The following is a 53,837-nucleotide window of genomic DNA, read 5'->3' on the forward strand; positions in this document are numbered from 1 at the left end:
GTACAACTTCGATTTCCACTTCCATCTTCCAATCACTTCTCTGTTTGTGTCTCTCTTCTCCCTCTGTTTCTCTTTTATAAGGACACTGCTATTGGCTTTAGTGTCTACACTAAATCCAGGATGATCTCATTTTGGAAATCTTATTAATACATCTGCAACAACCCATTTTCCAAATAATGTCATTCACAGGTTCCAGGGTTCAGAGTTGGGCGTATGTTTCTGGAGATCACTAGTAACCCGCTATAGAGTGATACAAGGAAGAACTGAAGACTTTTGAGTTTCAGAGAGGCATAGTGTAAGTAAGACATCTAGCACCTTGCAGGATAGAAGTTTACAATCTGAGATTAAAGTTTACAGATTTGGGACCATTCAATAAGATGGATGATCAGATATTGAGGGTCATCAAATAGGTACAAGGCTGAAATCATTTTGAGCAACAGAGGATGGAGTCAGACACTACAAAATTTGAGATCAGGTTATTGGATGATTCAGAATAATAAATGCTGAAACTCCCTATTATGATATCAGAAAATGAGAAGACAGAAAGACTGTAAGCTGACATCCAAAGTACAGTACAAATGGGAGACAAGAAGTGGACAGTTGTAGATAAAACCATGATGGTGAATGAGGGCATGTTCTAGGGATGATCTCACAACCCCTGGACCAAACTCCATCCTAATCACAGTAGCCCACTCTCCATTCATTGATGGACTCATGGCCCAAGTACAGACAAGTAAACCATCCAGGTTTCCTGGCCATAGTAAACATTTGACTTAATCAGGCTAATCTAATGTCCCTCATTGGCAGTTTTTCTATTTAAAGTTCTTCATAATCTATCTTCAATTTCTTCCTCTCTACTGCTTTTCCCATGCATTATTAATATGGCGAAAATTTTTTCTTACATAAAAAAAAGAATTCTTCACCCTTGATACCAGTTCTTGTTACTTTCCTCTTCAATGCTCATTAATGCTAAACTCCTTCACAGTGTGATCTGAATTAAATGTTTTCTATCTTCCTACTTAATTGACAACCTTGAATTTGGCTTCCACTGACCACTACTAACACTGACACTAGTTTTACACATTTATGGACGAGAATATATCAGACATGGGAATAGATTGTCCTAGGTAAACTGGCCAAAACCATTTCTCCTCAAGACAAATCACTAAAGAACCAATTTGTATGAATGGGCATTTGCCCAAAATTTCTAGCACCAAATTTAGATTTCAGATATGAGAGGGGTGGTTCTGTCCCTCTGGGGACTTAATCAATGCTAGATGGTGTTTTTTTCTATTTTTGAGGATTTTCAGGATTTTAAAATTCTACTCCTATAATGGCACACCTCCCTTAAGCTCATGCTAATAGAAAATGGTAAGCTAAAAATCTGAAGTCAAGGATATCTACAGAACATTCTCTTGTAACTACAGAAATAAAATTTTTTTGTGCCATTGTGAAAAATGAGGGTAGAAAACAAAATGCAAAAGAAGAGTGAGTAACACATATCCTGAGGGTCTCCCACTCTAATGCATAAGCAAATAATGTGGGAACATTCTAGCCAGGCTCTTTGGGATGCAAGAGACAACCATAGCTCAAGTCCTGGGAAGTTTATCGCAGTAGTGCTGTTGAATGGAGTCCAAGGAAAGGAGTAACACCCATTCCCTGGAAGAGCAGGGGCTACTATGAAGCCAGGACACAGGCAGAACAGTATACTTTTATTTTATTTTTTTATAATTTTTTGTCTTTTTTTTTAATGTTACATTCAAAAAATATGAGGTCCCCATATAACCCCCACCCCCCTTACCCCACTCCTTCCCCCATAACAACAACCTCCTCCATCATCATGAGACATTCATTGCACTTGGTGAAAACATCTCTGAGCACCGCTGCACCTCATGGTCAATGGTCCACATCATAGCCCTCACTCTCCCACAGCCCACCCAGTGGGCCATAGGAAGACATACAATGTCTGGTAACTGTCCCTGCAGCACCACCCAGGACAACTCCAACCCACAAAAATGCCCCCACATCACATCTCTTCCTCCTACTCCCTACCCCCAGCAGCCACCATGGCCACTTTCTCTACACCAATGCCACATTTTCTTCGATTACTAAACACAATAGTTAATGAATAGAATATAAGTAAGTCCACTCTAATCCATACTGTATTCCTCCATCCTGTGGACCTTATTGCATCCAGCATCCATGTGGAATCTAAGCCCCCTCTTGATACAGAACAGTACTTTTAGTTGAACTAGACCACATCCTCTTCATTCTAAGTATTCTGTCATGACAGTGACTCACTTGTTTCCAATTAAATCATTATTTCAGGCCAGTTTATTCTACATGAAGAGACCCTAATTGGACAAGACAATAATATTTTGACAAATTTGAACCAGACTACACCACAGGCTGCTGAGTAGCCCATAATATAGGCCCTTTCTGATCATTGGCCATTGCTGTTCAAACACTTGCCTTGTGTGTTTAGAAGAACAGTGAATAATGTGTGGGAAATTTTTACCTAGAAGAAGAAGTTGACAGTGTCAGATATCTTGATTGGACATGTCCACAGACCTAAATAAATTACATATAAAGAGTTCTTTTTATAAAAAGAAAAGTGAAGAAAAAAGAAAATTGGATATTTATTAAGTTTATATATGATGAAGTGTTATGCATGAATTTGTTAAACCTCAGGTATTGACTAAATTACTCCTGTGCTTATAAATGGGAATGTGAATATATGAAGAATATTAAAGCATTGGCCCTAGTCAGCAAACCCCAGGAGCCCATGGGCAGACATTCTTCAGTTTCATAAGTATCAATGCATAACAGATTGTGACATGGACTCACAAGACATACGATAAAAATTACAGTGCAGTCTAGGGATGAATTTGGTGTATATCAGCAAATGCTTACATCAGTACCAATACCAGTAAATCAGTGCATGATATCACTCATCATTTGTAGTAATAATTTTTCCTCTATTAGCTGTTACTGTTTTGCTCAATAGATGAATTTTAATCTTAGAAATTACAACTATGGAAAAGGTTGGTTTGATAAATAAAATTTTAAGAATTAAAACAATATGCTAAGGAAAAATTAAGGCCTACTAAATTGCAGATAGAGTTTGATAAGAAGTATCTAAATTAAACTTAGATATAAAACTCAATATGTAGACAAATGATGCAAACAATTCACCAAAATGATAGCCATAATTGGTTTTTTTTCTTTTAAAGATATGTTTATTTATTTTCCCCCTTCCCCTCCTCCTGCCCTGCTGTTTTTGCTGTTTGTGTTGGTTTTCTTTTCTCATATTCTTTCCTCTAGGATTCACTGGGATTTGATCCTGGAGACCTCTGATGGGGAGAGAGGTTCCCTGTCAATGGCACCACCTCAGTTCCTGATTCCTGCTCTGCTTCACCTTGACTCTCCCCTTGTCTTTCTTTTGATGTGGCATCATCTTGCTGCACGACTCACTAGCATGGGGCACTAACTCACCATGTGGGCACTCGCGCAGGCACTGGCTTGCTGCATGGGCATGCTTTCTTCTTCTTTTTCACCAGGAGGCCCCAGGGATCAAACCCAGGTCCTCCCATATGGTAGGCAGAAGCTCTATCACTTGAGCTACATCTGCTTCCCTATAATTGTTTTTGGTTAATGGTTTGTTTCTTCTTTGTAATACTATATGCTTTCCACATAGTCTTTAAATACATTCAAGAGTATGTATTTAAAAAGTATGTATTTCAAGTATGAAAAACCTATCTCTTCTTATTTTGAAGATTGTATTTTATAAACTCAAACTTAGGTAAATGTATCAATAATGAAATTGGAATAATTCCCTTTAGGGAAATAGTTTTACATATCTAAATTGGCTGTTGGACGGGCTGGTTTTGGAAAGGATGATTTAGGGTCAGGGTGAGGCAATGTTAGGTGCCTGGGTGGAGTACAAGGTATAGGCAGGATGCTACAAAAGGGGAAAGGAGAACACTCCCCTTAGGGTTATTGACCACTCCTCCCAGGCCACTCTGCATGCCTATAGCTCTTATCCAGTTCCAGTTGACTTTACTATTTTCAAGAATCATTTTCCAAACCTTGTCCAATTTCTTCAAGCTTCCAGACTTTACTTAGTGTCTTCTTTCTAACAATAGTATGCTATGTATATACAGTGCTTTGTGGTTTTTAAAGTGACTTTTATTCCTGAATCCCCATTTATTTCTCCAGAATAAACTGCTGTTAGAAATCTTGATTTTTTTTTTTCAATTCTAAAATGCAAGAGCCTAAAATTCTCAGGCCCTAAAGCCTGAGCTCCCTGCTAATGGATATGGGAAACGTGCATGGAAGCTTGTGTTCTTATAAGGAGGAAAGGAGATAATAGTCTGGCTAGCCTGGGGGCTAGGAAGGGCTTGGGGAGGTATGTCACAGATTCCCTAGGACAGGGGTACTTAACAACCATTTTTTGTTCCACGGACCCTTTGTTAGGTGAAAACCATGGACCCCTTACTAAGTCCACACTATACTGTGTATTATTTAATAAGTATATCACATCTGTACCAACACATACCCACTACAATAATGACTTCTTTTATTTCGATTCAAGTGCAAGTTATTTCAATTCAAGGTAAGAACCCTTGCTCTAGGATCTGAGTTTTGGGGACTAGAATGGTGGAAAGATTAATAGAAGTAGACAAGTTTTGCAACTCTCAACTTGGTCTGGCTCCCAACGATATTTCTCAGAGACTGGGAGCTTCAGGAAGGCACCAATATTAGCTTGGGGCCCCACCTGCCTCCTGAATGATAGAGTAGCAGTATTCAAGTACAGTAGTCTAAGAAGATGTTTGTGGCCTCAATGTGTCCCAGCTCTGAGGGGGCATACAACTGAGAGGTCCTGAGTCCCAAAGAATTTATGGAAGAGGCTCAAAGTGAACAAACACATCTGAAAAGGCATATAGATGAGGCAAACCTTTGCACAGTTCTGAATGCTGACAAGAAGACAGGACTTGCTTGGGGTCCTGGCAATACAAATTTAGAGATGTGTGCCAGTGACCAACGAGTACAGTCATCTCTGTGAGAGCAGCAATAGTCCAATTCCAATGACCATGAGCTAGACAGGCCCTCCCTACCAATGTCTGGGTGTTCTATAGCCCTCAAGCCTCACACTTGGAATATTAATAGAGAGAAGGGAAGAGGAAGGGGAAAGGAAGAATCATGAATGAACTTAGCATTTTCCAGTGATTGAGTTTAGTCTCAGTTGGCTGAGTTTACCTTGAATTTGGCCTCATTAAAATCTTCATTACCAGAAGGATAAGAGAGACTGGAAGACTAAGTCAAATTCAGTCAAGTGTAATCTTTGTGTGCTTGAGTTTTATTCCTTGTGACGCTCATACCCACCTCACATCCTTTTGATGTAATGTAAACAAGATCACATCTGTTATACTGTACTGCAGCACTGTAAGAAGTTTATTTTCTTCTGGACTCTAAATTATGAAGTAGGGAGAATTAAGACTGGTAAGTCTGATCACAGTGAAACTTTTAATGCAATAGTTGAATACTTGAAGTGTTCCCAGTGCTTTATATTAACCCATTTAATCATCAAAAAAACCATATGATGTATTATAATACATATTTTATAAATAATAGTAATAAATAATAAATACATATCTTATAAATAATAATAATAAAAACACAAGGCATAAAGAGATAGAGTAACTTGTTCCAGGTCTCAAAGTTAGCAAGAGGCAGAGGTGGGATTTAGACCCTGCAGTCTGGCGCCAGTGTCTGAGCTCTCCACCATTGTCCTCCAGCCTGTAGTAACTGAAATAGAAACCCCCAGAGTAGGCAGTCACACTAATGAGACCTAAGACTATTTTAAATTCAATATGCTGTAATGTCCCCTTTATTATTTTTTATTGAAATTCACAGATAATATCACAAAGCCTCACATAAAATTTCACAAAAATCAATATAATATGCTAAATGTCAATGTCATACTTTGCTAAAAGCTGCTGGGAGCAATATACAAGAAATGGGTTGGCTTTTATAAAGAGAATTTGTTAGGTTAAAAGCTTACAGTTCTGAGGCTGTGAAAATGTCCAAATCAAGGCATCATCAGAGATCTCACCTCACTGAACTTCAGCTTCTGGTGATCCTGGACTCCTGCCACGTGGCAAAGTACAGTGGTGGCTCCGCTGGTCTCTGCCTTTTCCTCCAGGCTCACTTTCTCCCGAGCTCAGCTGTGGGAGATCAGGCACATGTCTGGGTCAGCTTTTCTCTCCTCTCTCCTCTGGGCCTTGTTGCTTCAGCTTCAGGTTGCTCTGTCTGTAGGATTTTTCACTCCCAGTTACATTATTGCAACTTCTAGAGGTTTCTCTCTACCTCTGAGTCCTTCTTTCTGTTTGCCTGAGGCTTTTATTACTTAATTTATAAAGGACTCCAATAAGAGGATTAAGACCACCCTGAGCTATACCCTACTGGAGCAATCTAATCAAATGACCCCCAACTGATCTAATCTAACCAAAGGTTCACAGGAGGTTCTATTTAAGAACATACTTTTCTAGGGGTTGGATGAAAGACTCAAATCAACACAGTCAACAAAAGATATATAAAAGGAAAATAACTCATTGTAACATAATTATTTTAATAGAAATGCCTGGATACACCTACACCAGAAGCCATAATAAAGGAGTCACATGCTGGACCCTAACACAAAACCAGGTTTAGCACAGCAGATGCAAACACATATGGACACAGATGTGCCCTGCTGACAGATCAGGCACCATGAGCAGCATAGCCATCAGTGGTGGAATTTTCTGAAATGTTGAAAATCATCTTAAAGACAAAAAAAAACCAAAAAAACCCTTGGTTTACACAATAGTGCATTCCTAAAAATTTCACTGTATATTACCTCCATGATAAAATTTTTGTGTTTGGTATGAAATGCAGTCAGGTTTTGGACTCATTAATTTGTAGCAATCTTTATACCTACATTAATGTCCGCCAGGTGGGCACAGGAAAGGTCTTCAGAATAGCAGGACTATCCTGCACATTGCAGGATAGCTGGACCCTATTCTCTAAGTACTAGTAACTCCCTCCAATCAGTGTGACAACCAAAACTCCTCACATTTCCAAACAGTCTCCTAGTACTGGTGCCACCACCATTGTGAACTACAGACCTAAAGCCTGTAACCTCCAGATCTCAAACAGTGACACCAGATTGGAGTGCCCCAGTGAGAAGCTGATGTTCTCCTCTGGGTAAAAAAGTGACTTAAAATCTCTGACCCCTAGTCAGGTACACAGTGAGAAGCAGCAGGTATCCAGGAGACCGAGTTTGGATGAATCTCCATTCAGAGCCACAAAGAGAAAAGGTTCAAGTATTCTTATATCTCAGGAAAGAGTACTTTTGCCAGAGGGGAGAGACACGAAAGGTGAGAGGTGTTATATAAACACCAGGGAATTAGCAGAGCATCACCTTCTGCCAAAGAACTACCCCTGGTCTGCAAAGGAGGGGGAGAGGATTTAGAGCAGAATTGGGCTTCAGCTCACTAAACCCAGAAAAGTGCAGTAAATACATGAAGCCACTGACCACAAACAGGAGATACCCCAACAATATCCACTATTCAAATCCAGTTGGTCACTCTTCTATTGGGTAAGTTTTCTATGGACAAAACTCAGGCTTGATCTAGGGAGAAGAGACCATCTTGTGGAACTTTCATTCACAGATCCTACCAACGGTCCACCAGGAGAAGACAAAGACAGGATACAAAGAACTGGGTTACTAGCCCTCTTGAATTTTGCAAAATAATTGTAAACATTTAACAAACATCTGTAACTGAAGAAAATGGATTCACATTTTTAAAAATTCATTTTATTTTTGTATTTTTTAAAAATTGATTTTATTGAAACCTAAATAAAGTTTAAATCTATTCAAAGTGTACAATCAATAAAATAAAATTCATTTTATTTTTGTATTTAAAAAATTGATTTTATTGAAACCAAAATAAAGTGTAAATCCATTCAAAGTGTACAAATTGATTTTATTGAAACCTAAATAAAGTGTAAATCAATTCAAAGTGTACAATCAATGGTAAATCCATTCAAAGTGTATAATCAATGGTGTAAACACATAGATGTACATTTATCACTTCAGTCCTTCTGAAAGCACTTCGTTTTTCTAATAATAATAATAATAAACAAACAAAACTCATCACCTTGCAATCTCTCTATGCTTATCCTGCCATTCATAGTTGCTATTCTTTTTCCTTCTCTCTAGCATATTTTGATTTATATTTTGAAAAAACAGACATATATGCATTATCACCCATACTTATATTATACATTGGTCATATAATTTTATACAGTCCCATTTTACAGGTATTAGCTTTCATTCTCAGAACATGCATAACTTGAGACTTTCCCTTTCAACCACAGTCATATCCATGTAATGTTTCTTCTAGTTACAAACACTATGATGTGCTTTCACCATTTCTATTGACTTCCAAAATTTACAAACAAACATTTTTACCAATTCTGCACAGATTAACCCTCAATTTCCACTCTCTACTCTCATTCAATTTTCGGATGACCTTTACTCTAATCATTAACTCCATGATTTGAAACCATGTATTTAGTTCATAATAGCACATTCATCCTTAATTTGTCCTTTTGTTCCTACCTTGTTTTACTCAACATAATGCCCTCCGGGTTCATCCATGTTGTCCTTTCTCTCACGACTTCATTTCTTCTTACCACAACATAATATTCCATCATGTGTATACACCACAATTTGTGTATCCATTCATCAGTTGATGAACAACTGGGTTGTTTCCAAATTTGGCAATCGTAGATAATGCCATTATGAACATTGGAATGCAGATATCTGTTCGTGTCTCTGCTCTCAGTTCTTCTGGGTATATACCTAGTAATGGTATTACTGGGTCATGTGGCAAGTCTATATCCAAATTCCTTAGGAACAGCCAAACAGTGGCTGTAACATTCCACATTCCCACCAACAGTAAATAAGCATTCCTATCTTTCCATATCCCCTCCAACTTTAGTTTTCTGACTTCTAATAGAAGCCAGTTTAAGAGGTGTGAAATGATATTTCATTGTAATTTTGATTTGTGTTTCCCTAATCTCTGGGGATGTTGCACATTTTTTTCATGGGTTTCACCTTATACAAAAATTAACTCAAAATGGATCAAGGACCTAAATATATAAACAACAACCATAAAACTCCCAGAGGAACATATAGGAAAATATATTCAAGATCTTGTGCTAGGTGATAGTTTCTTAAAACTTACACCCAAAGTACGAGCAACAAAAGAAAAAATAGATAAACGGTACCTCCTCAAAATTCAACACTTTTGCACCTCAAAGGATTTTGTAAAAAAGGTGAAGAGGCAGACAATTCAATGAGAGAATTATTTGGCAGTCACATATTTGAAAGGCTGTAATATTCATGTTATACAAAGAGATCATACAACTCAACAATAAAAAGACAAATTGATTAGAAAACATTCAAAAGACTTAAAAAGAAAATTTTGAGTGTATTTTTTAAACAAATCAATTTTATTAATACCTATTAATAAAGCATACAATTTATCCAAAGTGTACAATCAATGGTATTTGGTATAATCACAATTTTGTATTTATTACTTTAATCATTATTAGATCATTTTCAATAAACAAAAAACAGAGAAACAAGAAAATTCCTCACCTCTTAATTTCTGTATGCTTGCTCCACTGTCCATAGCTGGTACTTCTGGCTATTCATTCAAAGTGTATAATCAGTGGTTTTTAGTATAATCACAATGTAGCACTTTCATCATCTCAAATATTTTAGAACATTTTCATTCCTCCAAAAAGAAAGACTCTACACCCCTTAGCATTCCTTTCTCAGATCTGCATAACCACTAATTTCATTTCTTCTTTATAAATTGATTTATATTTACATTTCATATAAATGGGATCATACAATATTTAGTACTCTGTGTCTGGTCTCTTCACTTAGTATAATGTTTTTGGTTTTTGTCTGATATTCACATTTTGTAGTATTAACTTTCATTTGTTCAGCTGCAAAGAAAAATGGTCTTATATATGCAAAAAAGAATTACTATAAAATCACAGGAATAAAAGCAATGTGATATTGGTAAAAAGATAGACAAGTAGATCAATGGAACACAATAGAGAATCCAGAAATAAAATAAGTTTATATATATGTAAACTTACTTTAGACAGGGACACAAATGGAGTGCAGTGGAGAAAGAATAGCCTTCATTACAAATTGTGCTAAAACAATGGGATATCCACGTGCAAAAATTAATCCATAAGGAATCATTTATATAAAATTTAAAATTATAAAAGTTCTAGGAAAACTCTTTGTGACCTTGAATTAGATAAAGATTTATTAGATTGAACAATAAAATCACATTCCTCAGAAGACAAAATTGATAAATTGGACTTCATCAAAATATAAAAGATTAAGCTCTTCATAAAACATCACTGAGGGAATGAAAAGACCAACACATTTAGGGAGAAAATTTTTGCAAAGCACATATCTGATTAAGTATTTGTTTCCAGAACATATAAAGAACTCTCAACATATATCAAAACAATAACAAAACATTCATCGCAATAAAAATGAGCAAAATATTTGATCAAACACTTCACCAAATAGCATCTGCAGTGTTTATGTAAGCAGCATCTGTGCTTTATGGAATTGCCGTGGGCTTGGGAGGGGGTTGAGATTGTTTTGTTGACATAAAAATGAGACAGAGTAAATCATGACAGATGAGCCATGAAAAATGCTCAACATCATCAGTCATTAGAGAAATGCAAAATAAAACCAAAATGAGATACCACCATACAACTATTAGAATGTTTAGAATGACTGAAATTTAAAAAGACTGACTTACTAAGTACTGGAAAGAATGTGGAGGAATTAGAAATCTCATACATTCCTGATGGGAATGTAAAACGGTGAAACTGCTTTGAAAAATTATTATAAACGCCACTAGCTGCAGAAATGAAATCCATTTTGATCTTCTCCCTCCTCAACTGCTTCTTTGCAGCTCAAGAGGTCAAACTGTTCTCCACGTATGCGGTGGCCCACAACATGAAGGCCCAGAATGGCTAGCTTCTGTAGCAAAACCTGGAAAACTCTGAGTATGAACTCCTCATCCAACTTCTATGTCTCCCCAGAAAGAGGCCTCTTCCCCAATCCAGCAATCTTGCCCTTTCGCCCGAGGGTTCTATGGTAATTCAGAGTGGATCCTGTCTCCCCCCTGACTGCTCTGTTTATCACTGCCCCCTCTGCTCTGTAATTTCTGTCTGGTTCTCCCTCTCTCCACCAGGGATTATTTTATCTATAAGAAATTTTCTTCTGCTTCTCCCCAAAATAACCTTCTCACATTTAATTCCTAAATGAGTTAAATGAAAAGACTGAGATCCTCTATTTCAGGGGTCGATGATAATCCTTTGCGTAAACCCAATTCTAAGCAATATAAAGCGCTTAGTAGGTACACAACAATAACTTATTAAATAAATGCATTTGGAATGCTCAAGAACCAATCAATAAATCAATCACAGTCTGTTTCCAAATCAATTTCCCAGCTTCAACTCCTGCCAAATGTACACTCTTGCCATGTACATTCATTTTTACTCCGTATCCCTATATATATGCAAGATGAGGTACAACATATGTTCTACGCTCATTTTCTAGCTTTCCTGTCCCAGTTTTAGAAAGATCTATTCCTTCAAAGACCCTTTGTTCTTTTAAGTGAAGAATGGTACATAGAAATCAAGATCTGGGTTCTCGATGGACTCTTTGCTAACAGAGGGTCTCTTGTCTTAAGTCCTTTCAGAGGACAGAACTAGGGAATGTGTGTGTGTGCGTGTGTGTATCTGTGCATGCAAATGCACATACATGTGTAGATAGATATAAAACCATGAGTTCATACCTATTACTCAAATTCCAATCCAATACAGCAGAGGTCATTCCAGCTAGCATCTTTGTGCCACTAGCATAAATCTTTTAAATCTAAAGTTCTCCCAGGCTATTCTAAGGCCAAGGAAAACTCAGAAGGTTGCATCCTACATACTTTTATCGATTTAATCCATATTGCCATTTCTGGTGTATGATACTAGCACCATACTTTTGGGGGAATTTTAAAAAGTACTTACCATAATCTGGAGCCCCATGTTTCTTAGTCTTCAATTACTTTTGTTCAGGTATCTGCTCATCAATGTCTGAGAGACAAAGATGACACCAATTTCTACTTGGTCTTTTGTGAGTTCCTCTTTTTTTTTTTTTTTGAAGATTTATTTATTTATTTAATTTCCCCCCCTCCCCTGGTTGTCTGTTCTTGGTGTCTATTTGCTGCGTCTTGTTTCTTTGTCCGCTTCTGTTGTCGTCAGCGGCACGGGAAGTGTGGGCGGTGCCATTCCTGGGCAGGCTGCTCTTTCTTTTCACGCTGGGCGGCTCTCCTTACGGGGCGCACTCCTTGCGCTTGGGGCTCCCCCACGCGGGGGACACCCTTGCGTGGCACGGCACTCCTTGCGCGCATCAGCGCTGCACATGGGCCAGCTCCACACGGGTCAAGGAGGCCCGGGGTTTGAACCGCGGACCTCCCATATGGTAGACGGACGCCCTAACCACTGGGCCAAAGACCGTTTCCCTGTGAGTTCCTCTTGTTGGCAAAATCTAAACTGAAATGCAAGATGTTGGTGGAGGTTGATGGATGGGACCCCTGTATGATATTATGCATGTTTGCATTGTAAGTTCACAATTTTTACTCTACACTTAATTGTTTATGTATATTCATATATAAATGATATAAAGATAATAACAACCAGATCGGTTAGGAGAAAACTACTTTGTTTACTAGTAATATTTTGACAACGCTCTTTAATCATTAGTTTAAAAAGTTTAAAAACAATGCAAGTTATTGGTGGTAGGGTGAGATGTTATATATGTTTGTTTGATATTTTATATATGTTTGGTTTGTAAGTTCACAACTATTATACACTTATTGTTTATGTGTGTTTATTTATGAGTGATACACTTCAATAAATTAAAAAAAATAAACTGAAAAGAAGTAGACAAAGGAGTTTGGCAAATGTAGTCTCCAGGCACAACTGTGTTTCTTGTTCTGTCAATTTTAGACAGGGTACTTTTACTCCTTACTATGAAAGGTGAGGATATTATTTCCACTACACTATTTTTCTCCTTCTGTCTCTCTCATCTCTGAACACTTTTCTGCTTTATCATTATTTTGTTTTGTTCAGGATTTTAATATATGCACTAAGTTTTTTAAAACTATAATTGTATCTTTTATGTTTATAGATTTATGTGGAAAACTAATAAAAACAATAATTAACTGATGCAGTAGTCACTGTGGAACAGTAGCATTATTCAATCTGTTAGCATCACTAATTTTGTGGGAAAATATTTTAAGCATCCCATGTAAAACAATTTTTTACACTCCATCAATTGCTCATAATCTTGCTATGTTCTAGCATGCTTCATGTTTAGCTATCATTTTCGTGCATAGATTTCATTATTTTTTGCTTCTATATTTTAATTGTCTTTATTTTTTGTGACGTGGAAAACTCATGCCTTTGCCTTATCACCAGGTTTATCCATTTTTTAATCATAATGTTTGTTTAGTGCTAAATACTGGACTTAATGGTCTCTGGAATTCCTATGCACTTATTATTTTCACATTTCTTTTCATAATGTAGCAGATGCTGTTGCTACCTATGCAACATGTGCTCACATCTTTATCACTTCAATGCAGGCTCATGCAGCTTCTGTCAGTCTCTGAACTTCTTTTTCTGAGGACCTTCTGCTGCATGGTAGCTAACGTTGCTGCAGAATCACAACTACACAATTCTTACCTGTAAGGAATTGGAATTGGATACAGGTAGAAAGTGATGCATTGAACATAGGATATCTTTAGCTCTTGAAAGATATGGAGACAATAATAAAGAGTATTGTGCAGCTATTTCTTGTTGTAAAATGACAAGCTAGGGTTAGCAACTACCATTCTAGGACATGGTGTGAAAGTCTGAAAGCCTTTAGGTACAGTTTCCTGTACCTAAGTGTAGCTGTGCTGAAAATCTGAAAATTAGGTCCAGTGCTTGATTACAAGAGTAGCTGAAGTTTAAAGAGGGTTGAATTCACAGATCAGAATATTCCTCTGCTAAAGTCAGGGTCCTAATAGGAAAGGAGTGGGGCTGTAGACATCCACATCTGGATGCATGTGCTTGAGGTTCATGAATCTCTTGAATCACAGGGCGTGCAGAAGTGCCTCATTATTTTAGTTTGCCAAAGGGCTGCTGATGCAAAGTATGAGAAATGTGTTGGCTTTTATAAAGGGTACTCATTTGGGGTAAAAGCTTACATTCCAAGGCCATAAAAGGCACTTTCTTACCAAAGTCCACTTCCAATGTTGAAGCAAAAGGATGGATGATCTCTGCTTGGTCCTTGCCTTCCTGTCCAGCATTCTCTCTCAGACTCAACTGTTCCTGATTTCAAGTGCAAGCTGGCATAGGGCTTGTCTCTTTCTGGGACTCCTTCATCAGTTGTTTTTTCTGCTCTCTTCCCAAGTCTAGCTGTGAGCTATCAGACATACAGCAGGGCTGGTCTCCTCTTGAGATGCTCTGTGGGCTCAGCCTCTGGGGGACTTAGTGCTTAAGGAATCTCTTCTCTCATAGTGCAGACTCAAAAATATGTCAGCTTCCTTTATTTCCCTCTATCTGTCTACGTGAGTCCCTTTATATCAGTCCCAAGAGGTTGGGGCCTCACTGGGTAGTCCAATAATAAGCCCTAAATCAATCTTATCAAATAATCTAATCAAAGCCCCTTCAGCTGAGTTTAATGTAATCAGAGGGTATCACACCCAGAGGAATAGATTAGTTTATAAACATAATCTCTCTCTTCTGGGGATTCATAAAATAAACTTAAACTGCCACACTCACTAACCCCTTACTAGACACTACGATCATTTCTTTGCTTGGAGAACTTTCAGAAGCTTTACCTGAGGTATCTACCTTGTAAGACATTACCTACCCTCTCTCATCTCTCCCTACGGCTTCTAGACCAAAAGCTTGGAAAGTACTGCCCTGCTACAGGAGGAAGCAATTATTTACCAAAGCACCTGCAGGCCTAGAGTATATATACCAGCAAGAATTGAGAGAATATGCTCGAGAAAGGATCTTTTTCATTTAGCTTTGTTTTCTTTTTATTGATTTATAAAATATATAATAAAGTGAGGAAAGTGCACTCATCTTAATGGTACAGCTCCATGAACTTATGCATATTTGTACACCTGTGTAATTGCAACACAAGTCAAGAGTATAAACATTTCACAAGCTTATAAATCTTCCTCTCACTATTTCCCAGTTAATCCATTCTATATGGGTAATTTATATGCCTACTTGACTCATCAATTATCACTTATCTTGTTTGAAATTTATATAAATGAAATCAAGTACTATGTAGTCTGGCTTCAATCCTATAATATCTCTAAGAGCCATTTATGTTTTGTCCATAGTATTTTTGGTTGTATAACATGAAATTTTATGACTATATGAAAAATTATTTTTTCTCCAGTTGATGAATATTTAGGCTATTTACTGTATTTGGTTATATGTATAAAAGTCTCATGAACATTTTAGTAGTATTTTTCATACCTAAATATACTCATCACTCTTTGGTGTACACATAGGAATGTCTTTTTCGGGTCATGGAGATGATATATCGCTTTGATTTAGTAAATACTGCAAAAAGTTTCCTGTTGTGATGGAATGAATTCACCTTGTCACTGGCAATGGATATGAGTCCAGTTATTCCACCTTCTCATCAATACTTGAATACTTTCAGTATTTTCAATTTTAGTATTTAGAATGATGTCTTTTACACAAAATTCAGAACAGGCTAAACCAATGCTTCCTCTGCCTCTAGCTTTGTTTGGTGTTCTGTAAGATCCTGATGCCTAGAGTTGGAGCAATAGGGACAAGCCTGAAGATGAAATGCAGTAATAGAGGGTGGCATAGCAGATGGGTGGAAAGAATCACAATAACAGATAATTTTATTGAGATACTGAGCCAACCGTGGAATGATTTATCTGCAGACCTCTTATTAAGTCAATGATAAATATTCTTATGGTATATGTTAATTTTAGTCACATTCTTGTTATTTGAAGATGAAAGCATGTCTTGTGAATATATCCTCTATTAATTTAGGTGTCTTTACAGTTATTTCATTCAATTTTGTTGTTTTGTTCATATGGGTTCTAAGTACTTACTATAATTTTAATCCTGAGAATTTTATTGATCTTGTTATAGTGAATGGATTCTTTTCTATATGATGCATATTTATTGTTTGCGCAACAGTAGTTGTTGATACGTAGAAGCTACTGAATGTATGACTATATTCACATTTTCACATCATTAAATTCTCTTGGAATACTACTAAGTTATAATTTCTAATATAAAATCATAGGTTTCTTGATGTAGATAATATTTCAGTTATAAATATTATAGTTTCCCCCTACTAAATTTAAATCTCATATTTTATCATAGCATTTTGCCTTGAGGAGAATTTTACAATTCTGTTAACTACTATGGGTAACAGCAATGTTCTTTTCATGTTATTTATTATAACTGTACTTTCTGCTCCCCGCGCTGAAACGGCTGCTCCTCTTCACCGCGGCGACAGGGGTTTCCCCTTCGCCGCCGCCGCGCAGTTGCCGACCAACCTCCGCCGCGCCCGCGGCCCGCGGCCACGATGCAGTTTATGTTGCTTTTTAGTCGTCAGGGAAAGCTTCGACTGCAGAAATGGTATGTCCCACTGTCAGACAAAGAGAAGAAAAAGATTACCAGGGAACTTGTTCAGACTGTTTTAGCACGTAAACCTAAAATGTGCAGGTTTCTTGAGTGGCAAGATCTGAAGATTGTTTACAAAAGATATGCTAGTCTGTATTTTTGCTGTTCTATTGAGGATCAGGACAATGAATTAATTACCCTGGAAATAATTCATCGTTACGTGGAATTGCTTGACAAGTATTTTGGCAGTGTGTGTGAACTTGATATCGTCTTTAATTTTGAGAAAGCTTATTTTATTTTGGATGAGTTTCTTTTGGGAGGGGAAGTTCAGGAAACATCCAAGAAAAATGTCCTCAAGGCAATTGAGCAGGCAGATCTCCTGCAGGAGGAAGCTGAAACCCCACGTAGTGTTCTTGAAGAAACTGGACTGACATAACTCTCCTCCCTTGTTGATGACTTCTTGTGGCATTTCACACACTGTAGCTGTTCACTGCCTTCATGTCCATGTTAACTAATGGTGTAAGATGTTTATCAGTATTACTGTGTGCTAAGCTGCTTCATTCAGACCTAAACAAAAATACTAGTTTTTTTTTTTAAGGGAACTTTGGTTAATCAAGTGAGAAATTGCGGGACTTAAATATGAATTAGAATGCTGCAGGAAAGAAAGATACCTTTTCTGGATAGATGAAAGTTTGAATGTTCGTTTCTCTTCATCTAATGTGTATGCATGCAAGTGACACAGTCAGGCAATGTGCATTTATTACATCACTATATTTGACAGAGGAAACTTAAATTATAATGTGAAGCCTGGTTTTATGAAACCAAAGATCAGTGCAATATTTCAGTATAAATAAAAATAAAGGGAATTGACATGTTAAATAATGAATGAAAATTTAACTCTTATGTTGAGACTTTCTAAAACAGATTTATACCAAAGATGCCTGTTGGAAGCTATATACCTTAAAACAAAAAGGGAATAGAGATTTAAAATGACTTAATTAGAATGATGCGGTTTTACACAAAAAATTGTTTCTTAGGCATTCTGAACCTGTGACAAGGAACATAGGATCGGCTCTTTCATAATGAGCACTTTTTTTTTAAGGCCAAGGTATGTTTGACTGCTGAGATGAATCCTTGTGGTTGTAGTCATTTAGTCACTTAGTTGCATTGTCTTTTTTTTTTTGTCTTTATTTTTTTAATATTACATTCAAAAAATATGAGGTCCCCATATACCCCCCAACCCCCTCACCCCAATCCTCCCCCCATAGCGGCAATCTCCTCCATCATTGTGAGACATTCATTGCATTTGGTGAGTACGTCTCTGGGTACCGCTGCACCTCATGGTCGGTGGTCCACATCATAGCCCACACTCTCCCACAGTCCACCCAGTAGGCCATGGGAGGACATAACAATGTCCGGTGACTGTTCCTGCAGCACCACCCAGGACAACTCCGGGTCCTAAGGGGGCCTCCACATCTCATTTCTTCCTCCCATTCCCTACCCCCAGTAGCCACCATGGCCACTTTCTCCACACCAATGCCACATTTTCTTCGATTACTAATCACAATAGTTCATGAATAGAATATCAGTAAGTCCACTCTAATCCATACTCTATTCCTCCATCCTGTGGACCTTGGAATGGTTGTGTCCACTCCACATCTATATCAAGAGGGGGCTTAGATAGTTGCATTGTCTTGATGCCCCATATAAAGTGGAAATGTTGATTTATCAGGACTTCTTCCTAACAGTATCTTAACAGAAAATGCGTGGGTCTTTTCACAAAGCATTGCATAAATCATTGTTTAAAGCACCAGTTTTCCTTCTAGGGTGCTTGTGAAAGCCAAATTTATTTTTGCTTCCCTGTTATTTAGAAGGGAAGCAAACTTTATGGTGTCTTCCTTCCCTTCTTTGGTACTGCCTGGCTATCAGAAATCCTAGAGAAATTAAAAGACGCCTTTCATAGAAAAATGAGAGTTGAATGAGGTAAAATGGCATTTAGTGGGCCCTATATTTTTAGAAGCTATATGTATAATTGTTTCAGTATCACTTTTATACATACTCATACGTATTTAGACATGTCTTCACGGTTTACTCTTTCACTTGTATATGCTGGGCTGGATTAAGCTTTGTTGTAATCGCAACCAATATTTAGGCTACATGATCATTGTCTTAGCACATCACCAGTTAGTAATAAATGTTTAATGTACACCACCACAGTATTTTTATGTATCTCTTTCCAAAAGTTTGTCAAACTATGGAGAGCTAGCTGCTTAAGGAAGAATTTTTTTAATTTTTTTTTTTCAGTAAAATGTTGAAAATTCACCTACATTTGAATGTGGTGGTTGTTATAAGCACACATAAGATAAATGGCGGAAGATATAAGGAGTCTTCATGTACTTCAAGTTCATTAAAAAATGGGATTCCATGCTACCAAGAGCTTATCTACACATTTATTTTGTCAATAAATGCCGCTTTTAAAACCTTAAAAAAATAAAAAAAAAATAACTGTACTTTCTCCAATCGGACATTTTATCATGAAGCATAGATTGTACTGTTTAAACTAAAATATTTTTTATTAATAAAGAAAGAATCATATGAATCTTTGTTAGTTAAATATTTCAGGTAGAATGGTTATAGAATTTTATTTTATGCCTTTTGAGATTCTATCAGGTGAACATATGATTATTTGACCTATTGATTTGAGGAATCAGGTCAGTAGTAACCAGTTCTTGGTCATGAAATATTCTTTCAGCATACATTTAGAACCAATGGATTAATACATTATTTATAATTGTGGCCTAAATATTCATTAAAGACAGATGATATTTTAGATTTTGAATGAGAGTTACTTTAGCTTTTTGATTGCATTGACAGTTTTCCAACTTTATACTTTGGAAAAATGCATATAACATTGAAGTTTGGAAAGATTCATCTGAAACTAGCAGAGCCTGTGGTCCTTTGCAAACTACTTGTTTGAAAATTTTCTTGTTTGTTTTACATGAAGCAGCTCATTTTTCTTTTTTTGAGTTATATAATCCTTGAAAATTCAACCTAATACTGTTTTAAATTTATTAGAATGAATCCTAGCATTTCTTGTAATTTTTCTTCTTTGTATCAGTGGTGTGCTAGTGACTTTTTCCTTTATTTCTTGAACATTTTCTACAGATTTATGTCAAACTTTGGGGATTTTTAAAATAACTGTAACCCAGATTTTTTTCTTCATTTTGCTTTTTGTAATTTCACTAATTTGTGCTTTTATTCAATTATTTTATCTTCATTTTCTTACATTAGTTTTTATCATTTTTCTAAATTATAGATTTGAGCTCAGGCAATTTTAATTTTTTTTTGTTTATTAGAGAATGCATTTTAGGATAAAATTTTTCTGCTGTCTTCCACAATGGCATTATTATGTCATTTTAGCATGTAGTTTTCTCATTTGCATAATATTCCACAGGTAGTCCAGCTTTTTTTTGTTAACAAAGCATTTTTATCTTTTTAGTAAAGTTTTCTTTAAAAAATTACATGCAGGACATGGATGTAGCTGAAGTGATTGAGCTCTTGTCTACCACATGAGAAGTCCCCAGATTCGGTTCCTGGTGCTTCCTGGAGAAGACTAGCAAGGCAGTGAGATGGTGTGATGGACAGGAAAGGTGAGCTGATGCAACATCTCTTTCCCATGTGGGGGGTTCCCAATTCAGTACATGGTGCCTGTAAAAGAAGACAAGCAGATACAGAAATCACACAGAAAATGGAAACATAGAGCAGACAGGAAGCACAGTCAACGAGGGGATAGTTATTCCTTTCCAGAGCCCTTCACAATTAGATTCTGGATTTGATGACATCATCATCTTCTCATCTTATTTTTCCCCTAACTCTTTTGTTGTCTTATTGATCTACTTTGTAGAAGAGCAGGTGTGGTCAAAAGAGAAGATAAAAAAAAAAATCTCTACAATTTTACTGAGTAACTGTGCCTTTTACACTACCTAAAATATCAGATACTTCCCCAATGTCCTTTTCACAGCTGTCTTAACCTCCTTGTTCTTTAGGCTGTAGATGAGTGGATTCAGAAAGGGTGTGACCACACTATACTGCAAGGATAGGAGCAAATCCAAGGAAGAACCAGAGCGGAACAAGAGATAGCAAAGGAAACCTGAGCCAAAGAACATGATCATTGTGATGAGGTGGGAGGAGCAGGTGGAGAAGGCCTTGCTTCTGCCTGTGGCAGAGCTGATGCTAAGGATTGTGGCGATAATACGAGCATAGGAGAAGAATATGGGGAGGAAGTTTCTGAGTCCATGCAGTAACCTGCAGATGAGCAGGATATTGCTACTGAAAGATTTATCAGAGCAAGGGAAAAAGAGCAGGCAGCTCGAAGGTATAGTGGTGTATAGTTTGGTTCTCACAGAAGTCCAGATTAATAGCCAACAACACAATAAAGAGTGCATTGAGAGAGGGCAGGCCCCACGAGACCAACACCAGCCTCAGACAGAGCTGGTTGCTCATCTCCTGGCCATAGAGCAATGGGTGGCAGATGGCAGCATAGCGGTCATAAGCCATAACCGAGAGGAGACAAGCTTCTGTCCCTGAACTGAAAAAGGCAAAGAACACCTGAGCAAAGCAGCCTTCTACTGAAATTGATTTCTCTCAGACAGGAGGTCCAGCACCTTGGGCAGCATAACGGAAGAGAAGCAGAGGTCCAGGAATCATAGATTACTCAAGAAGAAGTACATGGGGTTGTGGAGGTGAGAATCAGTCCTCATCACCAACGGCACCATCAGGTTCCCCATCAAGGTCAGGAGGTAAATCACCAGGAAGAGCACAAAGAGCAGGGTCTCGATGTAGGGGTCAGCAGACAGCCCAAGGAGCATGAACCCCGTGATGGTGCTGTGGTTCCTCAAGGTCATTTATAGAAGATATTTTCTTAGACTAAAATAGGAAGAGGAATGAGTTCTCCTTGATTGTTTCTATGTCCTTCAGGGCATCGGTACTTCTCACACATCCCTCCTTGCTCTGCCTGGACTCCTTGCTCAGCCATCTCAAAGACACCCTCACTACATCTCAATAAGCTTTGTTTATCCTTTTTTGCTAATTGCCAATCTTAGGTCAGTCTTCAGGTACTTCAGAGGATCCTATTCCTGTTCCACAGGGATTTACTGGATGAAGAATATTGCTGGCTCACTTTCACATTCATGCTGTTTACATTCACTGCACTCTCCTATGGTTGTGAAATGTTTTACTCATTATGCTTGGAAAACATTTTGGCATATATCTGCATGAGTTCCAAACTTTTTTCCTCCCTTCAATCCCCAATAATTATTTGCCCATTCAAAATAATCCTTGCCTTCTCATTTCCTAAACAGCATGTTAAATTTTAATAGGATATTTTTGTACATACTTTCTAAATACTAATTCGTATTTATAATAATTCCATGAATTATGTCACCCCTTTTATCTATTTGAAATCTTAAATTAGTGAGATTTTGTAATTTCATATTGACAATAAGTAGAAGAATCAGAAAATAAGTTTGATTCTTTTTTTCTAATTCTCAGCCCAGTGTTTGGGCTTGGTCCACATTTTAAAGACCACTTTTCAATTCTGGTACACAGAATTCTTTCTTATCTGTCCTTAATCTATTTTTTGTACTTGACTGCCGTATTTGTTTCTGTGTCTTAGGTTACGGTTTTCTCCACTTCAAATTTCCTCCTCCTTTTTCCACTGTTCTAATCTATCACAGGCTTTCCAGCCTCATCTCAAGTCCTATTATTTCTTTGTAAAGAGGAGTTTAAATCTGATCTCAATATGAAATCCATCAGCCCCAGCTTGAGTCCATATTATACCCACGTGTAGGTTACCTGTGAGCCTGGATAAACAGGGCAGTGTTCACCTCTGTGTGCCCACAGGACTTTAGCTGAAATCCAGTGATTGTGAAGAATAATCAACTGGAAAAGTTACTTGTGATGATACTACATGGGAAAAAATCATAGACAAAATTAAAACCAAACATTTACTTGAAATGTCTACAAGCAAATAAAATGGTAAATTGGTCTCATTCTCTTCATGGGTTTAGATATTTTCAAATATTTTAAAAGCCTTGAATGTTTTCAAGCTATCTTCCTGATATTTGCTTCTATTCTTGCATTTTCACACAAGAAGGACCAGACCACAGTGTCCAGAGAAGTTTTGAGGTCTAGTGTTAGCAGGTGCAGTGTAGCTTCTCTGGATAACCTTCTTTCCTCTCTCACATTTACATTCTCTGTGGATGAAGGCAGCAGCTTTTTGTATCATGCAATCTTGAGTATATCAGAAAGAAAGGAGCTCATCCTCCCTCAAGCTTGCTAAAGAGCACCTCAAACTGATGCAAGAGTAAAAACAGCCAATTGAACTGTCAATCAACTATGAGGAAAATAATGCTAAACCTTCATTTCACTATTTAGAACTGAAATCATTGGCTTCATTTCATAGTGACATGTGAGTCTCTGATGTGAGATTTACACATGGGTGAGAACAGAAAAAGAATAAAGTGAAAGAAGCAGTAGCTGATTATGATGAAGAGTAAAAGATGTGAAAAGATTTCAGACATGTCTAAGAGAGCTTTGTTTCTACTGGTTGCTCCAAGTTATGTCTAGAATGAAGAAACATATGAAGGATGTGTGTGGAAGGAAACCTGCACAATATGGCTTCAGAGATCCTGGGAGGTAGAAGGCTACTTTAAGACCCTAGATGCATGGGGAGGGATTCTTATCTGGGGAGAAGGCTGTCAACACGGGAAGCAGGAGCAGAGGCCAACTGTAAAATCACCCATGGGAAATTATTCTCAAGTGTCTCTGGCAGGCACCTTTACACTATCTATCTGTCTCAGTGCTAACTGTATCTAAGGGTGATTTACATAAGTGAAATTTTTTCCTGTAGTTCCCTTAAGTGGAGTCTGGGTAAGCCGGGGGGAAAGTAGCTCCAACAGTCCTCTCTAATATCCTCAATTTATTTCAGGCCTCAACTTCCTGCAGTCTTTAAGATCTGAAGCATGAGAGGTTTTATACCCAGGCTCTTTGACGTCCCTGTCCCCAAGTCTTATGCAGAGAGGGAAATAAACCTTTCAGAAAACCTGTCCCAGGAAACTGGGACAAATGCACTATTTGAAGTAAGAGATCCATCAGGGTCCCATCTAGGGAAGTACATCGTCTCTATTTCTATCTCCAGCTCTGAAAAGAGGAAAGGTGTAGGAAGCCCTGGCATGAATGTGATTGTTGAAGTAGAAAGGTGTTGTGTATGGGAGAGAATAGACAGCAGAATTAAAACATATATAGAGACATTTTAAGAAGAAAAATATAAGAGAATCTAAGAAGCTTTTACCATGTTCTGGGTCTTTCTTGGCAGTTACAGCTCTCCAGTGTTCTGGCTTTCTCATCATGGGTAGACACATCATAGGTAAATTCTCCCCGTAAGAGAATTTGTGTCACAGGTGTCTAACTCTCATCATAATACATAGATTTTTCTCCTTGCTGTCAATGAGGGCTAGGCATTAGAATAGTTTAAGATCACTTGAAATGCCTCATAATCAGGTTATCTCCTCAATACTTTTATCTACAGTGGCAGCTATACTGACAGGTCACTATAGGGAAAGACAAGGACAATTTCTCTAAAGAACTTCATATCATGAGCAACTGGCATGCATTTCATCAAATCTTTGTTCAGTACTCTCAGGTCTGGTAACCTGGCAACTCTTCATTTATTTCCTCTATGATTCTGAATACTGTGCAAGAGCGTCAATTAAAGAAAGAACCCTCTAATGGGACCAGTTGGAGGCCATCTGTACTTAGGCAGCCATGGGTTGGCTCTGGCATCCAGGAGAAGTTGGTCCAATGCCCCATATTCCCTAAAGCCTCAACCTGAAGCCAAGCTCTGGACTCACTAATTGCACAGTTGTCAATTAACTTGAAAGGTAAACAGCATGAGGCACAGGGGAGTATTTGAAATGTCTTAATTAAAGCACTTATTGGAAACTTAGAAAAGAAGACTTGCTGTGCAGTGGGGCCCTAAAAAAGAAGGATGAAAAGTGGATTAAAAAAAAATTATTCTGAGAGACAGATAAAGCAGATACAACCCCCAGATATTGGTTCCTTTGAGGGCTAAAGAGACCCATGGGAGTTATGGTCATGGCCGATGGGGTTAACTACCAGGGCAGATGGCCCCTCTTTGGAAATGGTGTTTATATGTGATGAATCTGGACTCAGATGGGATCTCTCTTCATAAGACTTTCATGCTAATGTGCTGGAGGTGCAGTTAGTGTTGGGGTTTAAGATATATTTAGGGGATTTGAATCTCTGGACTGACAATGTGATAGCCAGGTCCTGAGCCTCAACAGACTCCAGCACCTACAATCTGATTTATTGTACTTACCACACTCAGCTAAGATGGAGTTGAAGAAGGACAACCACCACACCATGGAGCCTAGAGTGATTACAACTGAAAGTGGGAGGATTGCATCCAGCATCCATGTGGAATCTGAGCCTCCTCTTGACATAGAGGTGCAATGGACACAACCAATCCAATATCCACATAGAAGAGGTGGCATTGGATTGGGAAAAGTGGACATGGTGGCTGATGGGTATGGGGAAAGGCAGGAAGAGATGAGAGGTGGAGGCATCTTTGGGACATGGAGCTGCCCTGGATGGTGCTTCAAGGGCATTCATCGGACATTGTAAATCCTCACTGGGCCCACTGGATGGAATGGAGGAGAGTATGGGCCATGATGTGGACCATTGACCATGAGGTGCAGAGGTGCCCAAAGATGTACTTACCAAATGCAATGGATGTGTCATGATGATGGGAACGAGTGTTGCTGGGGGGGGGGGGGGGGGGAGAGGTGGGGTGGGGGAGTGGGGTTGAATGGGACAAAATAAAAATAAATAAATAAATAAATAATTATTCTGCTAGAAAGTGGCATTTTCCTTATGGTCCTATGGGGGTGAGAAAGTCATTTGTAAATTCGCAAGGGAGCTAATCTGTAGCACATTATTGTACTCTAGGTTATTTTCCTTTTTCTTTTATTCAGAACATAATTGTCCAACTTATGGATAAAATGGGACCAGATGCTTTTACTATGAGGAAATTATAGGACTTTGTTTTCTATATTCTAAGCATAAAAGAACTAATAAAATTTCTGATCTAAAATCAAGAGTTTTTATTCATTATTTGATATAGGGAAGTGTCATAAACATTTTCATAGAGTTTTCTCATACTTAAACACAGAATACTTGTATCCCTTAATTATGCAGAAGCCAGTACAATTCTACAAATGTTCATTTATTCAACATATCTGCAGGGAGAATTGTGTGCCAGGCACTGAAAAATTTATGAAAGCTTCAAGCCTAAATGAAATGCCTTCTTTCCCATCTTCATCAGTCCTCTCGGTACAAATAATCCTTATGTTTGTGGCATCATCCTTTGAGAGAAGTTAAATTCAATCTTAATTGGTTGCTTAAAAGGTTGCTTAATATCTGATTGCATGTTAGCAAATAAATATCTTAATTCTAGGAAGGAAAGTTTATACCTCGTAATAAAATGCCTCAGTTAGAATGATGAAAGGAGGGATTATCAAGCTTCAAGTCTGAAAGAAATAAAGTAAAAGTAAGAACGTGAGAAAGTGGAATGACAGAAGACAATAACCAGTGAGAAACTTAGTGGTTACCATAGGTTCTAAGAGAGGGTGTATTAGTCAGCTAAAGAGGTGCTGATACAAAATACCAGAAACTGGTTGGTTTTTATAAAGGGTATTTATTTGAGGTAGGAGCTTACAGATACTAGACCATAAAGCATAATTTACTTCCCTCTCCAAAGTCTATTTGGAGCAAGATGGACGACGTCTGCGAGGGTTCAGGCTTCCTGGGTTCCTACTTTTCTGGGACTTGCTTTTCTCTGGGTTCAAGTTTCCTTCTTTCCTGGTGCTGACTTTTCTTTCCTTTGGGTGCTGACTTCCCAGGTCTTCAGCATCAAACTCTAACATCAGAAATTCGCAACTCTGTTCTTCACCATGCCTTTTATCTGTGAGTCCACACCCACCAAGGGGTGGGGATGCAAGGCCCTAAACATAACTCAATCATGCTCAGGTACAGATCAGATTACAAGCATAACCAATATTTCTTTTTGGAATTCATCAATTATATTAAACTGCTACAGAGGGGGAGGGAAGAATAAAAGAAATGGATCATGGGGCACTTTCAGGGCATTGGAATTGTTCTGCATGATCTCGCAATGATGGCTATAGGCCATTTTAAATTTTGTCAAAGCCTATAGAAATGTACAGATATTGAAACATAGCTACCAAACATGGTTTCATTTTGGTTTACATTATCATTTATATTTTAGACTGCACAATTTTTTAAATTTTTAGTTACATTACAGTTTGCATTTTGGTTTACTTTTTAGCCTATAGACTTTTATACATTATTGGTGAAAATATCCTATATCCATATCCATCATTGCACGATCTTCTGGAACACTTCCGTTGCCCCCCAGTTACGCTGCTTCCATCAGTTCTATTCCTCTCTCCCCCTTCCCTCAGTGCCCACAGTTGACAACCAAGCTTCACCACTTGAAGGGCCAGATTCACAGATACTTGCAACAATGCTGAGGGCTAGACACAGTAGACTGTCCTCCCCTTTGGGAGCTGCCAATTCTCTCGATAGACACAATTCCCTATGTTTGAGGACATCAGGCCTCCCCAGGATGGGGTATACCTTCCCACTCATTTTATCAGTCTCAACACAATGATATAACACACTATGAAAGATGAGCAGTCACACACTTCCTACTAGCCTGCCCCTGTGCCAGATGCCCCCTATTAAGCACCTTAAACATGAAATGCGTCCTTGTTATATTTTCTGAAGAGTTTTCTCAACATTATAATTTCAACCACATACCCGATAATCCCCCATCTGTTCATCTGTTCCTCTCAACCCTCCCCCAAATTCCTTGGGCCCTGTGACCCATCCTCCCAACCCTAGCCCCTCTAAGCCTGAAAGCTCCACACAAAAGTATCCCTATGCCCCCGTCTAATCCCTTCCCTGTACAACTACTTAGCTCCACTTTATCTTAGATTTTGCCCATGTAGGCATCAGCTCACACCCTGCCCCCTAATTTCCTATGATCCAGTCTCTAGCTCTCTGAGACAGCTTGGTTTGCTTATTTCATGTCAGAGATGTCATGTATTGCTTCACTCAACATAAGGTCCTCAAAATTCATGAAGGCAAAAACATCAAAAACAAAGTTTTATATTTTCCATTTTTTAATACCTCAATTCATTTTTTACTTTATTTTAGTTTTTTTCTAAATTGGCATGTATTCTATTTTTAAACTTTAAACCTATCATTACTATTTCGTTTTCCTACTAATTGAATTTGGCAATATATTAGGCTTCATTCTTGAAGAACTTTTGGGCCACATAGGGGTTCAGCTATGGCAGGGGAGGAACACTGGTGTGGGGTGTTATTGATGGGGGACACATGGTTAGGAGGGAGTTCTCCAGGGTATACAAAATGTATATACGGTATACAAAAATGTTCAGATATTTGTTGGGTATTTTCATAGCAGTTATATAAACAAACAGCAACTGAGGGCCTGCTGAGTTCCTAGTCAGGGGAGCACTGTCACATTCCCCAATGGAACAGGAGCAATCCCCCAAGTACAAGGGCAAAGACAAGTGAAGAAGGATGGTCCAATGATGGGTCCTCAGTACAGATGACTATGATTATGAGACTGTGTGCCTTGGTTTCTGACTTGTGACACCCTAAGCAGAGAACCCACTGCAACCCACCTGTACTTCTGAACTGTAGAACTGTGAGACAATAAGTGGGTGATGTTTTTATTTATTTATTTATTTATTTCTCTCCCCTCCCCCTCCACCCCAGTTGTCTGTTCTCTGTGTCTATTTGCTGCGTCTTCTTTGTGCATTTCTGTTATTGTCAGTGGCACAGAAATCTGTGTTTCTTTTTACTGCATCATCTTGTTGTGCCAGCTCTGTGTGTGTGTGGGGCCTTTCCTGGGCAGGCTGCACTTTCTTTCACGCTGGGCGGCTCTCCTTGCGGGGCGCACTCCTTGCATGGGGGTCTCCCCTACACGGGGGACACCCCTGCGTGGCAGGGCACTCCTTGCGCGCATCAGTACTGCGCGTGGGCCAGCTCCACACGGGTCAAGGAGGTCCGGGATTTAAACCACGGACCTCCCATGTGGTAGACAGATGCCCTAACCACTGGACCAAGTCCGCCACCCGTGGGTGATGTTTTAAACTCTTAAATTTGTGTTAATTTTTATTCTGGAATAGAAATCTAACACGACATTTTTTATGTAACATTTATATAATCTATCTTTAAAAAATAATTAAAAAATAAGAAGAATCCAAAAAATAAAAAAGAAAGCTAACAGTGTATTTGACTAAAAGGTTAATGTTTTTATTGCATAAAGAACACTATCACATTGTTATGAAAACCATTAAGTGTGCTGTAAATTAGTGGATAAAGTATGTGAACAGATTATTTGTATAATGAATATAACTTTTACGTAATTAGGATAGTATATAATTAGTACAGAAACATGGTAAATAATAAAATTAGTTTAAGAAATGGAAATTGAACTTACAATGATGTGGTTTTTCTTGTGTATCAAATTATTGTGATTAAACATGGCACAACCCAATGCAAGAGAGTGTGGGGTGAAAAAGGCACCAACAAACAATAATGATACTGATGTAAACTGGTATAATGATTTCTGGAAAACGATTTGACAATGGATTTCAATAGCCTTAATGGTGCTAATTCCCTTCGTCTAAGTAACTTAACTTTGGGATTAAACTTAAGTATAGAAAGAGATGTCTGTACCGAAATGTTTAAATTAGTGGCATTTATAATACTGAAACACAGATCTAAACGTTTTTAGAACTTTTACAGGAATTAAAGAATTCTTAAAAGTTAACAGTGAATTGTTAGAAATGGTCAACAACAGGGAAATTTTTAAATAAACTATGATATATGCATTTGAAGGAATAGATAAACTATTGAAAAATTTATATCTTCCATGATTTTGCAAAGTGAAAAAGTTAATTTTTTTGGTGAGTTAAAAATGCTACATACAAATTGAGTATAAAATATGATTGTGTCTATGCATAAGATTCATATTAAAGATTTTTTTCTATACAAGACAAAGCAAAATGCAATAGACCTATAAATAAATGTAAGTTTTCTTTGGTACATAGAACTATTGTTAGGCATTTTCATATACTATAATGTTTAAAAAGTAGAATGCCTAGTAAAATATGTTTGTTGATTATCATTACACAAATTAATAACATGATGCTTTAATATAATGAACATAAAATGAAAAGGAGCTTAAAATATTTTAATTTAAAAAATGTATTTTCAGTGTTACGGTAGGAAAATAAGAATGAAATTTTAGGTAGGTGCTAATTTGCTTCAGAAGTGCATATAACGTAAAAATTTTACAAAGATAAATAAAATAGCAAATACAAAAGACGAGATTACTTAAGAGGGGAAATTTAATGAATCACATATTAAGAACTGTATACTTGATAAAGTAGATATATTGTAAAATCACTTGTTAAAATGTGATTAATGAGGGAATGGTAGATTGGCTGAAAATCCTTGAAATTCTCAAAGTAGACAAAATAATAAAATAAATCTATAATCAAAGAAAATATTGGGAGGACCTGAAATAATACTCTTTTAAATGAAAATCTGAAATTTGACAAATACAGATTTTAACTGACGTCACTTCCTGTCTTTCGGGAAAATTTCTTTTGTACAAATTGTCCTTAGAAGAACTGGCCAGCTCCTCAAAAGCCAGGGGAATTCTGCAGATGACAGTGTGAGGGCACGAGGTACCTGGTGAAACTGAGACACCAAGAGGCAGGAGGAGCGCAAAGAAGGAAGGAGAAAGACAACAAACTTGTCTGGATAATCAAAGTTGCCTGGATATGTTCAAGGTTCCTACAGTCTGATGAAAGAACCCAGGCCCCTTACATCCCAAGTTAAAAAATTCTGTCTCAGAAGTGACCAAAAGGAGACCCTCTGCTCTTGCCTTCACATCTCTTCAGCCATCGGGGCAGCCATGGACTAGTATTGGAGGAGCCACATGTTCAGTGCTGCAGGGGTTGGGTTGAGTTCCCGATTCTTTTCCTTCAGGATCTCCCTCTTCCACTTTTTCCATACTTATATGATCTCTCCCCTTTCTTCATCCTTATTCCTTTTCTCCATGTTTCTCTCTCTTCTCACCACACTAGGTTTAATACTTTCTAATCTTTTCTTTATTGCTCTAAGAGTGTCATATCCATAGATTCATTAGGTAAATAGTTTTAAAGTTGTACATTTCCCATGCTAGGAGATTTCAGCTCTTGATTAAAGTAGGATTCCTGACTGGCTTTCCTCTCTCTGACTATCTCTTTGTCCATCAAGATGTTGCCATGTATCTTAAGCTTGGTTCTACCAATTTGCTACTGCACCCTCCTCCCTACACTTACCATCTTCTTCAAACCCAAGAAACATTTGGTTTCTCTTTTCATTCTTACTGTAGAGTTTTGGGAACCAAGTGACTTTGGTGCATGCTGCTCAGAGACCGGCAAGAGGAAGAGTAGTGGGAAGGAAGCTATCAATTCTGCAAGACCAACCATCAGGACAATGGACTCTGATCCTCGGGGGAATCCGAAGGAGAATCAGCAGAGCGTCAGTGCCATCCCAGGAGGTCTGGAATTTTTGCCCATTTGCTACCTTCCAGGTGAGCTGTACAGAGCAACGTACCTTATGGAAGACCTCTGTGCTCCTGGTTTATATTCTAGCAAGTTGATTACCACTTCCAGTCACCTTCAGTTCCTTTGGTTTTTCTTTGGGGAAGGGACCAGTTGCAGTTCATGCCCCACCTGCTTCATGAATCCAAAGTTTTGATTCCTTCAGAAATCCATGTTTTTCTTAAAATGGTAAAGCCTTCAACACTCTCATTCTCAGACATACTTGTTTCCAAGTAAGCATTCAGGACATGGACAATTTTCCTAGTATTTAGCCACATGTGAATATTCTGGGGGAGGGGGGGGCGAGGAATAATGAGTCTTCATATCTTTCACCAGAATGCCTGCATTGGATATGGTTATCTGACCAACTGGCATAGATCAGAGGGTGGCTGAAGGGAGCATAGTGGTCATAGGCCATCACTGCGAGCAGGTAGGCTTCAAATCCTGTAGTAGAATACACAAAGAGAACGTGAAACCTCTACTGAGATTTCTTTCCTCTGTGGCAGGAAGTTTTGTAGTATCTTGGACACAGTGGCAGGGGAAAAGCAAAACTCTAGGAAGGAGAGGTGGTCTCATGATTTATGTGTGTGGGCCTATGGCAATTACAGCATATAAGATTATGCTACTAATATAAAATAACATTGAGTAAGACATTTCTTGTTGTATTAGAATTGTTAGTAGAGTGCACAACTGAAAATAACATGCTTAATACCCTACAATTAGTGCTATCTGCTAATAATGGTATCATACACCCTTTGCCAAGTCTAAGGAAGGGACCGCAGTACCTATGATGCCATCACTAGCTATTACCAGCCCCATTCTTTCCTGGCTTCCTAAAAATTCGAGGATTGGAAAGAATGGGGAAGCATGTTCATTTGATTGGCCTTAGGGGAATTTAGCATTGATAAGGGTAAACTGTCTTCCCCTTCTCATGGGGAAGGAAGGTTTGCTTTGCATTTGTAAAATCCAAATGAATCTATAGATAGTAGCAAGATTTTGATGATATTCTGTCATAATTTGTAACAAATGTCTCACAGCAATGGAAGGTGTTGTTGGTGGGTTGATGTGTGGGACCCCTATATGATATTATGCATGTTTGCTTTGTAAGTTCACAACTTTTACTTTATACTTATTGTTCATGTGTGTTCATGTATAAATGATATAAATAATAACAATAATAGGGTGGGTTGGGGGAAAAATACACCAAATGTAGGATACTTTGGTTCATAGTAATATCTTGAGGATGATCTTTAGTAATTAGTTAAAAATATTTCACAACAATGCAAGATATTGGTGGTAGGGTGGGGTATGAGAGCCCTTTATGTTGTTATCTATGTTTGCTTCATAACTTCACAACTATGACTACACATAGTTGTAGAGTTTATATATATACATACATATAGATTATATATATACGTACATAAATATTATTGTTTATATATATTTATATATGAGTGGTATACTTCAACAAATACATTTAAAATATATCTATATATAAAAAAGAACCACTCAAAAAAACAGAGGCTGCCTACAAGTACATGAGACCAAGATCTCATTCCACTGTTGGCCTTCTGCTTCAGCCTTAGATTTGTTGATGTTTCCTCTATGCCTATCTGAGCCAGGGAAAAATGAATTGGAAAAGGTAGGTTTAGGCTCTCTTATATTTACCACGTCCAAGATGACTATCTATTGGAAGAAGTTTTTCTGCAGCAAGAAGCTGTGGGGTGTTGTTGGTGCTAGAGAAGAGGTGGGTTTGCAAAGAGTCTTCCAGATCAGGAAAAATTGCATTGAGGAGAACAACAGGACCTTCAAAAGAAGTCCTACATACTGTCCCCAGAGCCAACGTTTGAACAACTGCCAGAGGTCCTTTGCCTGGTCAGACATAGCTAATGAGAAAACTAGTGGTAATCAGTAGTGATTAGTTAGCTGGAGTCACTTGTTCTGTTCCCTCTCCCCATTTGTCCCACACGTTGGAAGAGCTGAGACTGGAAGAGATGGTGGAGGGGGTGTCTTTGAGCCAGATTAGTCCTCCTCAAAATGATGGGGATCGCAGCTCAGACCTGCATTCGAGGAAAGAGAGGTGTAAGACCTAAGTTAAGTTTGGGATGTGTCTTTAATTAGAATGTACCTTTACTAGTAAAAATGATCAGAACATTAAAGATAGGCCTAGTATCTTTTTGAGAAAAAAGGGAATAGGAATTTCACAGAGTTAGGTGGAATGTAGTGCCCTTGAAAAAATCCAGAACAGTTTCATGTTTATATGCCATGGATTTGGGACTCCTCAGTAAACTGATTACATTAAAGTTTTATGTATGGAAGGTATAAAAAGAAAAATATACCTAAATATTGGGAGTAGAATTACTTTTTCATTATCATCATCTTTTCTTTAGGATATATGCTTTCTTATAATAACTTAAAAATTGGAAATACGGATGTTATTAAATAGGACATGATTCATATATGATATGTTTATATATTTAAAAATTTAGGTAAAATATAATAGAACTTAAAATGGTTTAATATATTAATCACCTGCATTTACTATTTTTCTCATTATTGACATACAGAAAATAACACTAAATGGGTGCAAGTTATCATACTTGAAAAGATATGCAATGACATGGAAACATTTCTCAAAAAATACAAATTTTGTGATTCATATAAGCACTGCATATTTCATAATACTTGTTAAAATAAGAAGAAAATTACCCAAATAATCGCCTTAAAACCCTTGATTTCTCCAAGTAGGCTAAATGGTAAGAAGAATGCCAAAATGGAGGTGAAATGTTGGAGAGGACTAAATTTCATCCTTTACCATAGAATGAATACCAGTCCCTCTCATGCTCCACATGGCATCACCCACATCGCTCAAATGATAATTGCTCTGTCCAGAACTTTTATCACTTTTGTCCATCTTCAGGGTCTCCCAGTCAGAGCTCATACCCTTCATGGATCTCTGGTCTGTAACTTTGCTTCCCCTGAGACCCAACATGATGTAATGAAATCTTATGATTTTCAGTAACTTTCTGCACATTTAAACATTTAATTCCCCAAATAATTCAATACATATATATTTTTACCAAGAGCCAATAAAACAATGTGAATAATAAATCAAATTATGGTTAACCAAAACTTTTTGGGTAGAGATGCCTGGGTATTCCATTGATCAGACTTTGAGCAGTATTTAATCTGAACCATCATCCCCACCCTGACCCTATCTTCAAAGAGCCTTTATGCTTCTTTCTTAAGCTTTTATGAAGTATCCTTCAGCATCTAAAATATGGGCCATCTAGAAGAGTTTAGTAATAACATTTAGTAATAACTCATCAGATTTCCTGAAACTAGTGGTTCTTTCATAATTCATTGTCTCTCTACAGTCTGCTGCCTGTGACTTTGCAAACCTTTCCTCAAGGTTCTTTTCACAGCTGCCTTCCCTTCTTTGTTTTTCAGGCTGAAGATGAGGGGACTCACTATGGAATAATTGCAGCCTATTGAATGGAGAAAATCAGTTCCAGAGGTGAGCCTGAGGTTGGCATTAGATGTTGTGACCCTGTGGATGTGAATTCTTGTAAACAGGGCAGGTTGTTGAGGTCACTTCAGTTAAGATGTGGCCGAGCTGAATCAGGATGGGTCTTAATCTTATTGCTGAAAGCCTTGTAGGGAAGGTCACAGAGAGAGTGAAAGCTGTAACTGGGAGCAACCAGAAGGCAGGAAGCATTGGAATCCAGAAGGGAAGCCAAGAGAGGCTGCTATGTGCATTGTAATGTGACAGAAGTGAAGGAACAAGGGCTGATCACCTGTTGTCAGCAATATTCTGTGCATACTTTGTGGATTGTAGCAAATTTGCTGTAAGAATATTTCAATATTTGTCTTCTCTCCTGCTTCCCAGTCTGTTCTTTTCCCATTTCAAAACCCTCCTAAAATTCATAGCAGCTTAACTATATCATTTACCTCACTACTTTTTTAGTATTGACAAGACACTTACAAATTTTGATGGTTCTAGAACAGGATCCCAGTGGTGGAAGTTGCATATGAAAAGTATGATCATAATCTTTGGAATAAATTGAGTTAATATAAGAGAGCTGAGCCCTCCCTTTGAGATAAATAGTAGAAGATAATACGAAATGTATCTAGTTAATCTGAGATTTCTATATTTTCCTGTTAATTATTGTCAATAAATCAAGGATAAAAATATGAAATAGAGCACTCAGAATCAAGGTGAAAAATGTATTTCAACCTGAATAAAAGGAACTTAATATGGTGAGTAAAACAATGGTATTTAACTGACTCTGATCGTTAGATGAAGAGTAAGAGGTAGATGTGGTCAAAATGGTCTCTGAAGATGAGATCCAAACTGGCATACTGGTTTTTGGCATTTCATGATAAGGATGAAGAACAAGAAAAGTACAGGGAAGATCTATATAACATTCTAGAAAAGTCAAAACTATAGACACAGAAAATTGTATAGTGGTTGTCATCAGGGGTTGGAAGTTAGAAGAAGAGTATACCAAGAGGCTGGGGAGAAATTGTGGGTGCCTGACTCTTCTCTGTCTTGATTGTAGTGATGTTTACAAGATTCTATGTATTTTTCAGAATGCGTAGAAATGTTCAGTAAAAGAGTGAATTTTGCTACATCTAAATTAAAAAGGAAAGAAGTATTAAATGAAGCCATTTATCAAAGTTGAAAATACTCAAAAAGATACTATATATGTTCTTGTAAGTACATACTAGCAAATGGAAGAGAAAGACACAAACTAAAAGTCTTGACCTCTACAAAGGGAGGTGCCTACAAAGGTGGCTTCATCTCAATCTGTAGAATTTTCTTTCCTCGAAAAAAAAAAACGATAAAATCAATTTAACTATCAAACTTGGTACTGGCCACTTACCAGTAGGGTTTCAATTTGATAGATAATGTTTTGTTATTTTATAGAACATAATTACAGTGCATCAAAAACTCCATTTTTAGGTGGATAGGGTTCACAGGCTGGTGGTGGGGTTTCTATCAAGGTTTCTTAGTGGTGGATATCCAAAACTCTCTGGAAATGGTCTTATTAGATGTTGTATCTTACTTTTCTATTGATCAGGTGCTAAGGTCAGTTTTGGATCTATACATCCCACTGGAAAACTATGTTGCCCCTACCCTTTGACATCTTATTAATCTCTGTTTCTCTCAGGCAAAGTGCCCAATGATATACATCCCACTTGATCTCGAGATGAGCAGGGAAAGCTTGTAGGACACTCCTCCTGGTGGCCTGAAATTGTGTGAACAGGTGCATCTGTCTGTGACATTCAATCCCATATTCCAGCAACCTTCTAGAATGCTTCAATTGAGTTCCAATCTGTGACGAGATGACATTCATGAAAAACTCCTAAAGGACAGCACTTAGTCTAGCTGTTTTCCATAGGAAGACATTGATTCGAGATACATGCTTACTTCTAATTAGATTTCCATTTGTCTTCTGTTAGTGCAGACCTGCCCTTCCTTGTTCTCAAGTACAGGAGGTTCATGTTTTCTTACCTCTGAATTGGATTCGGGTATGACAATGCTTTTAAGGCAGAAGCACTACATTGATAACTTCTTTCTTCTTTCTGTCTTCTTGTTTGGAAGTTGTAATTTTTTTGAGGACTATCCCACAACGCGGAGATTGGGCAAGTTTGCTGATCCTCTTCCTACCTTCATAGAATAAAACCAACCTAAAGACCACCACCGTGATCAAATCTGCATGTGTCAAAGAGAAAGAAGGCCCCTGATGACTGTCAGTTTCTACCCTGTTCTTCCTGAACTTTCCAGTTTGATCAATGAATCTCACTTGTCAGGTAAAGCAGAATTACTCCCAAAGATCTAGTAAACCTGATTCTTACTAAAAATGATAGATCTATACCTGGTTAATGTTACTGTACTCTCAGTTATGCCTGAACAGTAAAATATTGTATTAGTTTGACTATTACTATAATAGACAAAAGACTTAAACATCTCTGACTTTTTGGAATGTTCTTACATGTCACACAGCTCTGAGTTAAAACTCCCCACGATGCCAGTGCTTTTTATCTGAAATAGTATGTGTGACAACTGCATATAACAATTTATATGAAAATTTCCCTAAATGTCTGTAGTATGATCTGGATTTGATCATGTAGAATTGATAATTTCCAGTTTTACAATGGGTTATCTGCTTTGCATTTAGCAATTGATGTTCCCAGGGTTGTTTTACTGTGCAATGATGGTATTAGATTTGTGGAACCAGTGTTTGTAATAATATCCTTGTCTGCACTAAAAATATCACTCTTGAAGATTTTCCTACTATTGTGTTTTTGTGTGACATCTGTATCTTTAAGGAAAAAGGCATGATACATTAAAAAGACACCTTTTTCATTTCTGGAAACTTGTTTTCACTCATAGCTATCACTCGGTTGTCTTGACTTCTGCAATGGGGGAGGCTATCAGCCCTGCCATGTATCATCTTCCAACCCTTGTTAGAGGAGAGGTTCCAGTATCCCTAAATCTTCATCCAGATGTGGGGTTATAATAGTCCCATAAAATGAGGTTGAATGCTCCATTAGAGAGCTCCAACACTCAGCTTACTCTTTAGAACAAGTCTGTAACTTGACCATTCTCTAACCTATTCTCTACTGAGAGGAGGTACTGATCATTAGAATCATAGACCTGTATATTCACGTAGCTTTAGATTTCACATTAGCTATCACAGGCATGATGGTGATCTTCTTTTATTTATTTATTTATTTATTTTTTTAATTACATTAAAAAAAATATGAGGTCCCATTCAACCCCACCGCCCCCGCCCCCCACTCCCCCCACAGCAACACTCTCTCCCATCATCATGACACATCCATTGCACCTGGTAAGTTCATCTCTGAGCATCACTGCACCCCATAGTCATTGGTCCACATCATAGCCCAGACTCTCTCACGTTCCATCCAGTGGGCCCTGGGGGGATCTACAATGTCCCGTAATTGTCCGTGAAGCACTATCCAGGACAACTCCACGTCCCGAAAACGCCTCCACATCTCATCTCTTCCTCCCGTTCCCCACACCCAGCAGCCACCATGGCTACCCTTCCCACACCCATTCCACATTTTCTCTGTGGACACTGGATTGGTTGTGTCCATTGCACACCTATGTCAAGTGAGGGCTTAGATTCCACATGGGTACTGGATGCACTCCTCCCGCTTCCAGTTGTAGACACTCTAAGCTCCATGTTGTGGTGGTTGACCTTCTTCAACTCCATGTTAGCTGAGTGGAGTAAGTCCAATAAATCAAAGTGTAGGATCTTCTTAACAAGGGGAACTCAGTCTATAGTCCTGACAAAGCATTTATTCTCAATTATAAAGCACATCAAAAAGAATTTGACAAGTGGCAGTACATTGAAAACAAACAGCACAATTTCATGGGAATTTAAAGGAAATATTTTATAAAGATTTGAGGAGATGCTGGAAATAAATTTCATGTTTACCAATAATCTTTTTAATATGTTGCATTATGTATAGCTTAAAAGAAGAAATATAAACTTTCCAACTCAGTTTCAAAACAATTGTGCACATTGAAGTTCTTACAATGTGCACATGGAAAAGGAAGTTGTACTATTCAAGAGAAAATGGATCTTACACAGATTTGTCTGTAAGAATAAGAACAATATTGAGATATTACATTACCAGTATTCAGTTTGTTAGTGATAACATCCTTGCCTTTAACTAAACTGATTTTAGCACTTGCCTTTAAAAACTCCAGGGCTGCCCATTGCTGGTGAAGGAAAATTTGGCAAGATGAGAAAGAGAAAATGGCTTTTATCTTCTAGCAGCAGAAGAGCAGACACTATCCTTTGTCATAAAAGTGACCTTGCAGCACCACAGAATTTGTCAGATTGCTTCTCTGGCCTATGAAAATAACCTTTAAACTCTAAAAGTCTGTAATTCTGAAAGGTTGTCTTATTTAATTGTTTGGTTCTTTGGGCAATACCAAGGTAATTTAAAGTAATTAATTTGCCCTGGTAATTTAGAGTGAGATTCTGCTATTGAAAAGTATAAGAATTTATAAACATTCCTTTAGTCAGAACAGGATAATTGCAATGTCTTTTTTCTCCCACATGCAGGAGTTTGAAACACAAGCCATAAATCCATTGGATTTACTACCTACAGTGTTTTAGTCCTGTCTTATTTAAATTGAACACTATCAAGAATTTTAATAGTTTCACAACATTTGACCTCATTTTTCAAGGTCCAGGAGTAATATTAAATGCTCAAAATAGTGTAATGCAATATTAGCCCAGTGAAACTGCATGAGATACAATTTGGAACAATGTGAGAAATAAATGAATGAAGCAACTGGTATTATGGGAAAAAGCTGACAACATGTCTAATCATAGTGGGACTATTACACTGAATTCAGTTTATATACACAAGGGAAGGTGATACTTGAAAATATGAATTTTGAAAATAAGAAGGAATGGGAAAATGGGTATGATATCATTCTAGGTAAAATGGTAGTATGTTAATAGTTCTATTTCAAATATATCCAAGAATGCATTGAAAGCATGTGGAACAAAATTTGAAAGATAAAAATGTAACTATTGATGTGTTAAACATAATGGAATATTATGCAGTGGTAAGAAGAAATGACGTTGTAAAAGATATGACAACATGGATGAACCTGGAGGGCATTATGTTGAGTGAAGCAAGCCAGACACAAAAGGACAAATACTGTATGATCGCCCTATTATGAACTAAATATTTTATGTGACATATAAATATATTATGCAAAATATGAATATGTATAGAATTGCAATATATAAGAGCCTTTTATCTTTGGAGCTGAACAAATGTAAGTTAATAATATAAAATGTTAATATCAAACAAAAAAATTTATACTGATTGAAGGAGACCAGACACAGACTACTACATAGTATATGATTTCATTTATATAAAATGTAAATATAAATAGATTTATAAAAGTGAAAGGATATTAGCGGTTATGTAGGTATGAGGAAGGAAAGCTATGGGGTGTAGAGTCTTTCTTTTTGGAGTAAAGAAATTGTTCTAAAATTTTTGAGATGGTGAATGTACAGCATTGTGATTATACTAAAAGCCATTGATTATTCACTTTGGATAAAATAGTCAGAAATAGCAGCCAAGTACAGTGGGGGAAGCATAAAGAGACTGAGAGGTGAGGGATTTTCCTTTTTTTTTTTTTTTTGGCCTATTCTTTATTTTTGTTATTGAAATAATGACAGTGCTCTAATAATGATTGAAGTGATGAATGCACAAATATGGAATTATTGCAAATACCATTGATTGCATACTTTGAATGAATTGTATGTTTATTAATATGTATCAATAAAATTGATTTGTTAAAAAATAGTGCAATAAAAAGAAGATAAAAATTGCCCCAAATCCAACAAGGAAGCAAAACTGCAAAATATGTTGAAAACAAGTCAGTGTGTTGGAATGGGCTGAAATATGTTTATCTTATATAAAATCTAAAATTTGATAAGTTTAGATTTTAAGAACATGTTTTACAAGAAGAATTACTAGCAACAATGGCTTTTAGACAAATATTCTTTAGGATAAAAGTTAGAGTTCATCAGAAGGTGCTTTGAGAGCACCAGGTGGGCACAGATACCAAAAGGAAGACTTGCAGAAAGAGAAGAGGGAGGATTAGAAGAAGGAAGAATCCATACTAGTCCTGGGTAAGAGGGCTTCTCAAAGCTCTCCCAAGTTCCCCATAATTTGGTACTTTTTCTGGGACAAACAGAACTTCTACATTTGACAATATTCAATTATTTCCCATTCAATAGAGACTCCTTCCCTAACATTATTCAACACTATTTGCTGTTGTTAAATCCTTCCCCTCTCCACATCTCTCTTTGTTTCTTCTCACTTTCTTTGTCTCTCCCTCCTCCTCACTCTGTTGAATCCCTTGTATCCTCCATCCTTTTAATAGGAGTATCCTGCTTATATGTTTACCTGATTAACAGCCAACAAGCAAAGGGAGACTTCAGACCAACAGTTGCAAGGAACTGGATTCTGCCAATAACCTGCATGAGTTTGGAAGTAGATTTCTTCCCAGAGACTCCAGATAAGAACCCAGAACATCCAAAACCTTAATTTCAGATCTGTGAGACATGAAGTAGAAAACCCTGTAGAGTCAGAGTCTGGACTCCGACTTATGAAACTGTGACAAAATAAAGGTGCATTGCTTTACTAGCTAAGTTTATGCCTATTTTTTATGGCAGCAAATTATCAGCTGTGAGTTTAACTGGTATATCTGGTAAATTCTGACTTCCTCTCTTGTACACATTCATCTAATTTTGTAGTTTCCAGAGTCCTAATACTACTGCCAGTCACACTCTTCTTCCACCCCGTGAAGTCCAAGTGCTTATTTTTCTTTCTTCACAGACCCAGGATCTCTTCTTGGAAAATGTTATGAATTCAAATAAAAAATTCAGGAAAAAAAACCCTGCAGGATCAATACTAATATGAATTATTTTCAAAAGTATGAATTGTCATGTCATTAACCCTATCTATACGATTAAGAGGTTTGCTGACTCATTGTTTTTTCTGAGTAATGGGAAGCAAAATAGCTCCCAACATTTTCCTTGACAATTTTTAAGAAGGGAGACCTGATACTGTGTCTTACAACATGCATAAATTGGGCAATTGGGAAGTTCTTAATATCACACATTTCGTGTCTTGCTGCAGTTCTTTCCTACTTGCCTTCATTCTCTGTCTCTTCTGTGTTCCTTGAGACATTGTACATATTTTAGCTTTATTCTTCTCACAGCAGCTTTCACTTCCTTGTTCTTTAGACAGTAGATGAGAGGATTCACTAGGGGCATGACTACACTGTACTGCATGGAGAGGATCAACTCCAGTGGGGAACGTGAGGTTGGCTTTAGATGGCGAAGAATAGCTGAGCCATAGAACAAGCTCACAGCAGTGAGGTGGGAGGAGGAGGAGAAAGCCTTGCTTCTGCCTAAGCTGGAGCTGATGCTCAGGATGGTGGAGACAATGCGGGCATACAAGTAGAAAAGCAGGAGGCAGGTCCCTAAGGCATGCAAGAGGGCAGAGCAGAGCAGCGTTGCAGAGTTGGTGGATGTATCAGAGCAGGAGAGAGGAAGAGGGAGGGCAATTCACAGGCACAGTGGTGGATGATTTGAATCTCACAGAAGTCCAAATTCAAATCCGGGAGGATGTTGATAAGTGCATCCAGAAAGGCCATGACCCTAGAGCCTCACACCAACGTCAAACATGACAGTTTACTCATCACCTGTGCATAGAGCATTGGGTGGCAGATGGCAGCATAGCAGTCACAGGCCATCACTGAGAGCAGGCAAGCCTCAATGCCTGTAGCAGCAAACACAAAGAAGACCTGAGCCAGGCAGCCTTCTATTGAGATGGCTTTCCTCTGAGACAGGGGGTTCTCTAGCATCTTGGACACAGTTACTGAAGAGTAGATGTTCTGAAAGGAGAGGTGGCTCAGGAAGAAGTACATGGGTGTGTGGAGGTGACAATGTATATGGATCATAAGTTCCCCATCAGAATCAGGAGATAAATCATGAGAAATAGTACAAAGAGCACACCACAATGCTTAGAGCAAAAATTAAAGCTTCTCATTAGGATTTCAATGCATTAATCTGCCATAACCACTCTCCTAGACACATCACCCACTATTCTCCAGATGTCCCCTTTGTGAATCCAAAGAGTTCTGTGTGCTCCTGACCACCCCAGGAACCTTCCTGTTTCCCTTACCTGTGTATGCAGATGTTTTTCATTCCTCTTTCTTGATTTGTGTCTTACTTACTTTGAAATTCTGCCTTATTTACTACTTTTTCCTCTTTTATCACTCACTCCCTTCTTCATTCTCATATAAATCTCTAGCAAAATCAGTATTAATCTCATTTTTTCAAAAGATGAAAATAAAGCTAAATAAGCAAATTCGTTACTCTAATTTACCTCATCTTGTTAAAGACTTTAAACCACATTGGCTTCCCTTTGCTGTGTAACAGTTAATCAATGTATTGTAAATTATTGACATCAATTGCCTTTCTATCTTGCTCAGGCAATATAGCAATATGTGTGTGTGGTGCCTTTCTTGTCTCTACAGTGATAGCACATTTTCATGGAGGGCAGAAATTTTGCTATTACTTTCTGTCCCCACAACACACACACACACATACACACATACACAAACACTAAGCAATGCATAATGCAGCCTCAATCAATAATTGCTAAATGAATTCATGAATTGAACAGAATATGTAATAAAAACTCTTGGGGTTATCTCCAGTCGCAGAAGGGCAACTTCAAATTGTAGTTAAGGGAAATGCATTATGGAGGCCAGGAATTGGGATAGAAAAGGAGGTGGAGTGCTCATCATTTTTTTATTTTTGGTGGTATTTGTAATAGCCTGACAAAAGCTTCGCTTTTGCTGAAATTACTGACACCTACACATCCCTGCTTTGGAGGGAACACCCCACAATTTGTGTAAATGTACAAATTCCATCCATCCATTCACCCACGAAGTCATTCAAGAAACATTGTTGAGTCTCTGCTCTTTGGCAGTTTTTGTACAAAGAACTGAAGACAGTCCTATACTATATTTTTATGACATGTTCTGGTGCAACTATCTGAGCAACCATTCTTCATGAGTTACGCGTTACCAAGCTATTTTGTAAAAACAGTCTTATATATGCAATATTATCCATATTTGTATTTCATATGAGGTTTTACTATGTTATATGGTCCCACGTTAAATTTTTAAACTTCCCTTCTAGTAATATACATGGCCTTAGAATTTCCTTGTCAACAACTGTAATACCCATATAGTAGCTTTGCTAGTTATAAACATTATGATGTACTTTTACCATTTCTATTCATTTCCAAAGATTTATAAACATCCTTTATAGCAATTCTGCACAGATTAACCCTCAACTTTCCATTCTTTACTCTCATTCTATTTTCTGGTGACCTATATTCTAATTATCAACTCCATGAGTTTACACAATATATTTAGTTCATGATAGCACAATCATACAGTAATTATCTTTTTGGGTTTAGCTTGCTTCACTTAAGACAAAGTCCTCTAGGTTCATTAATGTTGTCATATGTTTCATGATTTCATTTCTTCTTATAGCTGCATAATAGTCCATAGTGTGTACACACTACAATTTGTTTATCCATTCATCAGTTGATGGACATCTAGATTATTCCTTTTTTGTCATTTTTTAATAATGCCACTATGAACACTGATGTGCAGACATCTGTTCTTATCACTCTCCCAGTTCTTGTGGGTATAAAACTAGTAATGGTATTGTCAGGTCCCATGGCAAGTCTATATTCAACTTTCATAGGCACTGCCAGTACTCCACAGTGGCTATACTAGTCTACATTACTTCTAGCAATGACTAAGCATTCCTATGTCTTCACATTCACTCCAACATTTACAGTTCTCAGACTTTTTAATACTGACCATTCTAATAGGGGTGAAATGATATCTCATTGTTGTTTTGATTTGCATTTCCCTAATAGCTAGTGATCTTGAACATTTTTAAAATGTGTTTTTCCATCATTTGTTTTTCTTCTTTGTCTATTTTGCTATTTTTAAAGCTGGTTATTGTTTTTTGTTGTTGTTGTTGTTACTGAGTTTTAGTATCTCTTAATATACCATGGATATTAAACTCTTATAGTATATGTGATTTAAAATCTTTTCTTCCATTGAATTGGCTGCCTTTTCACCCTTTTGACAAAATGCCTTTGAGGTACAGAAATGTTTAATTTTGAGGTGGTCCAATTAATATTCTTTGTCTTTTGTTTCTAGTGCTTTGGGAGTATTTTAAGAAACTACAGCCTACCACAAGGTATTGAAGGTGTTTTCCTAAATTTACTTGTAGGAGTTTTATGATTTTTGCTTTTATATTTAGGACCTTGATCCATTTTGAGTTAATTTTTGTATACGGTGTGAGATGAGGGTCCTATTTCTTTCTTTTGGATATGAATATTCATTTCTCCAACCATAGTCTCTTTTGGTTTACTGAAAGGACTTGATAACCTTGTCAAAAGTCACTTGACTGTAGATGTGAGGGTACACTCCTGGGTTCTCAATTCCATCCCGTCAGTCAACCTATCTGTCTTTATGCGAGTACCATGCTGCATTTACCACTGTAGCTAAAAATAATGCTTTTAAATCAGGAAGTGAGAGTCCTCCAACTTCTTTACTTCTTTTTTTTTTAACAGATTTTGGCTATTTCGGATTCCTTGCCCTTCCAAATTAATTTGATAATTGACTTTTCCATTTCTGCAAAAAAGGCTGTTGGGAATTTTATTGTGATCACATTGAATCTTTAAATCAGTTTTGGTAGAATTAACATCTTAATGATATTTAGTCTTCTAGTCTATGAACATGGAATTTCCTTTCATTTATTTAAGTCTTCATCAGTTTCTTTTAGCAATGCTTTGTAGATTTCTGAATACAGGTCCTTTATTGACTTGGTTAGGCTCATTCTTAAACATCTGATTCTTTTCACTATTATTTTAAATGGAATTTTTTTTTTCTGATTTCCTTCTCAGATTGCACATCAGCAGTGTAATAGAAACCCTCTTGATTTCTGCATATTAGTCTTGTATCCCACCACTTTGCTGAACTCATGTATTGGTTCCAGTAACTTTGTTGTGTGTTTTTCAGGATTTTCTAGGTATAGGATCACATCATCAGTAAATAATGTTAGTTTTGTTTCTTCCTTTCTTATATGTATGATTTTCATTTCTTTAACCTAATTGCTCTAGGTAGAAGCTCTAGCACAATATTTAATAAGAAAGGTAAAAGTGGGCATCATTGTCTTCTTCCTGATCTCAGCAGGAAAACTCTCAGGTCTTTCATTGTTGAGGACAATGCTAGTTGTAGGATTATCATGTATGCATTTTACCATATTGAGAAAGCTTCCTTCTACTCCTATCTTTTGGAGTGTTTTTATCAAGAAAGGATGCTGTATTTTGTCAAATGTCTTTTCTGCATCAAATGGGAGGATCATGTGATTTTCCTTTTTTAATTTATTAATGTGGTTCATTACAGTAATTGATTTTCTTGTGTTAAACCACCCTTGTATAGCTGGGATAAAAGCCACTTGATAGTGGTACATAAGTCTTTAATGTGTTTTTGGAATCTTCAAGTATTTTATTGAGGAGTTTTGCATCTATAATCATTACAGACATAGGTCTGTCATTTTCTATTTTCATACCTGGTTTGGTATTAGGGTGATGTTGCTTCACAGAACGAATTTGCTAGGGTTCTTTCCTGTTCAATTATTTGGAAGAGTATGAGCAAGATTGCCTTTGAATGATTGGTAGAATTCACCTGTGAAGTAATCCGGCCTAGGGCTTTTCATCTTTGAGGGTTTTTGATGACCTCTTCAATCTTCTACTTGTGATTGGTTTATTGACCTCATTATTTCTTCTAGAGTCAGTGTAGGTAGTTCATTTTTGTATGAATTTGTCCATCTCATCTACATGGCCTAATTTTTGGCTAACAATTGTTCAAAATGACCTCTTTTCATCTCTATTATTTCAGTGAGGTCAGTGGTAATGTGACCCATCTCATTTCTGACTTTATTTATTTGCATCTTCTCTCTTTTTATCTGTTAGTTTAGATTAGAGCTTGTCGATTTTGTTGATCTTTACAAAGAACCAACTTTTTGTTTTGTTGACTGTCTCTACTTTTTTTTTCTTCTTTTCTATTCCATTTATTTTGCTCTGATCTTTACTATTTCTTTAGCTTGGTTTGAAATTAGTTTTCTCATTTTAGAAAGTTCTATTAAAGTGCAGGCCTGTGATCTTTTTATTTCTTATTTTCTTTGTACACTGTTTGTGATTTGTCACAGAATGTATTACGTGGCACCCCAAGCACAATGAATGGTGGTATAAAAACCACTGATAAACACAAAGGTATAAAATAATCAACCAAACCAATTCAAAATTACAAACTATTGGTAAACATTTGTGGATATCATAAAATTCATAGAAAGAGAGACATTTCATAAATATGAGGCAGAAATTAAAGAGAGTAAGTGGACAACTCTCAGTGGAAACAGAATTTTCCTGAAAGAATGTTTAGAACAGATAAGCCAGGAAACTATAATAAGTACTCAATTCAATATAAACGCTCTCTTTTTGAATTAAGAGGTATGAACCATTATTTTTAAATGGAACATGCATAATTAACGTCAAAATTCATCTTTATTTATTAAAGGCTTATGATTATTGGAAAATTAGAGAGTTAGCTTCTTAGCAATTTTGCAAACTATAAATGTTTTTATTTGCTCTGAGAGCATCTTATTTCCTAAGAGCAAAGGCTACAAAGTTACTGTTCCAGGTACCAGATGAGAAACTGTGGCTAATGTAGTGGAGAGATGAAGCAAGGTAAGTAATGAAAGTGTTGAATGGCCTGTACCGGTACTGACTCCTTGTTTACCCTTAGAGGGATGGAAAGAGAAAAAAGATTGAAATAGGCTTGTGACTGAATTGATGATAAAATGGGGCTGATTAGTGAAGTTCTTCTTCACTAGTGAAGTGTAGTTCTTCTACATATTTGAATGAAAATGAGACACAATAATGGTATACTAAATCAAAAGGAAATTGTAAGGTGATTATGTGCCAGGCACTATTCTAATATGAATAAACTAATTTAATCAACATAAACCCCCCAAATGTAAAGTTCCATAATGGTTCACATTTTAGAGTTGACTAAACAAAGACAGACAAATTTTAAATAAGTTGTGGAAGTCTAAACAGCGGGTATAGTTCCTGTCTATGAGGCCCTCTGTAGAAAGTGATAATCACTGCAAGTATGGTAATGCTTAAACAGGATAGTGTATGCAGTAGAGCATAATAATTATAAACTCAGGATTGAGCTGTGTTAGGCTGTGTTTGAATTTATTTGTGTGACCTGGGGTATGATAATTCTTTGAAACTTAGTTATTTATTTTAAATGGCAATAATAATGATTCCTAACTTAAAAGATAAGCAGACAATGATATCTCCAAGTCATGCAAGGCACTTAACTAAATAGCAAATCAATTACTGTTTTTCCTACTATAGCAAGATCTTACTTTATGTTCTATTTCTGCTTTTCCATTCATTCAGACCCAGGTAGATTATTAAAATTTTATCCTACTAAATATGCCTCATTTCTTCAGGAACTGACACAGATGATAAGGTGAGAATGTTTTCCTTTTCCGTGGTTTAAATTTTTCATGATTTCTGTTTTGAATCTAAGGAAACCAATGTTTTTTAAGCGGGTGCTGTTTTCTACTTGAATTTCTAACATTTCTCACCATTATGCATATTTTTGTATGCATATGTACACATGTATAACTTATATGTATAAAGTAACTTTACATGTGTTCATATGTATCACTGAAGTACTTCTTTTATTGTAAATTCCATCCTTCTTTTTCCAATAGTCTGTGTGAAGAGTGTTGATTGTTCAGAATACCCAGACTAACCATGCTATATATCTTAAATGTTACATGTTTGAACAGTGCTCAGAATTTCCCTCAAATTTTGTTCCCTTCCCAGTATTCCCTCTTTCAGGCAGCCAGAGGCTTAGGTGGGAAAACTTGTTTTCTTGAGATTTTCTCTCCTCACAAAAGTCATAAGAAAGTTCTGTCAACTTTGGTTCACTAAAATATTTTTAATCTTCCCTCTCATCTCTCCACACAAACAACATAGAATCTTCCTCCTGTATTTATGGTTTAGCCTCCTCTGCAGTCTCATTGTTTTTTCTTTTGCCACCCTCTAATTCCTTCGATGGACACTAGAATTGTCTATTCTAAACTAAGCAAAATTCACATAACTTAAACCAACCTTTTTAAAGTGTACAACTCAGTAGTATTTAGTACATTCACAGGGTTTGCAACCACCATTTCTCATTACCCCCAAAACATTTTCATCACTGTAAAAGAATCTAAAGATATCTCCTTCTTAATGTCCCTGTTGCAATGACAAGTACCACACAAAGGGTTGCTTAACAATAGGAATTGTTTCATGGTTTCAGAAGCTAGAAGACTTGTTTCAACCTGAGGCTGGTAACACTGTGGTAGTGTTGTGGCTGTCACATGGCTATGCCTTCTCCTTTTTCCTTCAGTTCCACTGACTTGTAACTTCTGCTACTCCACATGGCTTTCTCTTCCTAAAGCCTCTGGCAGTAGGATTAAGACCCAAACTCATTCAGTTGGGTCACTCCTTAACCAAAAACAACATATTCAAAAGGCCCTAATTACAATTTGCTCTAACCCAGAGGAATGGATTAGGAGTAAGAAGATATATTTTTTTCTGGGGTACATGAATCAGCCTACCACACCTTTCTTCCCTCCAGCTTCTGACAACCACTAATCTGCTTTCCATCTCTATGAATTGGTCAAATCTGGATATTTCCTAGAAAAGTAATCCTATAATTTGTATACGACTTCTTTAATTTATTGTATGTGACTTCTTTAATTTAGGGTAAACTTTTAGGTATTCATCGCTGTTGTAGCATGTATCAGTACTTCATTTCTTTTTATAGCTGAATTATATCTATATAATCAAATATTATTCAGGTAAAATTGTAGGGATAGAAATCTGGTTCATGGTAGTCAGGCGCTGAGATGTAGGAGAAAGGTTGACTGCAAAGAGGCCAGGGAGAAATCGTTGGTGATTAATTTGATTGTGGTCATGGTTATGAGAATCAAAGCACTTTTCAAAATACAAATAAATGTAGATAAAAATTGTGAATTTTACACATACAAATAAACAAGGAAAAAGTATTGTATGAGACCATTTATGCAAAGTTAGGAGTAGTCACAGCAGCACTGTCTACATTCTTGTAAGTACATAATAATAAATGGACAAGAGCAACAGAAGCAGAGTACAGGAAGATCGTTACCTCTGCAAGGGGAGAGGTATACAAAGCGAGCTTCAACTCTATCCAAAAATTTCATTTCTGAAATAAAAAATGTGATTTGAGGTAAACAGAACAAAAAACAGGGAAGAGAAAACCTCTTTGAGCAAAGAAGAAAAGGATGCAGCAAATAAAATCTATACTTATTTATATTAGGCATACACTCAACATGAAACCACTGTTAGTTTTTACTGGCATAAATCTTTAAAACTAATTTAGACATATATCTGAATTGTGTACCCTGAAATACAGACTAAATTAACTTCTTCCTTGTGGTTGTATACTAAAGAATATTATGCTCACTGGCTAAATTCCTTTGTAACTAAAGGCCTTGAGACTCTAAGCTACCTATATTGTGTCCAGGGACCATCCTTTAAACAAGTTTTTAAGTAAATCATAGTTTGTGGAAGGGAGATCTAGAAAGCTAGGGTGCACAGTTTGAACACTCCATAATTTTTTCCCCAGAACTGATATTCAAACACTACTGGATAAGAAGTCCTGTAGTTACAGCAGCCACCACTGCTCTTTCTGAAATGCAAAAATGTGTATTAATCTCCCCAGAAATGTGAAATGAATCGGCACAAATGACAAATGTTACCTCTGAGGTCCCATTGTTAAATTATAGGAAGCAGCTGATGGAACTTTGAGAAAAGAAGTCCCACAGACAGTAATATGCATCTAGTAGAGTTTTGCATTCATCTCTGTTATTTTCACAAGATTAGCATTAAAAAAAGCAACCAAGCACATATATGAGCCTCAAGTCCCACACGAAAGTAACTGGTCTCTGTTCATGCTCAGATGACACGATGTACCAAAAGTGATAAAAGGTAAGAGCCAATCCCGCTGTAGCCTTTTCTTCCACCATCCCATCAACAGCTCCTCATTTCTTGAAGTACCTCCTTTTCCAAAGAGGTAATGCCAAGATCAGTCGGAAAGGCTTTCTGAGAAGACTGGCTTGGATTTCTGGTCTGTTCCAGTCGATTCAAGATGAATTGGATTGTATCAATGAAGTCCTCAAGGCAGTTCACAAAACAGGCCTCAGCCCAATTGTCCAACTTTGGCCCAGTCTAGTCCATGCGCTTCTCCAACGAAGATCGGCCTCTGATGCTCCAGCTGCTGAGAGCGCCGCCTCTGCGTCTCCACCTCCAGGAAACGCTGCAGCTGCAGGTTCGCGGCGCCCAAACCCGCGGTGGAGGAAGACGAGGAGGAATCCCTCCCAGCACCATCAGGGGTGCTGAAGCCAACCTATCAAATAATACTCGACCTTCTGGTGTCTCCTCCACGAAACCTGAAACACTTCCTGCTAACTGAGGGACCGCCCTGAGGACGCACTGCGGCTGCGCAAGGCCCTGCCCCGGAGTCCGCCCGCCAGCTTCCTGCCCCAGGCCGCTCTTCCTGTCCTGGGCCTGGTGCCCGAGCTCCACCGCTGTCCCACCTGGCGCCAACCTGAATCCTCAGCTTCCACAGAGCGCAGCCCAGTGCCGTTCTCCATAATTCAAAAAAAATCTGTGCGGTCCCCAGGCCGGCAGCACCGGTGCCCCAGGGAGCTTGTTAGGAATGCAGAGTCTCAGGCCCCACCAGACCTGCTGGACCCATAGCTCGTAGCGAGAAGGCCCCGGAGAGGCGTGGGTCTGTGCCTTTTCACAGCTCGACCTGATGAAGGACAGGAATGGGGCTCCAGAAGTCTCAAGGACAGCTGGGCAGGGAGTGAGGAGGTGGACTTCAAATCCCTCCTTCCTAGGGGCTAACACTCAGATTTCTGCTCCTGGAAGGCAGGTGGCGGGAACTCTGTCCTCCAGACTAAAGCACATGGACCGCACCCTCAGCTCAGATTATGGGTCCCTGCCCAGATGTGAACCTTTGAGGTCGAGAGACTTTATGTGGGTTTATTTTTTAACCTCTTCTATCTAGATTTTCCAGATCATTCCATAAAATTCACTGAACTTTGAATTACTTGGGAATACTTTAGGCTGCAAGCAACAAAAACCCCTAACTAACAGTGGCTTCACCAAACAGAAGTTATCTTTCTGACCCAGGAGGAGTGAGGAGGTGAGGCGGGGCTTTGGTTTGGTGAGGTGAGCACTGGGATCCCCCTGCCTTCTGCCTCAGGCAGCTGGGCTCCTTGTCCTCAGGGTCTCAAGATGGCGGCTGCAGCATCCTGTTGATGTTTCCAGGACAGGAAGGAAGGGCATGGAGAAATCTGACGAGTGTGGCCTTTTTCTCAGGAAAGAAAAAAGGAAAAAACCTTCAGAAACTCCCCATGGGTCTCCAGCTGAAGTCTCATTTGCCAGACCAGTGCCAGCCAGCCCTGGATGGAGCAGAGACTGGAAAGAAGGCACCTGGCAAAGGGGGCAGAGGTGGTGGTGGTGGGCTCAGGCCAAGCCTGGCTCATGCCAGGAAGCAGATGTAATGAGTAGGGAGGTGGCTGGACCTTTACCACACTGGTTTTGGCGGCTAGTCTCTGATCCCCACTAGGTCCCTCCAACCGTGCACTTGTGTGACACGCCTCACTCACCTCACCCTGACCTCACCCTAATCCAGGCACTGTCAGACCCTGTTTTGATTTTAAATTTTGATATTTTGTCACCTGTGGGTTTTTGGCATGAAATTTGACTTTTAAAAAATACTGCATGGGGAGGCAGCTATAGCTCCAGTATTTGGGCACCTGCCTACCACATGGGAGGTCCTGGTTTCAACTCCTGGTGCCTCCTAGAGAAGATGAGCAAGACAGCGAGCTGGCCCAAAGGGCTGGCATGGCAAGCTGATGCAACAAGATGATGCAACAAGGAGACACAGAGGAAATACAATGAGAGCCATAACAAAGCAGGGAGCAGAGGTGACTCAAGCAATCGAGTGCCTCTCTCCAACATGAGTGGTCCAGGGTTTGGTTCCCAGTGATTCCTAAAGAGAAGACAAGCAGATACAGAAATCACACAATGAATGGACACAGAGAGCAGACAGTGAGTGCAAATGAGGGAGATGGCTAAATAAATAAAATAAATCTTTAAAAATAAAAACAAGTTGTAATAATACAGGGGAGTGTATGGTTAAATAAACTTTTCATATATTGTTGGTTGTATTGTTAGTAATCCTTTTTTCTTTTAATTTTGAGAGGTTCTAAAGAAGCTAGCGGTCAAAGAGAGACAGAGTGAAAATAAAAAAGTCACAATGCTATATTTTGTTTTTAATCTCTACCTATTAAAAAATAAATTCAGTTTAATGGCCTTCAAATTATGTAATATAAAATCAATGTATTGTTTTAAAATATTCCTGAAAGA

The 53,837-nt window shown here is 37.7% G+C and overlaps 3 pseudogenes; 1 reads left to right on the forward strand and 2 right to left on the reverse strand.

Moving 5' to 3' along the window:
* The first annotated feature begins 16,689 nt into the window (after positions 1 to 16,689).
* Positions 16,690 to 17,949, forward strand: LOC131280732 (AP-1 complex subunit sigma-2 pseudogene; annotated as a pseudogene).
* A 2,855-nt stretch (positions 17,950 to 20,804) lies between these two features.
* Positions 20,805 to 21,378, reverse strand: LOC131280680 (olfactory receptor 8S1-like; annotated as a pseudogene).
* A 20,965-nt stretch (positions 21,379 to 42,343) lies between these two features.
* LOC139440082 (olfactory receptor 8S1-like) lies at positions 42,344 to 43,119 on the reverse strand (annotated as a pseudogene).
* Positions 43,120 to 53,837: the final 10,718 nt, after the last annotated feature.

The sequence above is a fragment of the Dasypus novemcinctus genome, chromosome 12 (genome assembly GCF_030445035.2).
Source record: "Dasypus novemcinctus isolate mDasNov1 chromosome 12, mDasNov1.1.hap2, whole genome shotgun sequence".
In the NCBI taxonomy this organism is placed as follows: domain Eukaryota; kingdom Metazoa; phylum Chordata; class Mammalia; order Cingulata; family Dasypodidae; genus Dasypus; species Dasypus novemcinctus.